This window comes from Poecile atricapillus, chromosome 29 (genome assembly GCF_030490865.1).
Source record: "Poecile atricapillus isolate bPoeAtr1 chromosome 29, bPoeAtr1.hap1, whole genome shotgun sequence".
Classification (NCBI taxonomy): domain Eukaryota; kingdom Metazoa; phylum Chordata; class Aves; order Passeriformes; family Paridae; genus Poecile; species Poecile atricapillus.
In genome coordinates this window covers 2,532,503-2,601,123 of record NC_081277.1, presented here as the reverse complement: position 1 = coordinate 2,601,123, position 68,621 = coordinate 2,532,503, and the positions used below count along the sequence as shown (strand labels likewise).

General features: G+C 51.0%; 4 protein-coding genes and 3 long non-coding RNA genes across 11 annotated transcripts; 4 read left to right on the top strand and 3 right to left on the bottom strand.

Moving 5' to 3' along the window:
• Positions 1–8,666: 8,666 nt before the first annotated feature.
• Positions 8,667–20,322, top strand: STC1 (stanniocalcin 1). The gene is given in 6 exon segments (XM_058859469.1): positions 8,667–8,700; positions 8,703–8,750; positions 8,753–9,193; positions 11,757–11,899; positions 13,574–13,785; positions 17,229–20,322. Coding segments are annotated over 6 exon segments (1,149 nt in total). The 3' UTR covers positions 17,500–20,322.
• An 8,737-nt stretch (positions 20,323–29,059) lies between these two features.
• NKX2-6 (NK2 homeobox 6) lies at positions 29,060–34,496 on the top strand. The gene is made up of 2 exons (XM_058859394.1): positions 29,060–29,159; positions 30,841–34,496. The coding sequence occupies exons 1-2, from the start codon at positions 29,060–29,062 to the stop codon at positions 31,338–31,340; spliced, it is 600 nt and encodes a 199-aa protein (XP_058715377.1). The 3' UTR covers positions 31,341–34,496.
• On the top strand, positions 34,071–37,693 carry NKX3-1 (NK3 homeobox 1). The gene is made up of 2 exons (XM_058859099.1): positions 34,071–34,362; positions 37,308–37,693. Exons 1-2 carry the CDS (start codon positions 34,071–34,073, stop codon positions 37,691–37,693), a joined length of 678 nt encoding a protein of 225 aa, XP_058715082.1.
• Positions 37,694–47,154: 9,461 nt separating this feature from the next.
• Positions 47,155–50,398, bottom strand: LOC131589669 (uncharacterized). Its single transcript, XR_009279811.1, has 2 exons — positions 50,112–50,398; positions 47,155–50,066 (listed from the first exon to the last, which is right to left on the bottom strand). It is a non-coding gene; the product is annotated as an uncharacterized LOC131589669 (long non-coding RNA).
• An 8-nt stretch (positions 50,399–50,406) lies between these two features.
• Positions 50,407–62,153, bottom strand: SLC25A37 (solute carrier family 25 member 37). Of its 2 annotated transcripts, none has more exons than XM_058859362.1 (4): positions 61,883–62,153; positions 54,537–54,765; positions 52,468–52,524; positions 50,407–51,074 (listed from the first exon to the last, which is right to left on the bottom strand). In XM_058859362.1, the coding sequence occupies exons 1-4, from the start codon at positions 62,081–62,083 to the stop codon at positions 50,524–50,526; spliced, it is 1,038 nt and encodes a 345-aa protein (XP_058715345.1). In that variant the 5' UTR covers positions 62,084–62,153; the 3' UTR covers positions 50,407–50,523. The 2 variants fall into 2 exon arrangements, with proteins under 2 accessions (XP_058715345.1, XP_058715346.1); XM_058859363.1 differs by having other exon boundaries at positions 50,407–51,044.
• A 471-nt stretch (positions 62,154–62,624) lies between these two features.
• On the bottom strand, positions 62,625–65,382 carry LOC131589667 (uncharacterized). Of its 3 annotated transcripts, none has more exons than XR_009279810.1 (3): positions 65,256–65,382; positions 63,477–63,570; positions 62,625–63,389 (listed from the first exon to the last, which is right to left on the bottom strand). It is a non-coding gene; the product is annotated as an uncharacterized LOC131589667 (long non-coding RNA). The 3 variants fall into 3 exon arrangements; XR_009279808.1 differs by having other exon boundaries at positions 62,626–63,389; positions 65,016–65,315; XR_009279809.1 differs by having other exon boundaries at positions 62,626–63,389; positions 63,477–63,567; positions 65,016–65,314.
• On the top strand, positions 65,367–67,130 carry LOC131589670 (uncharacterized). Of its 2 annotated transcripts, none has more exons than XR_009279813.1 (3): positions 65,367–65,481; positions 65,565–65,679; positions 66,141–67,130. It is a non-coding gene; the product is annotated as an uncharacterized LOC131589670 (long non-coding RNA). The 2 variants fall into 2 exon arrangements; XR_009279812.1 differs by having other exon boundaries at positions 65,565–65,740.
• Positions 67,131–68,621: the final 1,491 nt, after the last annotated feature.

Here is a 68,621-nt window from a genome sequence, read left to right as displayed (position 1 = left end):
CAGGAGATATTTGCTACCCCCAATCCAGACCTTGGCAAGCATTTCTGAGTGGAAATTTTTCTTTGGAAAAGATCTGAGTAATTTTCAGTCATTATTCCAGGCCCTTTTCTCTCTCTGGTGAGCAGGGGTCTTCCATCTCTGAAATCCCTGGAAATAACAGCTGGAAACACCCATCCATGAGGATTTCTCCATAGGAAGAGCTGGGAAATCAGGAATATCCTGGTGTAGGATTGTCAGAAGCTTTCCAGCGTCAATTTTTTGGGTCAGTAGCTACTCCAGTGGTCACTGGGGAGAAATTCCCTGGATTTGGTAGTTTGGATTTGACAGCCAAATCGTCCTGTGATAATTCCTTTGATAATTCCCTGCCGCAGCAACTGGGATCCCAAAGCCTTGCCAGGGGATCCTGCAGTGCAGGACTGGGTTTAGCTGGGGGGAGAGTGGGAATTCCCAGATAAATTCCCCAAAAGATGAGGTGGAACGGGAAGAGTGAGGACAAAACAATGCTGAAATCCATCAGTCCATCCTTTCTGGCACAGGTTGGTTCCCGCTTTCCTCAGGCCTTGTCCAGCCTGTTTTAAACATCACTGGGAACACAGATCATTTGTCCAGGCAGCTCTGGAATGTTTAGACCTGCAGGGAGTGATTGGAGAGCTCTGGAGGCTCCGTGTGGTATCCCAAGACACCCCCGGTCCCTGTGGGAAGGCAGCTGGCAGGAACTGGCTCCTTCCTTGGGGCAGGAACGGGAATTTCCTGGAGCACAGGGCTGAACAAAGCCTGGATTCCCACAGATCTGGTGAGACACTGGGAATCCTGGGGGAAGCTTTTCTCACAGCTGGGACAGTGGATGTCCTCCTTCCCACTTCTTCCTCCGTGGAGTCTCTGGTAGTCAGAGAGGTGCTATAGAGGTTAAACTGAGATATTTTGGGGTTGTTTTCTACCAATGTGGCACCCCAAAGGTGTTCCCAAGTGTTCCATGGGGATAAAAGATCTCCAAAAATTCCTTCCATTTAAAATTGAACCTCTGATCTAAACCAGTGGAGTTTGCCAGGGGAAAAAAGGTTTCTGAGGTGTTCGGGAGTTTGTGATGGACAAAGAGAGGGTTTGGGAATAGGAATGGGAATGGGAATGGGAATGGGAGTGGGAATGGGAATGGGAGTGGGAATGGGCCTGGGAATGGGAATGGGAGTGGGAATGGGAATGGGAATGGGAATGGGAATGGGAATGGGAATGGGAGTGGGAATGGGAATGGGAATGGGAATGGGAATGGGCCTGGGAATGGGAATGGGAATGGGAGTGGGAATGGGCCTGGGAATGGGAATGGGAATGGGAACGGGAATGGGAATGGGAATGGGAATGGGAATGGGAACAGGAATGGGAATGGGAATAGGAATGGGAATGAGCCTGGGAATGGGAATGGGAATGGGCCTGGGAATGGGAACGGGAATGGGCCTGGGAATGGGGCTGAGAATGGAAATGGGCTTTTCCCAGAAAAACCATTCCAGGATTTTATAGTTCTGTGATTTTCCAGAGCCCTAAAAGGAGGAGAGTGGCTGAATTGCTGATGTGGAAAATGAGGGAAATACAAAAGCCTTTCCTGATTCTCCACCAAAAATCCCCAGTCCTTGTTCCTGCAGGTGTCACATTGGGATATTTTGGGGTGGAGACTGGGACAAGAAGCTCCCAGTGACCTGTGCATTTGATTTGATTTGATTTGATTATCCCCAAATCCAGGAGATCCAATGAATTCCAGGGATCTTTAGCCTGTGCAGCTCTGGAGTTTCATACCCGTCTGGCAGAGACCATAATCCCCAAGGGAGTTTTCCTACTTCCTCTGATATATTTAATTAATTTAATTATAATTTAATGATATTATTAATTCACTCAGCCTCTCTTACCTCACTGTTATTTAGGCCTTGGCAATTAATATTCCCTGGGAATTATCTTTCCATCTTCTGAAAAATCATGGGGAAAGAAGGAATCTCATCTTAAACAGCTTTTTCTCAGTACAGCAACCAGAATATTTAATATACCAACCTTAGCATCTGTGAGTTGTTACTTTAATAAAATTAAAAACCACAAATTCAGCCCCTTGCCAAGCAAATCCCAGCAAGGCTGGAAAAGTCTGAAGGGACTTTCTCAGGAGTGGAGTGAGGAGGCTGTCTTGTCATTCCCTCTATTTTTTTCTCTTTTAATTTCTTTCCCTTTTTTAAAAAAAATTCCCTCTTTTTTAAAAAAATTATTTCCTTTTTTTCTTTCCCTTTTTTTAAAATTTCCCTCTTTTTAAAAATATCTTTCCCTTTTTGAAAAAAATTCCCTTTTTAAAATTTATTTAATTTTTTTTTAAAAAATCCTTTTTTTAAAATTTCTTCCCCCTTTTTAAAAATTTCCCCCTTTATTTTTAAATTTCTTTCCCTTTTTTAAAAAAAAAATCCCTCTGTTTTTTAAAATTGCTTTCCTTTTTTAAAAAATAAATACTTGGTTTTTTTTTTAATTTCTTTTTAAAGAGTTTCTCTGCCGATTGAAATCCTGAAATCCTGCCTCATTCCCCACCTGGCGCTGAGCTGGGAATGCTCTTCCCTGCCTGAGGCAGCTCCTCCCGAGGATCCTTCAGGAACCTCCAGGGAATTCCTGCTCCAAGGCTCCGGACCTGGATCCTGCCGAGAAATACCCGGCAGCTCCCGGGAGCGGCCGCGTTCATTTTAACCTTGAGGAATTTCACCAATTCCAAAGCTGTCGAGGCCGGGAGGCTCCTCCGCTTCCCGAATCCGCTCCGAGGATACGAGCTCGGTATTCCCGTGGAAATCTTTGTTCTGGAAGATTCATTTCCTGCTTAATGAGAGATGCTCGCTCTGGTTCGGGCAAGCCTTTGCAAGAAGCTCCCGAGATAATTTGCCGATGTCATCAGGCTGGGGAGCAGGGCTGGGGAATTCCGGGGTTTCGGGGGGTTCTTCAGGCTGAAAATCCTTGGGAAGAGCCCCCTGTGAGTGGGGAAGTCCCTGCAGAAAGGGAGCCCCAAAAATTCGGGGTTTGGATTGGGGTTAGCCCCTGCTGGGATGGGAGTCCCACTGCTCTGAGATTCTGGGGGGTTTCCTTCCTCTTTTAACCATTTTTCTGGCTTTTCCTCTGGGTTGGCAGCTCTGTCCCTGCACACGGATCCTGGAGATGTGTCCCCAGAATCCTCTGCTGGCTCAGGGCTGGGCTGCAAAGCCTCTTCCCTTCTGGAAATGCCACTTCTCCACCTCCATGGGGCACATCCTGGTGCTGTTCCTCCCCTTGGACACTGCCTTGGGGCTGGGAATGGGGCTGAGAATGAGGGAATGGGACAGGGAATGGGGCTGGGAATGGGAATGGGAGTGGTGATGGGGATGGGGCTGGGAATGGGACTGGGAATAGGAATAAGAATGGGCCTGGGAATGGCAATGGGAATTGGAATGGGAGTGGGAATGGAAATGGGGCTGGAATGGGAAAGGAAATGGGGCTGGAATGGGAATGGGTCTGGCTCCTCCACCTGCTGCTGGGAAGGATTAAACCCCTCTGACTCCATTTCTCAGGGACAAGTCCGGTCCAAGGCAACAACCCCCACACCTGCTCGGTGCCGAGCAAAGCTCCCCCCAGCAGGGCCTTTGGGTAACTTCCCCCCTCCACAGAGGAGATTTTCAGGATTTTCAGTGCCTGGCATAGCAGGAGCCGAGTGCTGAAAGTTCTCCACGTGTCCCATCCGTGAGGCACATTTGGTTTGAATCAAAACCCCATCGCAACAGGCAGTGGGATTTCCAGCCTGGGATTAGGAGTAATTCCAGGTTATTATTAGCAATCACTTTTCATCAGACGCTGCAGCTACAAGATGCAGAACAAGCCCAGCAGAAAGAGACTGAAATATGGGATTCCTGTTATTTAAAAAGAAGAATTTTAAAAATGGTGGATTTTAAAATTGTGCGACGCGAATCAATCTCGAGAAAACGAGAAATCCTTTACTTCACCTTTGTTTTTGTCGCCAATTCGCTCAAGCACAGCAGAAGACAGAAATTAATGGAATCGTTAAGGTTGGAAAAGCCCTCCAGAATCACTGAGTCCAAGCTGTGAGTGATCCAGCCCAGAGCACTGAGTGCAGAGTCCAGTTGGACACCTCCAGGGATAGAGACTCCAAACCTCCCTGGGCACCTCTTTCCTACATTTAACGACCCATTCCATGAAGAAATTCCTGCTGCTCCAGCCTGACCCTCTCCTGGCAGAGCCTGAGGCCGTTTCCCCTCATCCTGCCAATAATTGCCCCCTTATATTGGGCACCAAACAATTGTAGCTTCTCTGTGACCCAGCCAAACCCACCCTGACTTCCTGCACACGAAGCTGAGATATTAAATCCCTTTAATAATGAGATTTCCAGTGGTTTTTTTGCCAGGTTTGTGGAGCCTGTAGCCAGATCCAAGTGGTTCTGTCAGGGCAGACTCCCAGGTAACTCCTAAATTGCATCCTGCCTTTTGGAACAAGTTCTGACACCCCTGCCCCGGTGCAGTCGGGGTTGTTCACCTGGGCTAAGCAAATTAAAAGGTTCTGCTCGGCCTCTCCCTTACTTTGCTTTCCTCCTGCCGGGGAAATTGCAGCTGCTGCCGGTTCCCAGCGCCGGGATGGGGAATCGTATCCTGGCAGCGTGCGGGGACGCGCCGGAGCCATGGCGGGGAAGGAGGAGGGGATGGAATTCCGTGGTTGGGTTTAATGTGCACCTGCTGGGGAGCCGCTCCAGCAGGCTGCGAGGGTGGCTGGCCAGGGGCCAAGGCCTCCACACAGCCAGGTTTGATCCCTGAAAATCCTGGAGTGCTTCTCGTGAGCTTGGGAGCACCTTCAAATCACAGTGGGCAGGAATCGCCTCACCCTGCTGGACACAGGTCCTGCTCCATGCGAGCCCGGAGAAGTTGTGGATTCCCCGTCCCTTGGAAGCCTGGAGGGGACTTGGAGCTGGCTGGGCTGGTGGATGGGGGTGGAACGGGATGATCTTCCTGGCCAAAGCCTCCCCTGACAGCCCAGTCTGGCCTCAGGGGAGCCGGGAGCGCTGGGAAGGGTGGGGGGAGCCGGCCGGGGGTGCAGAGGGGGCGACGAGGGGAGCTGGGAGGGAACAGAGGATGCTCGGGATTGCTGGGAAGGATCAGGGAATGTCAGAGGGAAGGGAAGGGAAGGGAAGGGAAGGGAAGGGAAGGGAAGGGAAGGGAAGGGAAGGGAAGGGAAGGGAAGGGAAGGGAAGGGAAGGGAAGGGAAGGGAAGGGAAGGGAAGGGAAGGGAAGGGAAGGGAAGGGAAGGGAAGGGAAGGGAAGGGAAGGGAAGGGAAGGGAAGGGAAGGGAAGGGAAGGGAAGGGAAGGGAAGGGAAGGGAAGGGAAGGGAAGGGAAGGGAAGGGAAGGGAAGGGAAGGGAAGGGAAGGGAAGGGAAGGGAAGGATCTGCAAGCAGCCGCTTGCTCCCGAGGGATGCAGTTGCTCACGTCCCTCCGGAGCACGGGGAGCAGAGGGGTCCCGGCTGGGAAAAGGGGGATAAAGGTGGGAAGAGATCCAGTTACACAATGGCAGGGAAGGGGGGCTGCCCTCGCAGCAGCTCCCAGCCAGGAACAGCTGAGCAGAAAGCGAGGGGGCACTGACTGCAGCTCCCCCTTTCTCTTTTCCCTCCTTTCTTTCTCCTCTCCCTCGATTTTTTTGAGTGAGGTTGGATAAAAATCTTAACACCTTGGGAACAGAGGAGCAGTGACACAAAAGGCCGGGCTGTGCAATTTAATCGGGTCTGCTGAATGGCAATGGAAAGAAGGGGGTGATTCTCCCAGGGCTAACAGTGCCTTTCTTTTTTCTCTTTCCACGAATCAGCCAGGAAAATAAACCCTCCAGCATTTCACCTCTAAGAGAAGCCACGGGGAAAATCTTCCAGCAGGTTGTGCCAAGCTTTTAGGAAGAAATAGGGAAACTTTTTATTTTGGTTTGGTTTTTTTTGTTTTGTTTTGGTTTTGGTTTTTTTTTAAATGAGCTCCCTAGGCTGTAGAGCAGCTGTTACCTGAGATCAGGAGGAAGGAAGGTTTTTAGGGAAAACCTTATCCCATAATGGGTGTTCTTGTATCCCTAAACCTTCTAACAACAGTTTTGCAGGGCACAGCCCTTGAATGAGCCAATCACTGATTTTGGGGTGCTGATTGCACCGCTGGCTGCTCCTTGTCCCCTTTAAAACCTGGTACAAGGTTGAAGCCAAGCTCCTCTTCCACCAGACTCCTTGAAATCCCACAGCAAGGACAGAATGGAAGTTTCCAGGGAATTTTGAGCCCTTGTTGCCTTCAATATGCAAAAGGAAAAATGCAAATATGCTCTGGTAGTGCAAGACTCCGAGGTCTTGAGCAGAAATTCGCTTGTACGAGTTCCCTGCCAAATTTGACAGCGGCTTAGCGTGGGTCCCTCACACCTGAAATTTAAAACTCTTTTAAAGCAAAATAATTAAAGTTCTGCCTCCAGGGGGTCTTTTTGGAGCCCCCATAGAGTTTTCCTGGTGTTTTAATATTTGTACCCCAACCCAACACCGCTCATGGGGTCACCAAACTGAGCCTCACTCACCTCCTGCTCCTGCAGCTCGCAGGAATTAATTAATTAATTAATTAATTAATTAAAACGGGAATTAATATTGATTAGTAGTATTAATATTAACAATTTGATATTTGCGGTAGTAAATATGGCCATAAAGGAGCAAATCCCTGGGAAAATAGTAGGGAAAGGGACAGAAAACATGCTGGAATAATCTCAGTCCTCTTGGCGTTGATTCCTCTCCGCACTTGGACTCCCGCGGATGCGGACGTGCTCCTGGGGAGGGCCGGCACAACCTGCCGGGCTCTGCAGCCTCCAAAAGCCCAAAAAGCCAAGTGGGAACGTTCACCTTGGGGGTGAAGGGGTGGAGGGAGCGGGCTGGGAGTTTGCAATCCAATCGTGTGGAAAATGCGGCGCTTCCCCTGCGGAGAGGACGGCGCTGGAGCCGTGAGTCAGCCCCCATTGAAGTCGCTGCCAGAGCTGCTTTTGATTTAATCAGGATCAAACCCTCTGGGATTATTCTCGCTTCCAAACTGGACCGGGGGCTCTGAAGTGGAGAAACCACAGCGCTTTGCGGGGCTGCTGCTTCTTTTTTTCTTTTTTTTTTTTTTTTTAATTTTTCTTTTTTTTTCTTTTTTTCCTCCCTTTATTGAATGAATTTGGCTCGGCGTCCCAAACCGAAGCCGAAACCCGAAACCCTCCTGTTTCAGGGCTTTTGGAGTGCGCCTGGAACATCTGGCGCAGCTGTTCCTGTGACCCCCGCGCAGGAGCACAACCTCGCTCCTGTTCCCATTGCAAATGCAGCCGACACCAGCGGCAATGAGGCAGCACTGCCCGAATCTTCCCAGCGGCTTCCTGGGAGAGATCGGGGACAGAGATGGGCAGGATCCAGAAGGATCCCATTTTCTCAGGGGAAAAATGGCAGGAATGAGGCAAAGCAGCGGGCAACAGCTTCTGGAGCTCCATGGATGGAGCCTCCTCCTGCTTCTCTTTCATTTCCTTCTTATTGCCTCTTAAATTCAGCTGCCATGATGGCCCAAAATGGGGCGGTTTGCACCTCCACTTGAATGGGATCTATGGAATTGGTTCCTCAAGGAGGAATTCTGTACCTGGATGGATCCATGGATCTATCCAAGCTGGATTTCCTTGCCTGGCACCACAGAGCTGAGAGTCCTTCCCCTTCCCAGAGAAGATCCTGGGATTGGCAGAGCCCCAAGTGTGCTCAGGATCCAAATTAGCTCAGCTCAGCCAGACCTGATCTCTAAATCCTTGGGTTTATTCTAAGATACAAGAACTTGTAATTTTTATCTGGAGATCTTTCCCGATTTCCTTTCAGCTCTAAGGCTTAACAGCCCTGCTGCACTTTCATCCCTGAAACACCCAGAGCTTCAAATTGTCTTTGGGATCTGAGATAATCAATTCTGCAGCGCGTTAAGCCTCGTTATGTGCCCATTAAAACAGAGATTAAATCAGGCATTAGGGTGCCTCCTCCCGTTATGAAATCTGAAAAACAGGATTGGGTTTGGAGCAGGGAGAGGGGGGGATGAGGAAAACCATGAAACACCCAAAAACTGGGCTTTGGAGGGCAGCGAAAGGTTTGAGTAGCTGATTTGATGGAGGGAATTGTGCAGGTGAGGGGAGCTGAGGAGGCGGCAGGCGAGGTTTGAGAGCGGTATGAGGGATTTGAGGGATTTGAAGGATTTGCATGTGCCTACGTGAGCGCAGGGACGAGTCCCGGAGCTCGCACGTGCTGGGGCAGCGCAGGGAGAGGTGAGCACCGGGGCAGGAGTGAGAGGATCCCTGCCAGCCCCATCCCCATTCCCGAGCCCCTCAAAGCCGCCCCTTCCCCCCTCCCGAGCCGCCCCAACCCCGGGATCACTCCCGGACGGATGGGAACGGCTTTAGGAAAAGGGCAGGTGATTTTCTTTTGGGGTGGGCGCGCTTTAGGGCGGCGCTGTCATTTCCTCGAGCTTCACGATCCGTAGGAAGCCTCCCCCCGGCCGCTCCCCTCCCTTTCCCACCGCTCCTCCGAGGATGAACTTTTCGCTCATTGTTCTTTGGCAGGTACTTTTAATGAGCTGGAAAATATTCTTCCTGTGAAGTTGCAGTTTTTGTGGGGCTAGAATGAGTCCAGTCCTCCCCTGGCTCTGCCCAGCGCCGCCGATTGGCTCCGCAGCCCGGGGGGGACCGATAAGGGCGGCTATAAAAACCTCGCAGCTCCCGGTCCCCCAGCGAGCAGGAGCCAGAGGGGCCACCCGGATCCTCCGCACATCCCTGCGTTCATCCCCGGGCTCGCCGGGATCCTCCCTCCTTCCTTCCTTCCATCCCTCCTGCGAGCGCGTATCCAGCTCCACATCTTTGCTCAGGCCGGAGTGGAAGAGGAGAGGCGCACACATCCAAAAAAAAAAAAAAAAAAAAAGAAAAAGAAAAAAAAAAAAACCAAAAAAAAACCCGAGCCACCCAAAAAAAGAAAAAAAAAAAAAAACCAACCAAAACCAACCCAACCCCACACTTAGCGGAAACTTGTCAGAGAATGCTCCTAAAGTCTGGTTTTCTCCTGCTGCTGCTGATCAGTGCATCCGCATCCTACGAAGCTGAGCAGAATGACTCTGTGAACCCCAGGAAAGCGCGGGTGGCAGCCCAGAACTCAGGTAACGCCAGTAAGGAGGGCTCGGAGTCTCAGCCCCGATGCCTTAAACTGTCTCACATTTCTCTGCTGCTGATTTTTCTTCTTCTTTTTCATTTATTTTTTCCTTTTTTTAAATTTTTTTCCCTTATAAACTTACCGGCTGGCAGCACAAATGTTCCTTTCAGGGCTGGCAGGAGCTGTCGGTGCAGAGCTGGAGCAGGAATCTCCTGTAGGAGCCGGGCCAGGGAAGCGCTGCGAGGATGCAATCCGGGCTCTCCCCTCCTCCCCCAAGCTCCTCAATGAGTTCCGTGCACTTTTTTTTATCATTTTTATTTTCCTGCTTGCATGTCTCCCTCTCCCTTCCCCAGTCGCAGCGCTGCTCTGGTATTAAATCCCTTGCTTTTTAGGAAGTTGATAAAATCCGCGGCGCTGGGACGGACCCATTGTTCTGTGAACATCTGGCTGTTCAAAGAGGGGGAGCCAGAGCTGCCACTCTGAAAAATGCAGTAACCTAGAAACTGTCCCCTGCTCGCTGCGATTGTCACAAACTGATGGCTATCGGTCAGCTGCCACTGTAAAAATACATCGGTGACATTTAACAAACTCTCTTTCACAATGGAGAAAATCGAAAAAAAAAATAAATTCCTGGATGTCTGGACTTTGCTGCTTAGATAACTTGGAGACATTGTCTGGAACAATGGGAATTAAAATTCTGCCTCCTGCTGTACCGCAAAGATATTAAAGCTCTAATTCGGTGCTCATTAACAGCTGCCTTATTTTAGATCCGCGAGGCTCTGCGGCGCTGGAGCGGGGTGTTTGCTCGATTTTGCTTTTGTGTTTGGTTGCTATAGGAACGTGGGGTCTCCCTCTCGCCCCGTGCCTAAAACAATCAAAGCTTCGCGCACCCGGAGTCTGCTGCGAGCGAAGTTCTAATTGGAACCTGTGGAAAGCTAATTAGTGGGCTGGCTCGTGCTGCGGGAGGTTACGAACCGGGGAGAGGATGAATTACCAAATATTCCTCCCTTCAGGCACGTCAGCAAGAGCGCGGAACGACGAGGGGTTAATTGGGGGAGGTTTGGGGGGATTTTTTTTGGTTTTTTAAAATTATTTCTCCTTTTTTTCGGGAAAAATCCCGGTTATAAAGAATTCTCTTTAGGATACAACTTAGATTTAATAAGGTGTATTCTCTCCCAGTAAAGCCTCGCTTTTCCCACACTTCGGGGCTGGATGGGGGACCCTGGACTCGCATTTCTTCCCCAGGAATGTCTGGTAACATGAGCTGCAAGAGCAGGGAACGTGCCTTGCCCAGGCGCGGGAGGGGACAGATGTTCGGCTCACCCAGAAAGGTTAATCCCGGCTAATTTCAGGGCAATCATGTGGCAATTCTGCTGATTCATTGTTCAGATGCGCTGGATCTGCTCGGAGAAAGCCGGGATGACACGGATCCCCTCGTGTCCGGGCGCACCGCTTCCTCCGGGGTTTGCATTATCCCCGGAGCTCCATTACCTGAACTTTCTCTGCCCAAATTCCCCTTCCCCTCCCGAACCCGCAGCAAAAAATCACCTTTTTTTGCTACGCCTGCAAACTCCCGGGGCAGTTTTAGCAACGAGCTGCTGGATTGAGTCCTTTTGAGTGCTGAGAATTGACTCCCAAGCTAAAATCTTCTTTCTAGGTAATTCAGGCGTTTTAGAAAAGCACAAACACCTCCCAAAAAGCGCAATTTCCTGCTGGCTCGTTGGCATTTGCCAACACTTCAAGCTCATTTTTGGAGTGGTTTTGTGACACAGCTCCCAAAGATGGAGGAAGAGACCTTGGCACCCAAAGCTTTCCACGGGCCTATCCACATCCCTGCTCCTTCTTTAGAGGGAGTTGGGATAAAGGTGTAAATGCCTGAAATGAGGATTGGGTTGGGATGGATATTTGGGTCCCCATCTAAGCAAGGACCGTGGGGTGCTGCCTCTTTTAATCTGTGTGTGAGCCTCCAGGGGTTTGGTAGTTGGAATTTCTGTTCCTTGGGTGCTGGTCATATCTTCAGCAAATCATGGGAATTTTAGAATCATGGAATTTTAGAATCATGGAATTTTAGAATTATGGAGTTATAGAATTATAGAATCCTGGACTGGTTTGGGTTGGAAAGGACCTTAAAGCTCATCCCATCCCCTGCCATGGCAGGGACACCTCCCACTATCCCAGGGTGCTCCAACCTGGCCTTGGACACTTCTAGGGATGAGGAATCCACAGCCTCTCTGGGCACCTTGTTTCAGAGCCTCGCTGCCCTCCAAGCAAGGAATTTCTCCCTACTATCTGCCCTAAATCTCTCCTCTTTTAGCTTAAAACCCTTCCCAGCTGTTCTATCACCATGCAGATAAAAAGTCACTCTCCCACTTTTTTATAATCCACTTTTCATCACCAGAAAGGGCTCTGAGGTCTCCCTGGAGCCTTCTCCAGGCAGAGCTCTCCCAGCCTGGCTCCATGGCAGATTTTGGAGCATGGGAGAGGGTGTGAGCGGCAGTGCCAGAGCAGGATTTGGCTGCAGGCTGGGATCCGTGTCTGTGTGCTGACCTTGCTGTGCCTCTGTCCCGCAGCAGAGGTGGTTCGGTGCCTCAACAGTGCCCTCCAGGTGGGCTGCGGTGCCTTCGCCTGCCTGGAGAACTCCACGTGTGACACAGACGGCATGTTCGACATCTGCAAGTCCTTCCTCTACAGCGCTGCGAAATTCGACACTCAGGTACGGCCTGGGCACAGAGGGGACGGGAATGAACCCAGCTAGGATTCAAACCCGGCTGGGGATGGATCAAACCCCAAGGGGAGTGGATCAAACCCCACGGGGAATGGATCAAACCCCACTGGGAATGGATCAAACCCCAAGGGGAATGGATCAAACCCCACGGGGAGTGGATCAAACCCCACTGGGAATGGATCAAACCCCACTGGGAATGGATCAAACCCCAAGGGGAGTGGATCAAACCCCACTGGGAGTGGATCAAACCCCACTGGGAATGGATCAAACCCCACTGGGAATGGATCAAACCCCACGGGGAATGGATCAAACCCCAAGGGGAATGGATCAAACCCGGCCGGGAATGGATCAAACCCCAAGGGGAGTGGATCAAACCCGGCCGGGAATGGATCAAACCCCACGGGGAGTGGATCAAACCCCAAGGGGAATGGATCAAACCCCACGGGGAATGGATCAAACCCGGCCGGGAATGGATCAAACCCCACGGGGAATGGATCAAACCCCAAGGGGAATGGATCAAACCCCAGGGGGAGTGGATCAAACCCCAAGGGGAATGGATCAAACCCCAAGGGGAGTGGATCAAACCCCACGGGGAATGGATCAAACCCCAAGGGGAGTGGATCAAACCCCACGGGGAATGGATCAAACCCCAAGGGGAGTGGATCAAACCCCACTGGGAATGGATCAAACCCTAAGGGGAGTGGATCAAACCCCACGGGGAATGGATCAAACCCAGCCAAGAATGAATCAAATCTGGCCAGGAATGGATCAAACTCAACCAGGAATGGATCAAACCCGGCTGGGAATGGATTAAACCCGGTCAGGAGCCACCTTTTCACGCCCCCGACAAGTCCTGTGGGTTCTAAAGTGCTCCTGCTCAATGCCTGCCTTAATTTGTTGTGCTTTGGGCAGGATTAACCCTCCCCTCCCTGCAGCCGTTCCTGCTGCTCAGCTGCTCCTCTCAGCCCCCGTTTTTGGCTCCAAGTGCGTCCTCCAGGGCTCTTTTTCCACCCGCTCCCTGCTCCTTGGCACGGAGGGTTCCGTGGGGAGGAGAGCAAGGTTTCCTCTCCAGGAGGAAACAGAAATGTTCTTCTAACAAAATAAATCTCCTGCCTGTGTGACCTGGCACAGGGCTGGGCTTTGACTTGGAAGCATTTGGGTCTGGGAATACACGGCCAGGGAGAATAAATGGGATAATATTGGAGGGATGTGCTCTGCCAAAATCCCTTTCCCTCTGTGCTTTCCTCCCAAAATCCACACAGCCCCTCGTTCCCTGTGCTTCCACTCCCGAGGACAGATTTAAAAGCTGGTAAAGGCTCTTGATGTCTGAAGCAGAAGTGTTAAACTGCTGGCACTAAATGGATGTTAAATTGATCTCAGGGGCAGAACTGTTCCAGCTCTGATCCTGGCACTTCCAGACCAAAGATTCCCACTGCCTAAAATCTTTTGGGAATGGGAGTTCAGAGCATCCCAACTGCTGGGAGTGAAAATTCTGCAGAAATCTGGAGAATTCAAGTCCTGTTCCCTGCTGCGCCTGGCAGGTCTGTAATGCAGGAGGGGAATTAGCACAGCCAGGCCTGGCAGAGTATCCAAAACACTTCCCCTTCTTTTGGATTCCCAGGAATTTTGCTGCAGCTGGAAGTGTTTCCGTTCCATTCGCAGGGAAAAGCTTTCGTGAAGGAGAGCCTGAAGTGCATCGCCAATGGGGTGACGTCCAAGGTGTTCCTGGCCATCCGCAGGTGCTCCACATTCCAGAGGATGATCTCCGACGTGCAGGAGGAGTGCTACAGCAAGCTGGACATGTGTGGCATCGCCAGGCGCAACCCCGAGGCCATCACCGAGGTGGTGCAGCTCCCAAACCAGTTCTCCAACCGGTATGTGGGGCTCTCCCCAGAATATTGGAAATGGGAATCACAGAGGCGGGAATGAGAGGGGCCGAGGGGATTCAAGGCTTACAGGTCCTAAAGCAGCTTAGGCCAGTGAAGTTCTCTGTGTCCTCAAACCCTGCTCAGCTTTAGTGGCCTTCCCCCTCCTCTTTTGGGGAATTCATTTATTTCCCTTCTTGGGAAAATGCTCTTGGTTTTCATTTTGGGAAATGCCCATATTTCCCTTCCTGGAAAAATCTCTTTTTGGAAACACAAATTATACAAAATACAAAAAATATTATTATTTCTCCTTTTGGGAAATATTTTTAAAAGCAACTCCAGAAAAGGATCATAAAATTGCCCAGACATGGCTTACCCCAAAGCCTGGAGTTTGTTTAAATGTTTTTTGTTTTTTTTTTCCTTGAGCGCACTGTAATGGTTAATGATCCCAAATCAGGTTGATTAATTCAGCATGTCTGGCACATTGAGCACTTCAGAGAATCGTGGAATCATGGAATAGTTTGGGTGGGAAGGGACCTTAAACCCCATCTCATCCCACCCCTGCCAAGGACAGGCACACCTTCCTCCATCCCAGGGTGCTCCAAGCCCTGTCCAGCCTGGCTTTCTCCATCTCTTGCCACCTCATTCCCTTCTCCAGACTGCAGCTATCCCCTTCCTAGGTTTCCTATGGCATCTGGAAAATGAATCCTTGTCCTCCGAGCTACCACACTGCTACAAAAAAAAGCAGGAAAAACAAAAGGAACCAGGAAAACCAAAAGGAACCTGATCCTGTGTAACCCCAGTGTGCTGTGACCTAGTGTCTGTCATTTCCAGGGCCAGCCTGGGGCTCTCACTGCTCTGCTTTGGGGCTGTCCCTGCTCCTGCCGCCCACAGGAACGGGAATGTCACCCTGCTGGCACTGTCCCCTGAGCGCAGGACTGCCCTGTCCCCGTCCTCCAAGGATGAGGGACACAGGGAGGCTTCAGGGCTGCTGCAGTCACGCTGCAGGGGCAGGGATTTCTTCCTCCAAATCCTGGAACAATCAGCGCTGAGTCTTGTGATTGGGATAAAAGGGACCTTTTGGAGCGGTTTGAGTTGTGATTGGGATAAAAGGGACCTTTTGGAGCGGTTTGAGTCGTGATTGGGATAAAAGGGACCTTTTGGAGCGGTTTGAGTCGTGATTGGGATAAAAGGGACCTTTTGGAGGGGTTTGAGTCGTGACTGGGATAAAAGGGACCTTTTGGAGCGGTTTGAGTCGTGATTGGGATAAAAGGGACCTTTTGGAGCGGTTTGAGTCAGTAACCCTGGGGTTGGAGAGCAGAGCATTGGGAGCTGGGGCCTGGCTGTGGCCAAAGCCTCATCTCCTCTGAGGTGGCTTTGGCTGGATCCAGGAGCACCCCAGACTTCCAGGCCTGTCCCAGGACAGCTGTGCATGTGATAAATATGTTTTATCATGTTTTAGCATCAATTTATTCAGAGAATCCCTGAACAGCCAGAGCTGGAAGGGACCAGCAAGGATCATGGAAATCCATTTCCTAGTAGAGAAGATTCTGTTGGAGATGGAGAAATTCTTTCTTGTCTATCCAGAAAATGGCAAAATTGGGAAGGCAAAATTCTGCCGGAGGGAGTAAAAATGAAACTTGTGTGTCTTTCTCCCAAGCAGATTTGGAAGAGGTTTTCTGGAGGGTTGGGAGGGGAGCAGAAAATCTCTGTGGAGTCCCAGGTTACAGTGACGGATTGTGGAATTCAGCCCTTGGAGAGGGACAGGGGAACGCTCAGGCAGTGCTGGGGATGCTCTGAGCACCAAGCCCTGGAGTCTCTCCTCCCCCAGCCCGAGGCAGAGGATATTGTACCACACTGAGGAACAAAAGCAGCAGGATTTCCCAGCTCCGAGGCTCCTGGAGCATCCTGCTTTCCCAGCCCCTGGCCCGGCAGAGCCGCAGGATTAGAACGTGCCACTTGGCCCGGCTGCTGAGGGGAAGAAGTTAAAGGTCATTGCATCTTCCTGCCATTTAATCTCAGGACAGGAGCAGCAGGGCAGGAAAAGCTCAGCCCACAGCCCAGCTCTGGCAGGCTCTAGAAAAGCGTCTGAGCATGGAAGTGGGGCTGGGTAGGCTCTGTGTCTGATTTAAGCCAGGTTGTGTGGCCAGCTCAGATTTGCTCATCTCCACTTCAGGCCTCGCTCCCAGTGAGTGAGCCAGAGCCTGCTCCTTTTGTCCTTTGACCACAGCCAACCTCCCCTGGCTGCTGCTGCAAAGGCCAGGGCTGAGAGATGGGAAAAGGCTTTGAATGGGAACTCTCATTTCCCTCTTCCTTCCCCTCCTCCACCTGCAGGTTGTTCTCCTCTCTGCTCCTGTGGAAAAATGTCACCGTGACCTCAAAGTGCTTAAAATAAGTTCCCCGATGTCCTTTCAGGCAGAAATCCCAGCAAAAGGTGGGACTGCTGCCCTTTTTCCTGACTTTGTCTCCCTGGGAAGATGTTCCTCGGTGCAGGGAGGTGCCAGGTGCCCTCCCAGCCATGCAGAGGAGCATTCCGAGGAGGAATTCTCAGCAGGGCTGGGAATACAGACTAGCACCACTCCCTGGCTGCTCCTTGGATGAGGAATTTGTGCCCAGGGCTGCTGGAAGGGGAAGATGCGGCTGGAGAGGAGGCAGGGGAAGCCTCGCTCAGGGTTTTGTGCTTGGTGGGCTTGGAAGTGACAAGGGATTGTGTGTCCTAAGGCTCTGTCCCGAGGGAATCCAGGATCTGTCAGCCTTGGGCTGAGCTGTTTCTCCCTCTGCTGCTTGTAAAGGCTGTGCAGGGAGAGGGACAAGGGGGACAAGAGGGACAAGGGGGACAAGAGGGACAAGAGGGACAAGAGGGACAAGGGGGACAAGAGGGACAAGGGGGACAAGAGGGACAAGGGGGACAAGAGGGACAAGAGGGACAAGAGGGAATGGTGCCACAGGGATGGATCAACCACAGCTCTGCCTCGGAGCAGAGGCCAGGCCAGGCTGGCATCCCGGCAGCATCTGCTGCTGCCAACATCAATTATTTTCCTTCCCAAAGCTCCAGGAACTCGGGTGTTTAGCAGAGAGTAAATCACACCCTTTAACCCATTCCTATGTCTCTCAGCTCCTTGCTTTTACCTTCCCAATCCACCAGGATTGCTCCAAACCCACTGAGCTCACTCCCTCACCTCCCAGAGCTGGGGCAGCTGCCAGTTTAGGGCAATGAAATCAGAATTTTGCTGTTCCTTGCCTGCGCCAGGGGCACAGCACCACCATGCACAGGGTTTTTGGGTGCAGCGACAACAAGGTTGGACGTGGCCTTTCCCAACCTTCAAAAAGCCATGACAACACCATCAGAAATTGATTCCAAACATGCTCTGAGTGAGTTTAGGATCCCGATTCTCCCAGTTTTGTCGCCTGGCCGGGGGCCAGCATGGGCTAACGAGGTCGCTGTGCCACAGGTATTACAACAAGCTGGTGAGGAGCCTGCTGGAGTGCGATGAGGACACCGTGAGCACCATCAAGGAGAGCTTGATGGAGAAGCTGGGGCCCAACATGGCCAGCCTGTTCCAGCTGCTGCAGAGTGACCACTGCGCCCAGGGCCACCCCCAGGGCCACTTCCTGCGGAGGAGGATCTCAGAGCCGCAGAAGCTGAAGCTGCTCCTCAGGAACCTCCGAGGTGAGGGCTCCACTCCGGCCCACGCCAAGCGCGGCTCCGCCGAACGCGCCTGACAGGGCTGGGGGAGGCCGAGCACAACCAAAGCTGAGGGCTCTGCTCTAGGAGAGTGCTGCACCCAAAGCCAGAGGACTGTAGGTATTTTAACCCCCCAGGAGCTAGGTTTAGCTCCTTAGGGCTCATTTAGTTTGTTCGTCTTTTCTGTTCCTCTCGAGCAACACTTCTGCATGGGTCTGTGTTCGGTGTCGCGGCTTTCCCACCTGCCAAGCAGCTCTGTCTCTTCTCTTCCCCACAAAAAATCTGTTAGCCCAAAAGATTCTTAGTCTTAAGTAGATCCCTGCAGTGGTCAGGCCTCCAGGCATCAAACTCCCAACATTTGGAGGCAAAGCTCTGTCCCAAACTGTTGCGCTGATGCCACCCAGGCCTGGAGATTCAGCACCGAGGGGAGGAGCCGGTCCTCTCCTGCAGGTGACAAAAGATGCACTAAAAACTCTCACAAATCCTAAAAACATCCGTGGAATTCATGTCATGAATCTGTGCTGGCCATGGAGGAACATGGATGTCACGTTTCCGGTCATGTAGCGTCACCCTCAGCCCTAATCCTTCCAGCAGGGCACTGTGAACACGTTAAAATTGGGATTTACCAAACATGCTGGATGGTTTTAGTTGCCAGGACCTGGTACCACGGTGCAAAATGAGTTCAAACCACCCCACAAACCCCAAAACCGGGAGAGGGACGTGTTCTACTGTGGAAAGAGGTGCCAGGAGCCGGTCAGGAGGTCCCACACTTGTGTGTTGTGTTTCAAAGCTCACGTCTCTGTACTGTATTTAACTGCCTGAAGCTTTAAGTGAAGCCTAACAGAAACAAAGCCTGTCTTAAGATTAAAGGCCTTGCTCTAACTGTGGTATAAATAGTGCTAAAATCTGTCTGTACTGTACATAAACTCCACCAGAGCCTGGTGCAAAGGAGCAGAACAGAGTAACTTTATTGCCTGAACTGAGTTTTGTAAGTCTGCTCTTTCTCTGTCATTATTTTGTGTTTCCTGGAGGCAGCAGCTCTGTCACAGGAGAGTTCACCTTCCACTCTGTGGCCTTTCTGGAAAGGAGGAGGGGAAAGGTTTAGGATGGGAATCACAGGGCCAGGAACAGCCTTTCAGAGCTCAAATTGAGGGAAAATCCATAAAAACCCAAATCAGGCTGGTCAGTGCAGTCCCCGAGGAGATGCGCTTAGACCCAAGGAAGGGGATTTTGGAATTATCAGATCCTTTGGGAATCCCTTAGGATTTCTGGGGAAAGGCAGGGAAAATCCCTCATTGTCTCCAGCTCCAGCAGGAAGGCTGAGGACACAGAATGAAAGTTTCAGGAGCTGCCTTTCGTCCATCCTCCTGCTCCTCCTCAGCGGGCTCTGGGAAGAGGAGCGGAGCTGGGAGACCCCAAACCCGCCCCCCGCTGCAGCCAGGCTCTGGTCAGCCAAAAAATCCCCTTTGTGGTGTGGGATCCACCAGGCCAATCCCAAATCCATCCCCTGAAGTCTCAGCAGAGTGGGAGACTCTGCCTCAGATCATTGGAGAGCTGATAAAGGAGGGATCTCTTTTTCTTAGGGAAACCTGAAGCAATAGAACTTTATTTTTCTGGTGTTGTTTGGAAAACCACAAAGACTTTAAACCAGAACTTGCTGCTAAAATATCGAAACCAGAAGCAGTGGCAACGTTTCAGATGTCACTGTGTTCACAAAATGTAGCCCAAAAATGCTGGCAGGGAATTGGGAGCAGCAAAAAAACGTTGCTGACATTGGTGGAGGGTTGGAATTTGTCTCTTTTTTTTTTTTTTGGGATACTCCAAACAGAGCCATCCAGGGCAAGGAAGATGCAAAATTGCTCCTTCCTGAATCAGGCAGGGATTGAGAGGCCAACACAAAGAAGTTCTGAGATGTGAACCCCAAAAGTTTCTGGAATATCCTGACCCAAAAAATTTGGTTTATATTTAGGAATCAATCCTGGGAGTGCATCCCTGACTTCCCACCCCTCAGTTGTTGGGAGCCAGGGAATTCTGCTGGACTTTGTGCATCCAGTCCGTGTTTTTCTTTGGGAACTGGTCACCAAAAAAAGTCTTTTCCTGGCTCAGGGCAGTGGTCAAACCCCACCTGGGAGGCCCTGCCAGTGCTCCAGCGCTGTGGGATCCCAAAGCTTTCCAAGGACACCTGGGCCGTGATATTCCCTACAGAAAGCGCCTTCTCCATCCACCCATTTCTCTGCAGTCCCAAAGGTGCCTGAAGCAGATTCAGGGCTGGGAAGGAGCCCTGGGCCTCCCAATCCCATCATTTCTTTGGGGTGCCATAACGAAATTTCCCTTTCCAGTAGTGATTTCAACTTTGTCTCCCAAACATGGGTGGGAAGAGGAGTGGGAAAATGATTCCCCCTGCTGGGATTTGCTGCAGTGCCCCAGGGAATCATCCCCCAGAGCCCCAGGGAATTCCTTCTGTGCCATCCGTGTCCCAAAGAGCCACAATTCCTGATTTTTGAGCTGCTTTGAGGCCCCTTTTGCCCCCATGCTGGAGCAGGGAGGAATTTGGGATCACTCATCCCTCCACCAGGCTGGGCACTCCCAGCTCTTCCTGCTCAGGAGAGAGGATCTGGAAGCTCTTCCCATCTCTTGGGAATGCTGGAAAAGTTTGGATCCCTCTGGATCAGAAACAATCCCCAAGATAGACAATTTCACCTCGGAGTTCATCTCCGCTTTATTTTTGGAGCGTCACAAAAAGGATTTTCTCTTGGGGGCGGGGAAGGTTTGCATGAATCTTGTGGTTTGTTTGCACTTTAGACGTTTTTGTGCCATTATAAATCTGCGTTATTTGTATTTATAATTTAAAGAGATCTAGAAAAGGGAAAAAGGGAGAGAGTTTGGGAGTTTGGGGGGGGGGGGTTTGTTTTTTTGGTTTTTTATTTGCTGAGTACTGGAATAAACAGTGAGCATATCTGGTATATGTCTTTATTTATTGTTTCCGTGACATTTGTAAAGCTCCATGCATTCATATAAAGGTTATTTGAAACATAGCGAGGAGAAAGAGGCGAGTTATTTTCTTTGCTTATTTTTATAATTAAAGATGCATAATGTAATGAGGCCTACGTTGGGTTTTCTTCTGCGATGAAATAAAAAAAGTCAAATTGAAGGGGTTTTTTGGCGTCCGAGTCTTTCTTGAAAACGTTGGATTAAAATTAAATTAAAAATTAAAAACGTGTTAATGTAAAAATATTTAAATGGAAAAAATAAATTAAAAATGTTGGATTTTATTCAAATTGAGCATCAGAGCTCCACTGTCTCCTCTGGCTGTTTAATAAATCCTGTGGCGCTGGCCTGGCCTGCTAATTGGATTTGATTTCCCCTGCCAATTAAGGCAGAAGCACTTTTTAATGAATGCAGCTGCAGGGAAATAAAACCCCTGGATTCAGGATTTCCATGTGGATTCCATTCTGACGGGAAATCTCATATTTCCACTGGAACATAGAAATCAATTTAATCATTGGCAGATGAAAAGTGGGAGCTGAATTCCAACTCTGCTCCAAAAGCTGCTGTGGAATTTAAAAAATCGTTTTCCCACCACAGGAGAGAATAAATATTTGGAAAAGAAGAGGATTAATAAAGAAATTTCTTGCCCTAAAAATCACGGAAAAATCATAGAAAGGTTTGGATTAAAAGGACCTTAAAGCTGAGCTCATCCCACCCCCTGCACTATGAGTGTTGCAGCAATACTATTATTATTATTATTATTATTATTATTATTATTATTATTATTATATTATATTGTATTAATAATTATAATTATATATATTATATAATATTATTTACTATAATATTATATATATTATATTATATATAATATATATATATTATATATTATTCTATATTATATAAATATTATATATATTATATTATATTATATATAATATTATATTATATGTTATATATATTATATATAATATTATATATAATATTATATATTATATATTATATATTATATATTATATGATAATTATATAATAATAATAATAATAATGTTGCTGTTGTTGTTATTGTTATTAAGATTATGATTATTATTATTATTATCATCATCATCATTATTATTGCAGCATTCTCATTAATATTAGTATTATTATTCATATTCACATTCACATCAATATCAATATTAATTGGATTATTAAAGTAATATACAGTAATATATAAATATATAAGGTAATATAATTAATAGAATTAATATAATTAATTATATATTATAATTAATGTAATATATTGATAATTAATAAGTATATATTCTACATAAATATATAAAGTAATATAAAATAATATATAACACAAATAAGTGTTAAGATAAACTAATTCATTATAATTCATATTAATAGCTCATTATTATAATTATTTACATTTACTGACATAATTGGAAATTCCCTTGGAATTATTCCATTATTAATATCAATTAATTTATTAAAATAACTACAAATAAGTATTAAGATAACACAATTAATTATAATTAATATTAATATCTCATTATTATAATTATGGACATTACTGACACCATTGGAAATTCCCTTAGATGCTTCCACCTGGAGCTCCCAACCATGAAAATGTTCCAGAATTTCAACAATTTTTGAAGTTCTGGGAATAAAATGAACACATTTGGGTCAGTGCTGGTAACAGAGGGAGCTGAATTCCCAAAAAAAGGGCAGGCGTAGAGGGCTTGGATCAACCTGTGGTGGAAAAACTGGGAGGAAAATCATCCTGGAAAAGGAAGTTTTGGCTCAGTGCTGAAGAAAATTGTGCTAGAAAAGGAAATTTAGACTAGATAGTGAAGGAAAGCCATGGAAAAGGAAATTTTGGCTCAGTGAGAAGGGAAAAAGTCCTGGAAAAATAAATTCATGTTTGATAATGGAGGCAAAAGTCCTGGAAAAGGAAATTTTGGCTCGGTGAAAAGACAAAAGTGCTGGAAAAGGAAATCTGGACTTGATGACGAAGAAAAGAGTCCTGGAAAAGGAAATGTGAGCTCAGTGATGATGGAGAGCTCGGGAAGCATTAAAATCCTGGTTGGTTTTCCCCTGGAAAAAACAGCAGGAATTTGATTTGGCCAAGATCCAAAGGATTGGCTGGATGTTCTTGTCTTGTCTGTGGGGGGCTTTTTGCAGATTCACGATGAAACAATGGGAAAATAATTTCAGATTTCCTTGGTCCTCACCCTTCCTGCCAGCTTTGGGAGGGCAGAAAGAGTGGGATCCCTGACACTTCCAAAGGGCTGGGAATGAAATTCTGGATCAGCCTTCCCTTCCTGCCTCCCGGGAACTGAGAAAGATAAAAAGCAGGGAAAAAAACCTCCTGGAGAAATGAAGGACTGAAAAAATTCCCAGAGAAATGGACTTAAAAAAATTCCCAGAGAAATTAAGGACTAAAAAAATTCCCGGAGAAATGAAGGATGTTGTCTTTGCTTCCACGATTCAGCCGCTCCAAGCGGGAACATGGAAGGAGTTCAAAAAATAAAAGAAGTGGAGTTGCTAAAAATAGAAATCAAAGTTGAAATCTCCTGGATCCAGAAGTGATTACCGGGAGAGCTCGGATGAGTGAGGAGCAAAAAGGCTGGAGAAACGCAGAGGGATAGGGATTTGGCCAGGGAATTCTCAGAACCCTGAGATTTTGATGTGTTTTTATCAATTTCAGCATAAAGCAATGGCCAAAAATTAATCTGAGGGATTGAGGGCACGATGGGGCTGGGAATCCCTGGAAAACTTGGAGCCATGGAATGGGTTGGGTTGGAAAGATCCTCCATGTCCAATCCATGGGATAACAGGGCTGGAAATCCCTGGAAAGCTCAGAGCCATGGAATGGGTTGAGTTGGGTTGGAAAGATCGTCCAGTTCCAATCCATGGGATGATGGAGCTGGGAATCCTTGGAAACCACAGAGCCATGGGATGGGTTGGGTTGGAAAGGACCAGATCCTTCCGCTCCAACCCCGTTCTTGGGCGGATCAGAGGGAGGATTCCAGACTCCCAAAATGTCGCTTTTCCCAATAAATCCGCCTTTTCCAAGAAGCCAGCCCTTCCTCAGTGGACAAAGCTGGATTTCCAAAGGCTTCTCCTCCCCCCAAAAAATCCAAAATGAATGTTGGAAAGAACAACAGAGAGGTTTTCTGGGACCCCCCTGGATCCAATCAGAGAGGTTGGAGAACCTCAGGCACAAAATACCTGGGAGAGACTTGGGAGTTTTAATCCAAGAGCAGTTGGGAAAACCAGTAAAACCAGTATGGGGGATGGCATTATTCCCACACAGACAGAGTTTTTTCTCTTTTCCCTTTTTGATTTCCATGTTTAAGCCAAGTGAAAGTCCGGGATAACCCGGACTGTGGCACCAAAGTATGATCCCAGTGATATTTCCCTTTAAATAACTGTGACCACTTTGGGTTTTTTGGATATGCAGATTCCATCCGGAGCAGGGAAAAGGGTGGAGAGGGAAATTGGGGATAAATTTCCATCCATCCCTGACCTATGGGATAAATTTCTATCCCTGATCTGGGGAAAAATTTCTGACCCTTGTAGAAGTGTTTCCAGCCCTGGGCAGGCACAGCTCACACCCTTGTGAGCCTCTTCCTCTTGGCAGCCTTCGGAAAATCCCAGCTCCCAATCGAAGCCGTACTTTTCAGCAGGATTTTTAAATATTTTTTATTTCAGTTCAGTTCCTGGGCTGCTCGGGGTGACCTCCAGTGGCCTCAGACATCTCCCAGCCTGGCTCAGGAAGCTGCTCCTGGTCCAGTGAGGGATTGGAAGGGTGGGGAGAGGCACGAGTAGGAAATTTCAGCCAATAACTCCTGAGGCATTTCCCCTGCCCTGGGAATTCTGGGTTTGGATTCCAGCGGGACCATGTCTGGGATTTCAGTGTGGGATGACATCAGAGAGAGAAAAATGAAGCGATTCTGGGTTTGGGAGTTGATTTAATCCAGATATTTTCAGTTATGTTTGCGGGCCGGAATCCAAGGGATCTTTCCTCAATCTAAATAAATCTCCTGTTGAAAAAAAAAAACAAACCCAAAAGCAAAACAAAGCCCAATCTGGCTGGAGTCGCCTGAGTTCCAGAGTGGGAAGCAGATCCCAGCACTTCTGCCATGGCTTTGAAATCCCAGAATTGTGGAATTCTGGAATGATTTGGCTTGGGAAGGACCTTAACGCCCATCCAGTGCCACCCCTGCCACTGTTCCAGGTGGCATCAAGCCCTGCCTAGCCCGGCCTGGGACACTTCCAGGGATGGGGAAATTCTCTGGGAATTCCATCCCAGCCCCTCCCCACCCTCTGAGGGGACAGAACTGGGCCTTTCCAACCATGAGTTTGGGATGCTCCAAGCCGTTATCCCTTTGGGAATTCCTGGGAGATGCAGGCGAGGCTGGAAGGGACCTGTGCCTGTTGCCTGCTCTGCACTCCAGGGTTTTTATCCCATTTTTTTTCCAGGAGCTCAGCACAGCTCCTGTGCCACCTGCTGACTGATGTCTCCGTGTCCCCACAGCCCCAGAGGCTCCTGATCCTCCTCAGCATTTCCTTCCTTCCTTCCTTCCTTCCTTCCTTCCTTCCTTCCTTCCTTCCTTCCTTCCTTCCTTCCTTCCTTCCTTCCTTCCTTCCTTCCTTCCTTCCTTCCTTCCTTCCTTCCTTCCTTCCTTCCTTCCTTCCTTCCTTCCTTCCTTCCTTCCTTCCTTCCTTCCTTCCTTCCTTCCTTCCTTCCTTCCTTCCTTCCTTCCTTCCTTCCTTCCTTCCTTCCTTCCTCCCTCCCTCCCTCCCTCCCTCCCTCCCTCCCTCCCTCCCTCCCTCCCTCCCTCCCTCCCTCCTTCCCTCCCTCCCTCCCTCCTTCCCTCCCTTCCGCACTTCCTTCCCTCCCCCAACCCGAATTATTCCCTAAATAATCCCGTTAAGAAATAACTCAGGGCACTTTTAATCTCTCCTCGATTTTATCTTCCAGCCCCAAAAAATCAGCAATTCCTGCTCGAGGCTGGAGGAACACAGCGCGGATTTTTCCACCTTTCCAAACCTCAGTTTTGGGAATTTGGAGGCGAAACAAAGCTGCAGGTCCCGGCTGGCCAAGCAGAGGGCACTGCTCGCTCACGATTCCAGATCTGCTCTGTGGCTTGAATCCCTAAATCCCGGCACAGAAAATCTCTGCCGGGAGCAGAAATCGCAGGAGCAGCAGCTGAGAAACCCTGCGTCCCCTTCATCTCCCTGATTCCAACAGCTCAAAAAAATCCAGGAATAATAAGTTCAGAAATGGGGATAACACCCAGTCGAACAGAGCAGCGATGGAGAGCACGGGGGAAGTGCTCAAAATGGGAAAAACGAGGAAAAAAGAGATTAAATGGACCCAGGAGATGAGAGTCTGGCCCAGTCTCATCATGGTGTCCTGACACCCAGCAGAGCAGTGGAGTAGCTGCACCCAGAGCCACGGAGCGGCTTCTCCATGAAAATGCACTAAAATTCCATATTTTTATCCCATAGATTCTGAAATGAAAGATTTTTTTCTACATCCCCCCTCTTCCCGATGTTTATTAGAAGCGTTGGAGAGGGAATCTCCTTTCCCTCATCTCCCTGCAGCTCCTTCTCACTCCCATTTTCTCCACTTTTTCCATTATTTTGCTGATGGAGAAGGACAGAAAGCAGCTGGGAAGGAGCAGAGGGTGTAGGAAACCCTTCCAAGCCTCATCTCAGCTGTGCCAGAGCATCCCCAAACTCCTCGGAGGTGCCCACGCTCAGCTCTGTGCCTGCAGCCCCCTCTGCATCCACCTTGCTCAGTGCTCCCCTTATTCCCAAGGCCAATATTCCCATTTACATTCCTTGTTTACACTCCTGCTATTGCCAGGATCAATATTCCCATTATTCCCTCACTCTTGACCAAAAAAAACCCGAAATCTGGCAGGACTTGGGGGGATGTTGGCTTTCCCGAGAGGCGGATTCCAGTTTCCAGGGCTTCGGATGCTCCTCCGCCGTGGCAGCTGCTGATGCATCCCAGCGATAGCTCCCGAAATCGGATACAGCGGGATCGCGCCGCTGCCATGGAAATGCTCCGGCCCCGTGCCGAGAGCGGCTCTGTCCCTGTTCCACCTAACCTGGTTAGAAAGAGGAGTAATGGTCCTGGAGAGCCGTAACAGGATTAAACCCCGTCTAGGGGAGCCGCTGATTTATGGGCGCTTGGGATGGACCCTCGCAGGGATGGACCCCAGAAATTCCCCGCGGGCAGCTCCCTGCACAAAGATTCCGGCCCGGAGCGCTGGGAAGCACTTGGGAAGGGTCTGAGCCCCTTGGAACGGGTCTGAGCCCCCCTGGAGGCACTTGGGAAGGGTCTGAGCCCCTTGGGAAGGGTCTGAGCCCCTTGGGAAGGGTCCGACTCCCTTGGGACGGGTCTCATACCTCCTGGATGACATTTGGGAAGGATGCCCCTTTGGAAGGATCTGATTCCCTCGGGAAGGGCCTGAGACCCTCGGGAAGGGTCTGATCCCCCCTGGAGGCACTTGGGAAGGGTCTGATCCCCTTGGGAAGGGTCTGAGCCCCTTGGGAAGGGTCTGATCCCCCCTGGAGGCACTTGGGAAGGGTCTGAGCCCCTTGGGAAGGGTCTGAGCCCCTTGGGAAGGATCTGAGCCCCTCGGGAAGGATCTGAGCCCCTTGGGAAGGGCCTGAGACCCCCTGGATGGCACTTGGGAAGGATCTGACTCCCTTGGGAAGGGTCTGACTCCCTCGGAAGGGTCTGATCCCCCTGGATAAGGCTGGGAAAAGTACCGAAAGGCTCCAGGAGGGCTCAGCACCAGCCGGCCGGGAAGCACCTGCGAGGTGATTTGGGAGCCTCACCCAAGGCTCCGGATGCTCCAGAGGCCGCCTGCCAGCAAGAGAGGGCACGGACAGGGATGAGGGCGGCCACACGGCCCCAAATCCACCCCGGAACGCGGTAAAAATCTCTTTTCCATCCCTGCACGAGCCGCCTTCGTCTCTCTGCGGGTCCCGAGAGCCAAAGCCAGACCGGGCATTAATCCCGGAGTCATCAGGGGTGGATAAAGGCACTTCCCCCGATTCCTTCCTGCTCGTCTCGATCCCAGGCAAGCATTTCACCTCGGCGCCGGCCGCCTCCCGCAGCAGCGAGCCGAGGTGTAAAATTACCCAACAAACCGGCCAGACGTGGCACTGAATCCCGCCGTGCACCGGGAAAAGGCTGGATGCGAGCGGGATGCAGCCCTGGATTTGTGGAGGGTGTTTGGAGCAGGGGGAGGGCTGGAAAGGGAGGAGGATCCAGCCCGAGGAGCCTCGTTCCTCTGTGGGACTGGGAATTTTGGGGGGTGGGCTGCAAGTGCAATAACCAGAAAATGACAAAAAATGGCCCACAAAAAAAAAAAAAAAAAAAAAAAAAAGAAAAGCGAAAAAATTCAAAAAAGAAAAAAAATACAAAAAAAGGGGCAAAAATTGCAAAAAGGGTAAAAAAAAGGCAATGAGGCAAAAAAAAAAAGGAGCAAAATATACAAAAATAAATGGCAAAAAATGGTTTCTCAGAGGAGAGTGTAAGAGGAGAGAAAGCACTGAGCAGGGCCTGGGCTTCCCCCACTAAAAGGATACAGGACATGCTGAGGGGATGCTGAGCCCGAGCCTGATCCCGCCCTGGGGAGGTGAGCTCCGTGATTCCCATGATATGTCTGGTCAAAATTCCCTCTTTACACTGGAAAATAGGAATCATGGAATCACGGAAAGGCTTAGGCTGGAAAAATCCCTTCAACATGATCCCACGAGCAGGGATGTGCCACGGCTGGGAAAGCACCCGGAGCCAAACCCACGCACCCAGGGACTGGGAATGAGCCCTGGAATCACCAGGAAATAAATTTCCTGTAAAAATCAGAAATTAGGACCGACCCGTGGGGGGACTCCGAGCACTTTTCTCCTTGAGCCACTGTATTTATTTTCCCTCCTGTTGCAACCCCTCACTTCCTTGCCTCCTCAGTTTATTTATTCAGCCTCCCCTCCCGGGCTGCTTTTGGTGAGCGGGAGGCACCGGCCCAGCCCGGCCGCAGCGAGCTGGGCTCTGTCAGGGCTATCAGCGAACACCAGCTCTGAGGCCGGCCAGGAATTTTAATTGAAATCGCCGCTCCCTGGGCTCAGATAAAGCCCAGCATCACCCCACGGCCCGAGCGGCTCCCCAGGACCCTCCCCCGCTGTCCCACGGGGTACCAGGACCAAATTCCTGGGGTTGCCCTGACCCCTCTGCACGCCCTGGCGAGGCTCTGCCAGCTCAGCCGAGGAAGCGCTGGGACAGACTGGGAGGTAACTGGGAGCCGGACCTGTCCCCACGTCCCTGTCCCGGCGTCCCCTCCCCTCCCGCAGGAGCTTGGTGGTCTGCGCTCCTTATCAGCGCTTATCTGTCGGAGCCGCTAGCTAATGTGACCTTAATGGAGCTAAAATGGACTCGATTTGTTTTATTGCGGCTCAGCTCAAAGCCCGGCACCCCCTGCCCCCCTCCCTCCGCTCCTTCCCGCTTCCCTTGTTTTGGAAACACGCAGGGAAGGGGCTGAGGGAGGCAGCGCTGAGGGAGACGGAGGCTCAGAGCCGGCAGCTCTCCCCGAGCCCGAAGATGCTGCCCACGCCCTTCTCGGTGAGGGACATCCTCAGCCTGCAGCGGCCGGAGGCTCCCGCGGGACCCCGCGCAGCCCCCGCGGGGCAGGAGGAGCCGCGGCCGCGTAAGTGCCCGCGGGACGCTGCGGAGACGGCGGAGGAAGCACGGGACGGACCCCGGCGCGGATCCCGAGGGCAGCGTTGCGGTTTTCTCCTTTTTCCCCTTCCCTGCCCCGTTTTTTTCCCCTCCGGTTGGTTTGGTTTGGGGTTTTTTTTGCGGTTGTTTGGGGCGTTTTTGGCGCATTCCGGCGCCGCCGCGCATCCCCGCAGCTCGGGGAGAAGGGCCGAGCCGGGGGTGGATGGAGCTGGGGATGGATTTGGGATATTGAAGGGTTTTTCCTGCCCATCGCCGCCGTTTTCGATGGGCCCTGCTGGGGACCCGCCCGGCCCCGGGAGCGCGGAGGATTCCCGAGAAGGGACCGGAGCTGTCCCCGGAGCTTCTCCCCGAAGCTGAAATCCCGAAGTTTCCTCGGCTCTGCTACTGTTTCCCTCACGCAGAGCGGGGAAACGGGAAAACCAGTGGGAGCAGAGCGGGAGCACTGGGCAGACTGGGAAACGGAGGGGGAGAGGTGGAGAGGGACTGGGGAGGATTCTGTCCCCTTCACACCTACATCCAGAGCCTTCCGTTCCCCTGGAATTCCCGAATCCCCTGGAATTCCCGAATCCCCTGGAATTCCCGAATCCCCTGGAATTCCCGAACCCCCTGGAATTCCCGAACCCCCTGGAATTCCCGAATCCCCTGGAATTCCCGAATCCACTGGAATTCCCGAATCCCCTGGAATTCCCGAACCCCCTGGAATTCCCGAATCCCCTGGAATTCCCGAATCCCCTGGAATTCCCGAACCCCCTGGAATTCCCGAATCCACTGGAATTCCCGAACCCCCTGGAATTCCCGAACCCCCTGGAATTCCCGAATCCACTGGAATTCCCGAATCCCCTGCTCTGCCTGCCAGGGTCTCCAAGCGCATCCCAGCCGGGGCTGGACCTGATCCCCGCTGCTCCTCAGCCTGACAAAATCCCAACAAATCAGAAATCCCAAAATCCATCAACTCCTCTCCGATTTAACCATTTCCCCTCCTGCACTCGCAGCCCCTTCGGTTTTGTTTTTTTTGTTGTTGTTGTTTTGTTTTGCCGAAATTCAGCGAAATGTGGGTTTCTTCTTTCCTGGAGCTTGAGGCAGATCCTGCCGGAGGTCTGGATCCCATCCCTGTGGAGCAGAATGGTGGGAAAAGGGGATTTGGAGTCTGGAATACTCGAACCTGCCGTATGCCCCCTTTCCTTGTGCCCCTCCTACAACGGTGGCAACCCCAAAACATCAGAGGCGTCATTAGGAGGGGAAAAAAGGAGGTTTTATTCAGAACTCGTGTCACATCCTAATTCTTTAAATTATATATATATATAATTCTTTAAAATATATATATATAAAATATATATATATTTTATATATATAAATATGTATATATAAAATATTTTTATATTTTATATAAAAATATATATAATTCTTTTATATATATATATTTTTTTTTTTTTTAAATGTGAATTTTATTGAATTCTCAATAAACATCCCGGGAAAATTCAAATTAAATTTACCAAGTACCAGCCTTCACTTTATGAACTGTCAGCCCTACTCCATCCTATTCCCAAGGGGTGCCATTCCCAGTTTGATCCCTCCTTTGGAAACGCCCTCTGGCCGGGAACAGAGCTGCGTTTGGGTCTGACTTGGCTCGCTTTTTCTCCCTGCCGCAGGAAAATCTCCGCTCGCCCGGCCCTTTGAGGCCGAGGAGAAACGACGGAAGCCTCGCGTTCTGTTCTCGCAGGCGCAGGTGCTGGAGCTGGAGCGGCGCTTCCAGCGGCAGAAATACCTGTCCGGGCCCGAGCGGGAGCAGCTGGCGCTGCAGCTGCAGCTCAGCCCCACGCAGGTGAAGATCTGGTTCCAGAACCGGCGCTACAAGAGCAAGAGGCAGCGGCAGGAGCGCTGTCCGGGCCCGGCGCTGCCCGCGCTGTCCCCGCGCAGGGTGGCGGTGCCGGTGCTGGTGCGGGATGGGGAACCCTGCCCGAGGGGCTCCCGGCCCTTCCCAGCACCCTGCGCCATTCCAGGCCCTTTTTCCTACGGCTCCTGCTACGGCAGCAGCGCTTTCAGGGCGGGGTTCGGGGGGCCGTACCCAGGGGGGTCCCCCCGTGCCGCCCCCGGCCCTGCCCAGCGCCAGCCCCCGGGAATCAGCGCCGGGAGCTGGAGGTGAGCGCGGAACAGGCACCAGGAAAGCTCCAGAGCCAAGCCCTGATCGGGACAGGAGCCAAACCCAAAGAATTCCTGGCGGCCCGGACAGCGGGACGATCCCAGCGCATCCCTGGAAACAGAGAGAGGGGGACGCTGCCGCCGCAGCGCTGAGGCTTTGGGCACCCAAAAATTATAAATTATTTATTACTACACACAGTAATTTGGCGTCTTCCTGCTCCCAAGGGATTTTCTCTCCCAGGATGCTACCAGGACTTGGTTTTCCTTCCTCAGGATAACTGAGAAACAGGTTCCGTGCACATTCCCGTGCTTTTTTTTATGGACGATATTTAATGCTTTGAGTTTTTGTAATTTCTAGATTTATTTCTGATTTGTTTCTCTTAAGAACTCTCAGCACAGTTATCAATTCATGCCTTTATCATTGATATTATTGTTGCTATTATTATTATTGTTATTATTTGCAAATAAAAACAAATCGGCGAAATTGTGTTCTCGCTCTCTTGTCATTTTTCACTTTGTATTTTGAATTTTCCCATCCACAATTTGCACCTGAGCATCCAAACCTGAGCCAAAGAAAAATAAAAATCAAATAAAATCCTAATAATCCAAGCAAAAATCACCTTGTAGTCCAAGATCGGGAATTCCCAAGCTTTAACCTCTCCAAAGTTTTGTTCCCCCCTTCTTCCCACTCCATTCCCGACAGCTCCTTATCCTGCGGCATTTGGAAAAAGCCGAAGTTTTTTGCCAAAGGGGGGTAATTAAAGCTTTTTTCTCTGATCCCGCTCAGCCTCCGGCGCTCCATCACTTCCCGAATGGGATATTCCCGAGGCACCGGGATCAAGCGGAGGATCCCCGGCAGGTACAGAGGATTCCTGCGGCTCCAAGGCTTTGGGAACGCTGCCCCTTCCCTCCCCTCCATCCATCCGCGCTCGCTCAGGGATCTCTCCCCGCTCTGGAGCAGCCGCGGGACTCCACAGGGTCCTTTCCCCCGCAATTCCACAGGGAATTCCCTTTTCCCTGCCCTGGGAATTGCTGCTGGCGCTGGGGAAAGCTCCGGGATCCCAGTGCGGGGGCTCACCTGGAATCCCGAACACTGAGAATTTTCCTTGGAGGTTCAGCAACAAACTGAGGGAAACCCAAGGAAACTCCTGCAATTAAAGGCAGAAATCAAGGAAGGAAATTGCTTCCCTCTGGGGAAAAAAAGCCTGGAAATGGGAATCGTGAGATCTGGAGGAGCCTCAGGGACGAGGTGGAATCGTTGGGATTGTCCAGGGCAGGGCCAGGATTTGGACTCGATGATCCCTGTTGGTCCCTTCCAGCTCAGGATATTCCCAGTTCCTTCCTAACTCTTCCCAAATTCCCTTTCTCCGCCTAAAACGAGGCTGAGCCATTGGAGCTCCTGAGCTTTTCCAAGCATTCGGTGAGTTCGGGGGGGATAATTCCCAAACCAGAGGCTGAGGAAGGGAAAAGGGCTGGAAAAGCCGAGTTTGGGGCACGTTTGCACAAGCGACTGTAACCAAACACCTCCTCTAAAATCAACAAAGTCCGCAGGGGATTTGAGGGAAATCTTTTGTTTCCCTTTTTAAGGGTAAAAAAAAAAAAAAAAACACCCGGATTTTGCTGCTGAAGGGGCTCGGTTTGGGCGAAAGGAATAAAAGAAAGGATCGGGGCTGATATTCCGGCAGGGAAAGGAGTTTGAAGACAACAGAGCTGGAGGAGGTCACTGATAAATTCATATTTCGAGATTTATAGATTTATTTCAATATAAACTGCCCGCAATTCCCAGTGATTCTGCTCATCCGCATCCCCAGAGCTCCCACGGGATCCTCCCCAGGAGATGGATTTGCAAAAGTAGATTTTTAATCCCGTGTTCCCCACGTCTGGGGAGGCCGTTGGGGTTGTTTTCCAAACAGAAACTCTGGAAGAACAGCCACAAATAGATCCTCAGGAAAGGATCTGTTCGAGTGGGCAGCTCCACTCGTGGTTTTCCTTGGATTTGGGAAGGTTTTGCTCCTTTTGGGTGCACAAGACTTTGTTGTAAAAGGTGTTTAGGCTTCTTAAATGAGTTGAGAAATTAGTCTGAGGTTCAGGCTTAAACTTTCAGCCTTTTCCATGCCGAGATTTGCCTTTGGAGCTGCTCTCCCTGGTTTTTAAATCATCCCCAAGCTCTCACTGGAGCGGCTTTACAAAGCTCCAAAAACATCTTGGACATTTTTCCCGTTTTCCGACACGCTCAATGTGGAGGCGTTTGAGGAAAACCCTCAAAATACTTTTAAAAAACCACCCAACCCTTTTATTTCTCCTCCTTTCCCCCTGAAAGCAGCGTTTTCCCAAAGGGCTCAGGGACGGAGAGCAGGGAGGGGAAGGAGAGCTGGCAGTGGGGCGATGGATGCGGAACATCCTCCGAGGATGCTCTCCCAAAAAACCCCAGTGTGGACGCATTGTGACCCCCAAATCCACATCCTTGTCTTCAAATCCGGAGGGATCTGTGCGCGAGGGAAGCGACGGGGGCGCTGAGGGGCGGCTGTGACCCCACAGATCCCTAGGGAGGAGGAGGAGGAGGAGGAGGAGGAGAAGGAGGTAGAAGGCAGCGGCGCCAGAGCCGGAGGGAGGCAGAAGGGCGTAGACAGTGCCGGGCTCTCCAATCAGCCCCGGGAGGTCTGGCCCCGCCGGGATAAATGCGGGAGGGGAGGGGAGGGGATGCAGCGAGCCCCGGCAGGCGCAGGAGCCGGGCATGAGCGGCGGGGAGCGGCCGGGACCGCGGCAGAGCTCGGCCAGAACCTCCCCGGCCATGAGCGGCTCCCCCGGGCCAGCCCCGCAGCCCCGGGCCGGCCCCTCCAGGCCCCGCACGTCCTTCCTCATCCAGGACATCCTTCGGGACGGGCCCGAGAGCGCCGGGAGCGGGGGGAATGCGGAGCTGGGAGCGGCCAGCGAGGAGCGCGGAGGGGCCAGCCCAGCAGCGGGGCTCCCTCCCGGGGGTCCCCAGCCCCCCGGAGCCTCTGGGACATCCCCGGGACCGGACACAGGTAACGGGGAGGTGCCGGCTGAGGGGAGCGGGAATGGATCGGGAATGGATCGGGGATGGATCGGGCATGTTTGTGTTTAGGATAAGGAATGGGGCAGGAATGGATCAGGAATGGGTCAGGGATGGATCAAGAATGATCACGAATGGGTCAGGAAGGGATCAGGAATGGATCAGGAATGGGTCAGGAAGGGATCAGGAAGGGATCAGGAAGGGATCAGGAATGGGTCAGGAAGGGATCAGGAAGGGATCAGGAATGATCAGGAATGGGTCAGGAAGGGATCAGGAAGGGATCAGGAATGGGTCAGGAAGGGATCAGGAATGGATCAGGAATGGGTCAGGAAGGGATCAGGAAGGGATCAGGAAGGGATCAGGAATGATCAGGAATGGGTCAGGAATGATCAGGAATGGGTCAGGAATGGGTCAGGAATGGGTCAGGAATGGATCAGGAATGGGTCAGGAATGATCAAGAATGGGTCAGGAAGGGATCAGGAATGGGTCAGGAATGGGTCAGGAATGATCAGGAATGGGTCAGGAATGGGTCAGGAATGGATCAGGAAGGGATCAGGAAGGGATCAGGAAGGGATCAGGAATGGGTCAGGAAGGGATCAGGAATGGGTCAGGAATGGATCAGGAATGGGTCAGGAATGGATCAGGAAGGGATTAGGAATGATCAGGAATGGGTCAGGAATGGATCAGGAATGGGTCAGGAATGGGTCAGGAAGGGATCAGGAATGGATCAGGAATGGATCAGGAATGGGTCAGGAATGGATCAGGAATGGGTCAGGAAGGGATTAGGAATGATCAGGAATGGATCAGGAATGGGTCAGGAATGGATCAGGAATGGGTCAGGAAGGGATTAGGAATGATCAGGAATGATCAGGAATGGATCAGGAATGGATCAGGAATGGGTCAGGAAGGGATTAGGAATGATCAGGAATGGATCAGGAATGGGTCAGGAATGGATCAGGAATGGATCAGGAATGGATCAGGAATGGGTCAGGAATGGGTCAGGAATGGATCAGGAAGGGATCAGGAATGGGTCAGGAAGGGATCAGGAATGATCAGGAATGGGCCAGGAATGGATCAGGAATGGATCAGGAATGTCTGAGCTCGGGTCAGTCGAGGGGCAGGATCCAGACCCGGCTGCTGGAGCCAGAGCTCGGATTAAGCTCCAGGACCATCGGAGGGGGAGCAGAAGGAATTCAGAGAGTTCAAACCTTCCCCCGGTGCCTGAAGGACCTCAAGCTCAGAGTCTGCCTAAAACATTCCCTAAAAACCCACCGGATGCATTTCCACAAAAGCTTGGAAAAAACATTCCCTTTAACGCAGATCCCAGAAAAGACACCTTGGGAAGGGGCTGCCCAGAGCGGGAGGAGCAGCATCCCCAAATCCCGGCGGGACACAGGATTTTAGGACACAGAATTTCGGGAGAGGGGACTCAGCCTTTCCCTGCTCGAGGCCGAGCTCAAACAGCCCCAGATCCTTTTGGAATTCTGCAGCTCTCGCTCCCACAGCCCCACCAGAGGAATTTTGGCTTTCCAGCCCAATCCTATGAACAGAAATTTCTACCTAAAAACTCCAGGATTTCAGGGACAAGCAACAAAGCTGGGAATTAAATCCCTTGGGTTTTTTCCCCTTGAGCTTCTGCTCACACCTTAAGAAAATAAACTGAGAAATGACCAAAAGTGCAAAGAATTGGCCAATTTCCATCTGGATAATGCACAAAGAGGGATTAATTCCAAAAATAAATTTAACTGAGGGGTTTGAGCCATTATGGGTGAGATTTCCCGGGAGCTCAGAACCTTCCCGGCTCCTGACTCTGGTGATCCATCAGGAATTAGCCGGAGATCCAAGGCCAGGTCTGAAGTTTGAGATGTAAAGGGTTAAAAGTTGCCTAAAATCTCGTGGCATTGCCTTGGAGTTCTGGGATGGAAAAGGCAAGAATTCATTCCCGATGCTCTCCAGCTGCAGTCTGCCCTGAGCTGCTCCCACTTCCCACTAAGAAGCCCTTCCCTGCAGGATTGAGGAGCTTGAGGATTTATTTCCTTTGGGAATTCTGGTTTTCCCCCAGTCACGGCAGGATATTCCAAAGCAGGACTTGATATGGATCCTGCAAAAAAATCCCTTTGATGGCATTTTGGACATAACAACAGAACCTTGGGATATAGGGAGGCCTCCACTGCATAATAATAATAATAATAATAATAATAATAATAATAATAATAATAATAATAATAATAATAATAATAATAATAATAATAATAATAATAATAATAATTAATTTATAGTTATTATAAATAATAATTTATAATTATATTTATATTATTATAATTATTATAATTATAATTTATAATATAATTTATAATTTATAAATAAAAAATCATTATAATTATTTATTAATAATTATAATTATAATTATAATTACAATTATTTATTATTTATAATTATAATTATAAATAATAAAATTTATTATTATTAATAATAATAATTATAATAATAATCCTATTTTATTTGAGATATTATTCCATCCTATCCTATTTCATTTGGGATATTATTTCTATCCTATCCCTATTCCCATCCCAATCCCTATTCTTATTCCTATCCTGATCCCGATCCCAATCCCTATTCCTGTCCCTATTCCCATCCCAATCCCTATTCCCATCCACCCCTTGGATCTCAGTTCCTATGGAATTCAGGAGGATGTGAATTAAACCCTGTGATTTAGGAAGACAAAACTCCCCTGTTTGACTCTCACACCATTAAATTACAACATTCCCAAGAAAATGGGAATTTTCCCCTCTCTCTAAGGGGGAAAACCAAACGATTCTGGTAATTTCCAATCAGGAATGTTTCCCCAGCAAGAGCTTTTTTTTTCCCCCAGAGCAGGAATTTTTCTCGGAGCGAGGATTTTTCCAGGCGGTTCATTCCCAATTCTTCCCTTCCCAGACGCGGCTGTGGAGCCGTTCCTGTCCGGCTGCGCCCCTGCTGTGCACCCGCGGCCACCCAGGCAGGGAAAACGTTCCCGAGCCGCCTTTTCCCACAGCCAGGTGATCGAACTGGAGCGCAAATTCAGCCACCAGAAATACCTGTCAGCCCCGGAGAGAGCGCACCTGGCACGGCACCTGCAGCTCACCGAGACCCAGGTGAAGATCTGGTTCCAGAACAGGAGGTACAAGACCAAGAGGAAACAGGTGGTGATGAGCGGGATGAGCCGCTTGGACTCGCACCAGGATCCGCCAGAATTCCCGGGAATGTCGCTGCTGTCACTCAGGGGAGCCTGGCCTTACCTGCCCTGCCTTTACTACGTCAATTCCTGGAGCCCCTCCTGGTAGAAATGTTGTTTTTTTTAGGTGGGCAATGTCCAGTTTTTCCTTATTTCCAGAGGGGAGGGATTTCACTGGCAGCGTTTTGTAGTGGCAGCATCAAATTCCTTCCTCACTAACATTGAAAGAAGGGGAAAAGGCCCCAAATTTGATCACTCTGGGAGTTCCCAGGGAATCCATGGCTGCTCCATCCCTGGAAAATCCAGGTTGGATGAGGTTTGGAGCTGAGGACACCCGGCCTTACCTGCCTTGGCTTTATTATGGGAATTCCTGGAGTCGTTCCTGGGTAGAAACGGCTTTTTTTGGGAGGAAAAAATCCAGTTTTTCCTTAAATTCAGAGCAGAGGAATTGGCAGGTCAAAATTCGCTCCTCACTAACATTGAAATAACAAAAAAAAGCCCCAAATTTTAATAACAATTAATTAATTGCATTCAATTAATTGCAAATTTGATCGCTCTGGGAATTGCCAGGGAATCCGTGGCTGCTCCATCCCTGGAAGTGCCCAGATCCAGGCTGGATGAGGTTTGGAGCTGAGGGCACCTGGAATTCTTGAGTGGCTGCCGCACCTCAGGGTAGAAATGGCTTTTTTAGGTGGGAAATATCCAGTTTTTCCTTCAATCGAGAGGGGAGGGATTCCAGCGGCAGCATAAAATTCGCTCCTCATTAACAATGAAAGAACCAAAGGAAAACCCCCAAATTTTAATAATATTTCATTGATTTTATTGCAATGCTCCAGGAATTCTCAGGGAATCCGTGGCTGTCTCATCCCTGGAAATCCCAAATCCCGGGTGGCTGCACCCCCTCCTGGTAAAAACTGCGTTTTTCGGTGGAAAATATCATTTTTCCCTTAAATCTGGGCTGTTTGTGGGATTTTCAGAGCCAGCACAAACCTCTCCGGCCGCCAAAAACCTAAAATTTGACCTTAAAATTCCATTTAATTCAGTGTTGGATTGCAAGGCTGCGGGAATTCCCAGGGAATTGCCATCCCTGGAAGTGCCCAGATCCCGGAGGTGCTGGAGGTGCCACCCCGGGGGACAATGGGGCAGTGACAGACGAGTTTTGCATATCCGGGTGTTGGCCCTGCCCGAGCTGCAGAGCAGCAAATCCCGGCTGAGGCTGGAATTTGGGGCTTGGAGCCGGATTTTTCCAAGCCAGAATTCCATTGATCAGCGCAATTCCCGGAGCTGGGTCACCAGAACAACGCCAGGATGGTCCCAACGAGTTGTTTTTTAGGGGGGAAAAAAAATCACATTTGCACTTAGAGAATACCAAAAATGTAAATTTTAAAAATGAATTATACTGAAATTGTCATAAATTCCATGGGAAAAGTGTGGGAATAAAGGAGGTTTCCTTTATTGTTTCCCTTTTCAGATGGAAAATATCCTTAATATTGGATATTAAGGAATATTTCCCTAAATATTTCCTGAGTATTTCCTTAAATATTTCCTGAGTATTTCCTTAAATATTTCCTGAATATTTCCTTAAATTCATTTTAATGGATTTTCTCAGCTGGAGTAATTCAGCAAAGCTCTGCTGGAGCAGATTTCATCTCCTGGAATGAAAACCCACCCCAGGTTTCTTCCCTGGGAAGCTCCAGGAATGTTCCTCCGATTCCTGCTCTTCCCGTGAAAATCTCGGCGCTCCCATTCCCTCCTGGAGCAGGGAAAGGCAGACATTAAAGGATGGGAAATTGCCCGGATTTTTCTCTTTCCCACAGGATTTTCCGGGATTTCTCTTTTTCTTCGTGAATCCTTCGAGCTCCCGGGCAAAGAGGAAGCAAAAATTCCGGGGGGGAAAATTCCTGGGAAGGGAGGAGAGGGAGCGGAGCACAGCCAGACTCGGGAGTCAGGGATTTTTCTCTCTATATCAGAATTATATCAGAATTTCTCTGCTTTGGAGGCCGAGCCGTGGCTTTGGAATTGTCTCAAAGTAACTTTTCCTATCTCCAGCTCCGTTGGTGTCCCAGAGCTCCCGAGGATCCTGAATTCCAGCAGGGAAGGACAGCTCCTCTCTGCTGTTGCAAAATGTTCCCATCCCTGCTCTTATCCAGCAACAAAAATCCCTTTCTCCACCTCAAAGCTGGGAATTCCCCCCCCCCGAGGGCTGCCCAAATCCCAAGGATTTCACTCCCAGAGCCTCGGGATGCCGCTGGAAACTTTGGAATTTAACCCAAAACCGCCGGGAAAGAGCTCGGAGATTCCCGCAGGGCACGGCCTGGAGTGGGAATGGGAAGGGCTGGGAAAAGGAGAATAAACTGGGAATGGGATCTGAGCTGGGAATGAGATCTGAACTGGAAATTAAATCTAAACTGGAAATTTAAACTGGAAATTGAATCTAAACTGGAAGTAAGGTGTGAACTGGAAATGGGATCTGAACTGGAAATTAAATCTAAACTGGAAAAGAAATTTAAACTGGAAATTGAATCTAAACTGGAAGTAAGGTGTGAACTGGAAATGGGATCTGAACTGGAAATTAAATCTAAACTGGAAATTAAATCTAAACTAGAAATGGGATCTGAACTGGGAATGGGATCTGAACTGGAAATAAAAACTTAGCTGAAAATGAGATTAAAACTGGAAATGAGATTTAACTAAAAATGAGATCTAAACTGGAAAAATCTCAACTGAGAATCAAATCAAAACCAAAATTGAGGTGAAACTAAAACTGAGATCTAAACTGAAAATTGAATCTAAACTGAGAATAAAACTTAAATTACGAATGAGATCAAAGCTGGCAATCAAATCTAAACCCGAATGAGAACTAAATTGAATTTCTTGGATGCTTCTTTGGGAAAATGTCGCTGTCACAGCTGATTTTTTTTTGCTGGGGGTTTCTAATCCCAAATCTCCCACTCGAGCTCCAGATCCAGGAGCTGGTTCTGGGTTTGTCCCTGGCTTTGGTCCCGTTTCCTCTCCTGCTGCTCTGGGATCCTTTGGAATAAAAACTGTGGGGTCTGTGCTCAGAACGAGCTGCTTCCGAGGGTTTATATCCCAAATTTGGGGTTTTTTATCCCAGGTTTTGGGTTTTTATCCCAGGTTTGGGGGTTTTTATCCTGGCTTTGGGGATTTTATCCCAGATTTGGGGGTTTTATCCCAGTTTTGGGGTTTTTGTCCCGTGTTTGGGGTTTCTATCCTTAGTTTAGTGATCTTTATCCCATCTTTGGGGTTTTCATCTCTAGTTTAGGATTTTTTTGTTGCAGGTTTGAGGGTTCTTATCCCAGGTTTGGGGGTTTTATCCTGGCTTTGGGGATTTTATCCCAGATTTGGGGGTTTTTATCCTGGCATTGGGGTTTTTGTCCCAGGTTTGGGGGTTTTATCCCAGTTTTGGGGTTTTTGTCCCGTGTTTGGGGTTTCTATCCTTAGTTTAGTGGTTTTTATCCCATCTTTGGGGTTTTTATCTCTAGTTTAGGATTTTTTTGTTGCAGGTTTGAGGGTTCTTATCCCAGGTTTGGGGGTTTTATCCTGGCTTTGGGGATTTTATCCCAGATTTGGGGGTTTTTATCCTGGCATTGGGGTTTTTGTCCCAGGTTTGGGGGTTTTATCCCAGTTTTGGGGTTTTTGTCCCAGGTTTGGGGGTTTTATCCCAGTTTTGGGGTTTTTGTCCCGTGTTTGGGGTTTCTATCCTTAGTTTAGTGGTTTTTATCCCATCTTTGGGGTTTTCATCTCTAGTTTAGGATTTTTTTGTTGCAGGTTTGAGGGTTCTTATCCCAGGTTTGGGGGTTTTATCCTGGATTTGGGGATTTTATCCCAGATTTGGGGGTTTTTATCCTGGCATTGGGGTTTTTGTCCCAGGTTTGGGGGTTTTATCCCAGTTTTGGGGTTTTTTTCCCATGTTTGGGGTTTCTATCCTTAGTTTAGTGGTTTTTATCCCATCTTTGGGGTTTTTATCTCTAGTTTAGGATTTTTTTGTTGCAGGTTTGGGGGTTCTTATCCCAGGTTTGGGGGTTTTATCCTGGCTTTGGGGTTTTTGTCCCAGGGCTGGTGGTTTTATCCCAGAGTTGGGGGGTTTTTGTCCTTCCAGATGGAAAATGAGCTCCAATCCCTGCCTTATTCGCAGTTTAAGTTTCCATTCTGGTAAATGAGGAAAAAAACCCTCCCCAAAAAAGCTCCAAAGCAGGAATTCAATGGGAAAATGGGAATGGAGCCCAAGCTGGCCTCCAGGCCCTGATCCCATTGCTCAGGGTGGGAAAAGCTCCTCTTCAAGGGGGATTTGTCCCGGGCAGGGACGCCCAGGTTGGATTTGGGATCTCCCACTGGGTTATCCCTGCCAGGATGATCCCGCTGAGCATCCCTTGCTCCCAAATCTGGCTGCTGCCCAAATCCCTCTGCCAAACTGCAAAGTGAAGGTGGGATCCTGCCAAAAAAACTCTGGGATGAGCCTGGCTGGAGCAGGGATGGGGCAGCAGCTCCGGATCCATTCCAGAGTCCTTGGGCTGCCTCAGCCCTGCCCTCCCACCCCAGGGGGTTTTTTATGGACATCCATCACTTTTCCAGTTGCTTTTCCCTTTGTTTTCTCAGGACAAATAAAAAAAGGGGCTGAGCTGTTTGAAAAGCAAATCCTTGGAGAGCGGGAAGGCATCAATCATTCCCAGGGGATAAATATCCCTGTGATTAATGGGAACCGGGAAAATCCCACACCTGACTCCAGAGCCAAGGGGGTCCCACCAGCCCTAAGGAAGCCGAATTCCCATTTGTGTCCAAGTGGGAAGGGAAAAAAACATCATTTAAATCCATCCTGGTCCTCAGGATTATCCCGGCACAACATTGCCCCTGCTCAGGGCCAAATCATTTCTGGCAAGGATAAAAAAAGCTCCCAAAAAAAAAAACGGAAGAGGGAGGGAGGAGGCTGCCTGTGGATAATGGAAGTGCTGAGCAACATTTGCATGCCCTGAGCCACATTCCTGGCAAAAATCCCGGGACTGGAGCCAAGGAAAGCTCCGGCTGCAGAGTTGGCAGAACAGCAGGAATGGGTTTGGGGCACGGAGCCGGAGAGGGGCGGGAAGGGCAAGAACACCCCTGGGATGAGGGATTGTCTGGGAGGAGAGAGGGAAAGCTCTCAGGAATGAGGATGGATCCATTGGGATGTGGGGATGTTCTCCCTAAAAGGAGCAGGAAAGCTCTCAGGAATGAGGATGGATCCATTGGGATGTGGGGATGTTCTCCCTAAAAGGAGCAGGAAAGCTCTCAGGAATGAGGATGGATCCATTGGGATGTGGGGATGTTCTCCCTAAAAAGAGCAGGAAAGCTCTCAGGAATGAGGATGGATCCATTGGGATGCAGGGATGTTCCCAGGAGCGAGGGAAGCTGAGCCATGAGGACACCCCAGCCCTGGAAGCGCTTGGAGCACCCTGGGATAAGGGAAAGTGTCCCATGGGATTGGGATGAGCCTTGGGGTCTCTCCAAGCCAAGCTATTCCATGATTACACCGGGATTTGAAGCTCTTCAGATCCCTCAAGGGTTTTCAGTATTGGTTATTCCCATTGTTATCTGTGTTATCCATGGGAATTCCTCATCTCTTCCCAATCCAGCTGCAGCACCAGGGAAGGACCATGGATCACATCCCAAGTTTTTGGGGCCACCTGGTGCTTCCTCCAGCCAATGGATTTAGGGAATAAGGGGAGAATCCAGGTGGCGCAACCACCCAGGCAGAATTCCACAAAGGAAAGGGAAAAAAAGGAGGAAAAAAGCCAGGAATATTTCCCACCTGGGACCCAAACCTTCCCTCCGTGCTGGGGATTTCACAATGGAAACATTCCAGCTGAAATTCCCGGTTTTTTTTCCCCTCTGGATCTCCCCGCTGGGGTCCCCTTTGCTCCAGGGAGAGCCACATCCCTGGGATTATCCCGGGGGAGTCTGGTTCTCCCTCCGCTCCAGGAGCTGCCAGGGACAGCAAGGACACAAGAGAGACTCCCGGGATTTTCCCACTGGATGCCTCTGGAGACAGATCCTCCCAGTTCTTGTTCCCACCGAGGGCTTTTCCCAATGCTGATTCCAGGATTTACAAGAGGCACCCACCAGGCACGGTGTTCCCAAAAATTCTTCTCATCCAGAGGTTTTTGGGACACATTTCCAAAGGAAAAACCTCAGAGCGAGGTCCACGTCCCCTCCAGCCTTGCCTTCCCACCCGGAGCTGCCTGAGGGATATTCCCAGCTCTTCCAGCCACTCTGGTTTTCCATGGAACTGTTTGAGTCTCCCAGAAGTGCTGCAGCTGGAGCAGGATCTCAAAGGAGGAGAAAGGGAATGGGATCCTGTCCTGGGAATGAGATCCTGCTTGGAGAAAAGGATCCTCTCCGGAGATTGGGATCCTGGGATTCCCATGGCAGGATCCCATTCCCATGGCAGGATCCCATTCCCAGGACAGGATCCCATTCCCAGGACAGGATCCCATTCCCAAATAAAGATCCCATTCCCAAATAAGGATCCCATTCCCAGGACAGGATCCCATTCCCAAATAAAGATCCCATTCCCAAATAAGGATCCCATTCCCAGGGCTGGATTCCATTCCCAGATCAGGATCCCATTCCCAGGGCTGGATCCCGTTCCCAGGGCAGAATCCCATTCCCAGATAAGGATCTAATTCCCAGGGAGGGGAAGAGCTTTCCAGGGACATTTCCAGGGACTCTTTCCCCTATCCCAGGCTGGAGCCTTGCAGGGATGGAGCAGGCCTGAATTCCCTGGGCCAATCCCGAGCTCAGTCCAGGATCTGGGCTGGGATTTTTCCCCACATCCCATCCTTATCCCCCCTCTCCCGGGGCTGACGGGCACAAACCTCACCCTCCCCACCCTCCTCCTCGTCCCAAGCTCCCTGTTTGGCTTGGAAAGGAAAGGTTTTCCGGCTGTTCCTTCCCCTCCCTCTCCCACAAAGGGAATAAAACCACTCATGTTTGGCCAGGGGATTTCATCCTGGAAACGCCTCTGGGGAGCAGGGAAAGCCTTTTCCGATGGGCTCGGCAGGTGCGGAGCTGCTCTGGAGCGGGGCCAGGGATTTGCAGCTGAAATCCTGGAGTTCAGCCCAGCCTAGGACTCAAACCCCAGAGTTTAGTGCAGTGTCTGACCCCAAATCCCTGATCCCTTTCCCAGGGCTGGATCCCATTCCCAGGGCTGGATCCCATTCCCAGGGCTGGATCCAATTCCCAGGGCTGGATCCCAGTCCCAGGGCTGGATCCCATTCCCAGGGCTGGATCCCATTCCCAGGGCAGAATCCCAGTCCCAGGGCTGGATCCCATTCCCAGGGCTGGATCCCATTCCCAGGGCAGAATCCCAGTCCCAGGGCTGGATCCCATTCCCAGATCAGGATCCCATTCCCAGGACAGGATCCCATTCCCAGGGCAGAATCCCATTCCCAGATAAGGATCCCATTCCCAGATCAGGATCCCATTCCCAGATAAGGATCCCATTCCCAGGGCTGGATCCAATTCCCAAATCAGGGTCCCATTCCCAGATAAGGATCCCATTCCCAGATCAGGATCCCATTCCCAGATCAGGATCCCATTCCCAGGGCAGGATCCCATTCCCGGATCAGGATCCCATTCCCAGATCAGGATCCTGTTCTCAGGACAGGATCCCTTTCCCAGGATGGGATCCCATTCCCAGATCAGGATCCCATTCCCAGGGCAGGATCCTGTTCTCAGGACAGGATCCCTTTCCCAGGATGGGATCCCATTCCCAGATAAGGATCCCATTCCCAGATCAGGATCCCTTTCCCAGGATGGGATCCCATTCCCAGATCAGGATCCCATTCCCAGATAAGGATCCCATTCCCAGGGCAGAATCCCATTCCCAGATCAGGATCCCATTCCCAGGTCAGGATCCCATTCCCAGATCAGGATCCCATTCCCAGGTCAGGATCCCATTCCCAGATCAGAATCCCATTCCCAGATCAGGATCCCATTCCCAGGGCTGGATCCCATTCCCAGATAAGGATCCCATTCCCAGGGCTGGATCCAATTCCCAAATCAGGGTCCCATTCCCAGATCAGGATCCCATTCCCAGACCAGGATCCCATTCCCAGATCAGGATCCCATTCCCAGGGCTGGATCCCATTCCCAGGGCAGGATCCCATTCCCAGACCAGGATCCCATTCCCAGATAAGGATCCCATTCCCAGGGCTGGATCCCATTCCCAGGGCAGGATCCCATTCCCAGATCAGGATCCCATGCCCAGATAAGGATCCCATTCCCAGGGCTGGATCCAATTCCCAGATCAGGATCCCATTCCCAGATCAGGATCCCATTCCCAGGTCAGGATCCCATTCCCAGATCAGGATCCCATTCCCAGGTCAGGATCCCATTCCCAGGGCTGGATCCAATTCCCAGATAAGGATCCAATTCCCAGATCAGGATCCCATTCCCAGGTCAGGATCCCATTCCCAGATCAGGATCCCATTCCCAGGGAACACTTGGACAGACCCAAAAGCCCAAATTTGGGCAAAACCACCCCAAAAATTCCAGAGGAGCTGTGGAATTCCTGCTGCACCGGGGCCCAGAATGGGCTACTCAGGGCACCAGAAATCCCTGGAAAAGCCAGGAATTTCCCATTTGGAGCTGAAATGCTCACTCCACATTATAATATAATAATAATAATTATTATAATTAATTGTTTTATTTGTATTTATTTATTTTATTTTAATCTTTATTTATTTTTTCTTATTTAATTTTTTATTTTTAATTCATTAATAATTTCAATATTTTGGTGGAGATTCCCATTTTTTTTTTCCCTTTAGATCCCACCTTGGGGTCTCCTTTGCCTCCGGGAGAGCTGAACCCCTCTGATCCTGATGCTGCTCAGCCCAAATTCCAGGGAATTATTCCCTGCTCAGCACCGGGCAGAAACTGCTCCAAAGAAATGGGATTTTCCCCATTTTTATTCCAGAAAAAGGGAAAATTCAAAGCAGCTCCAGAATTTCCTGGCATTTTCCCTTCAAATCCTGCAGGAAATTCAAGAGAAACCTCAGCCAAGAGTGCTCCCTCCCCGCCTGCTTATTCCAAGGGAGGAAAGCCTCCAATCCTTTGGGAATCTGGGAATTTTTGCTGCCGCAGGAGCCGCAGTTCGTGGATTTGCTTAGGAATTCCCGGCCAGGAGAGATGAAAAACTCTCCAGCGGCTCCTAGAGGAGAGCGAGCCCAAGGAGCAGCTGCCAGGCTGGAAAACTCCTCCCAAAAGGGATTTTCCTCCTCCCAAAATTAATTTTTCTCCTCCTAGAATAGATTTTCCTTCTCCCAGAATGGATTTTGCTCCTTCTAGGATGGATTTTCCCTTTCCCAAGACAGATTTTCCTCCTCTCAGAATTTTCCTCCTCCCAAAATGAATTTTTCTCCTCCTATAATGGATTTTCTTCCTCCCAGAAGGATTTTCTTTTTCCCAAGATGGATTTTCCTCCCACAGGGCTCAGGCATCGCTAGCAGGCACCATTCCCTCAGGGATGAGCCAGCCCCATCCTCATTCCCAAGGAAAAAACAACCACAAACTCCAAAAAAAAAGGACCCCAAAAAATCAGGATATTTTTATTTCCTGGAGCTCCAGTGGCACAAGTGCAGCAGCATTTCCCACCCAGGTCTTGCACTAGGAAACAGCGATGAAAACACTTTGTTTTTGTTGTTGCTGTGGGTTTTTTTAATTTTATTTTTGCCGAGGCAAAAATTCCAAAGGGAAACATGAGATGAAGAATTGGAAAAGTTCCTCATCCTCCCTTAAAGAATTCTGTGCGTTTGAGGTGGATGAAGCGGCAGAATTGGGGCAGAGACTGGGCTAAAATCAGGGATTTGGGATCATAGACTGGGCTAAAATCAGGGATTTGAGGTCACAGACAGGGCTAAAATCAGGCATTTCAGCTCAGAATTGCAGCACAGCTTCCAAAGGCAAACTTGGCAGGAAATTTTGGGATGGGGAAGGGGATTTGGGAAGGGATTTTCCCTGCAGAGCCAGCAGGAGCAGTTGGAAAATTGGAAATATTCCTGCTGCGGGTGAGACCTCTGGAATTACGAGGATTGGGCTGGTTTTGTTGGATATCCAGGGTGATCCAAGCAGATTTTCCTTCTCCCAGAAGGATTTCCCTCCTCTTAGAATGGATTTTCCCACTCCTAGCCTGAGGAGCAAATTCCCAACAGATCTCAGCTGATCATTTTTGTTCCCATCCCTCAGGAGGTTCCCAGGGATCTCCCCCTCTCCCAGGATTCCCAAACAAATTCCCAACATCCCCTATCCAGGATTTTTGTATGTCCCTACTCCCAGGTTACTCCAAGGAGGAGCTGAGGTTCTCCCAAGGCAGAAATATCCGAGGAGAATTCAGAGGAAGAGGAGGATGGAGCTGGAATCACTCCAATTATCCCACATTTTGTCTCTTCAGCATCACATTCCCAAAATTCCATCTCCATGGGAATTTTCCCAGAGCAGTTCTGGCTCTGGGAGCGACTCTCCAGTTATTCAAGGAGAAAAATTCCCAGCTCTGAGACCTCCAATCCCATCAAATCCAGGAGAATCCAGCGGGTTTTTCCTGCTTTAAGGCACAGGGATTACTTCAGATTAAGACACAAAAAAAGTCAGGAAAAAGCTCTTTTCCCACTGGCATCGTTCCCACAAGGCACATGTGGCACCCCCCAGAGGGGATCCTGGATTTTCCTGCTCCAAAAATTGTGGGAAAAGGATGGGACAGCTCCAGAGATCCCAAGGGACACCCTGGGATGCCCAGCAGGGAGGTGACAATAGGAACATCGCAAGGATCCTGGAACGGGATCCCAAAAATCCCTCCTTGGCTGCTGATCTCCCTAAGGAGTGGCTGAAGGATGGGATTTGCTTTGGGAAGGATGGAATTTATCCCTGGATTCAAATGGGACTGGAATTTGCACATCCAGGATCCCAAAATTCCCTCCTGATCTCCCAAAGGAGTGGCTAAAGGATGAGATTTGCTTTGGGAAGGATGGAATTTATCCCTGGATTCAAACGGGACTGGAATTTGCACATCCAGGATCCCAAAATTCCCTCCTGATCTCCCAAAGGAGTGGCTAAAGGATGGGATTTGCTTTGGAAAAGCCATTCCCAACTGGAGCAGGGCATGCAGGGAGGCTTCCACTCTTCCCACTTTGCATTCCAAGCAGGAAAACCAAACTCAGGGAATGAGGAGCTTCTCCAGGTCAGGATTTCCTCCTCCAGGTTGGGATTTTACCCCTCCAGGTCAGGATTTCCCTCTCCAGGTCAGGATTTCCTCCTCCAGGTTGGGATTTTACCCCTCCAGGTCAGGATTTCCCCCTCCAGGTCAGGATTTCCCCCTCCAGGTGGGATTTTTGTCCCTCCTGGACAGGGATGAGCAGCAGATTCTTGCCAAGCCCGGGCTGGGAGGTGCCTTTGGATCTGCCCTGGGATTTTCCCAAGGATTTTGGGCTGCTCTGGAGCTGCCAGGGACTTTATAAACAACAGCAGCTCCAGAATCTCCTTTTCCTGGGAGCAGAGCAGCTCCAGGCACACCCTGAGATCGCAGGAGAGGTCCTGGAATGGGATCAGGCCCTCAGGGAGGAAAAAGGGGGAATAAACTATGGGAGGATGAAGGCTGTGCAGCCTCAGAGCCCACGGCAGCTTCAGCAAGGAGAAACTGCAAAATCACATCCCCTAAAAATCCACATCTCCGGGAGCAGAACAAAACGGAATTTCCCCCCATTTTGAGTTTTCCCAAAAGTCACATCCCCATTCCTCATGTCCTCACGGGAATTCCGAGGACCTGGAGAGCCAGAGGAGGAGCCAGGCTTTAATTGCCCAGTAATTAAAGCCAATCTGGCCAGAAAATCAATGATTTTTGGGTCGTCCTTACACAGGAGGGAAGAGCTGAGCCCTTTTTGAAGGCCTTTGCACACAGCTTTAAAAGCTTTTCAAACCCCAGCCAGCTGTAGAAAAATAAAGGATAAACATTATCCAACTATTTTATATCGATATAAAAATTCACTTCTGTGCCAGGAGATTTTTGTTTCTTTGCTGTAAAAATAAAAAAAATTTAAAAAAATAAAAATAAAAAATAAACCACCCAAAATGTATTTCAAGCAACCAGCTTAGGTTGGAGAAGCTGAACCACCAGCGAGGAGTAAACTCCAGGTTCCATCTTATTTCCCAGAAAAAGCAGTTTGCGGTTTCACTGCTGCCAAATAAAGTTATTAAATATATATATATTAATATAAAAGTCTCTATAAATTCTTTTTTTTTGTTGTTGTTGTTTAAGGGAAGGAAGGGGGCACTGAGTGAGCGGGAATCCTGGGAATCCCTGAGGACACTGAGTGAGCGGGAATCCTGGGAATCACAGGGACACTGAGTGAGCGGGAATCCTGGGAATCCCTGGGGAGCACCACAGGAATCCCTCAGGGATACTCAGTGACTGAGAATCCCCAAAATTCCTGGGGACACTCAGTGACTGGGAATCCCCAGAATCCCTGAGGACACTGAGTGACCAGGAATCCCAGGAATCCCTGAGGACACTCAGTGACTGGGAATCCCTGAGGACACTCAGTGACTGGGAATCCCCAGAATCCCTGAGGACACTGAGTGACTGGGAATCCCAGGAATCCCTGGGGACACTCAATGACTGGGAATCCTTGGAGAGCCCCATGGGAATCCCTGAGCGCCCTCGGTGACTGAGAATTCCGGGATTCCCTGAGCACACTCAGTGACTGGGAATCCCTGAGCACACTCAGTGACTGGGATTCCCTGAGCACACTCAGTGACTGGGATTCCCTGAGCACAGAGAATTCCGGGATTCCCTGAGCACACTCAGTGACTGGGAATGGCCAGGCAGGGAGAGGAGAAGCCAGCAGCATTCCATGGGCTGGCTGAGAGGGGGCACAAGAGATTCCCGCTCCTCGCTCACGAGCCCGGCTTTCTCTCCAGCGCGCGCTTGGTGAGGAAGTACTTGAAGAACTCGTACACGGACCAGGAGATGGCCGTGGAAGGCATCTGGTAAATGACCCGAGCTTGGACGCCCTTGAAGAAGCCGGGGAGGCCTCCCAGCTGGTAAACGGTGCCAAAGGCATTGGCCATGCCCGACAGGTGCCCCCGGATGTTGAGGGAGCTCAGGGCTGTGTTCTCCTGCGTGTTGAGCAGCGTCTTGCACACGTCCAGCGGCGTGGTGGCTGCGGCGGCCACGGCTCCGGCCACGGCACCGGCCACGATGTGGGAGCGGGGGTTGTACTGGCGGTGAGGGTTGAGGTGCTCCTGCAGGAGCTCGTAGGTGATGAAGTGGATGGCCTGGAAGGGCACGTTCATGGTCAGCTGCGTGGTGTAGCTGCGGTAGAAGGCTCCGAAGCCCTCCGTCCTGTGCACTGTCCGCACGCAGCCCAGCACCGACGTGTACGGAGAGTTGAACATCTGCAGCCGCTGCTTCACCACTGCCCGGGACAGCCGTGGGGACAGGGACGCTGCTCAGTGTCACTCAGGACACTGGCACAGCCCCAGAGTGACCCCAGCCCTGCCCCGAGCTGCCCCCCTGAGCTCACCACTGACCCTGGCACAGCCCCAGAGTGACCCCAGCCCTGCCCCGAGCTGCCCCCCTGAGCTCACCACTGACACTGGCACAGCCCCAGAGTGACCCCAGCCCTGCCCCGAGCTGCCCCCCTGAGCTCACCACTGACCCTGGCACAGCCCCAGAGTGACCCCAGCCCCACCCTGAGCTCAGGACAGCTGTGGGGACAGGGACACTGCTCAGTGCCACTGACCCTGGCACAGCCCCAGAGTGACCCCAGCCCCACCCTGAGCTCAGGACAGCTGTGGGGACAGGGACACCGCTCAGCACCACTCAGGACACTGGCACAGCCCCAGAGTGACCCCAGCCCCGAGCTCCCCTTCCCCCCAAGCTGCCCAGCACCCCCAGAGCTCAGCACAGCAAGAGGACAGCTCAGATCTCACTTCCTAATGAACCCCTCTTCTCAGACTTAATTAATGACCCTTCAGTTTTAACAAACTCCATAGGGTTAAGTAATGACCCTTTAGTTCTAATGACCTCCTCAGGGTTAATTACTGATCCTCTGGCTCTAATGACCCCCTCAGGGTTAATGAATGACCCCTCAGGTCTCAGCACGAGGCTAGGGACACTCGGTGGGGATGCACAAACCTGGCCCCAGTGGTGAGGTGCAGGTGAGTTCCCACCTGAGCATCACCTGGGGGTGTCACACACCCGCCCCGCTGGCTGCAGTGCTTCCACTGACTAACGAGGCCAATTAATGCAATTAACTGAAACAGGGTATGAGTAAACAGGATTTGATGCGCTGCAGGTTCTCCCTCAGAGATGCCCAGCTCTGGGCCCGCACAGGAGCACAACCCTGAGGAGCTGACAGGTGGCAGCATTGTCCTCTGAGCCGCACTTTCCTGTTCATCCTCATTTTCCTGAGGCCTTCTCCTGCCACTCCACCTCGCCAGGAATCCCAGAGTTGGGCTTGTGCACCAACCTGAGCTCAGCTGGGTTAGCCCAAAACTTCAGGAGAACCACAACCACTGCCCCAAGGAGCAGCGGAGCAGTGACAGTGATGGGGACACCAGTGAAGGGACACTGGAAAAGGGGACACTGGAAAAGTGTTTTTACTCTCCTGGAAAGCCACAATGCACCACAGAGATGCAGGGATAAATTCCTCCTGCTGCTCTCCCTCTCTTCCCGAGGGACACAGGAATGAGGCCCCAGGATTTGGAGGTCTCTGAGCTGGGGCCAGCCCTGGATTTCTTCCCAAGGGACAGAGGGGGAAGAGCCAGGGGGGATTTATCCCTGGATTCCTGTGGCAGGGGCAGCGGGAGCAGCAGTTCCCAGAATCCCAGGATTACCTTCAGCTGGATTCATCACGGCGTCGTGGAGCAGCGTGGCCACGCTCCCAGCGATGCCTGCAAGGCAAGAACAGCCCTGAGAAAACAAATCCTGGCTCGGAAGGCAGCGCTCGCCCTGGCACTGCCACCCAGGGGATCCGGTCAGGGGACCCAGGCAGGGGGATGCATCCATGGGCAAACATCCAGGGGGATCCATCCATGAGGAATCCATCCATGAGGAATCCATCCTTGGGGGAATCCATCCATGGGGAATCCATCCATGGGGGAATCCATCCATGGGGGAATCCATCCATGGGGGAATCCATCCATGGGGAATCCATCCATGGGGGAATCCATCCCTGGGGGAATCCATCCATGGGCAAACATCCAGGGGGATCCATCCATGAGGAATCCATCCATGGGGAATCCATCCATGGGGGAATCCATCCATGGGGGAATCCATCCATGGGGGAATCCATCCATGGGGAATCCATCCATGGGGGAATCCATCCCTGGGGGAATCCATCCATGGGGGAAACCATCCATGGGGAATCCATCCATGGGGAATCCATCCATGGGGGAATCCATCCCTGGGGGAATCCATCCATGGGCAAACATCCAGGGGGATCCATCCATGAGGAATCCATCCTTGGGGGAATCCATCCATGAGGAATCCATCCATGAGGAATCCATCCATGGGGGAAACCATCCATGGGGAAACCATCCATGAGGAATCCATCCATGAGGAATCCATCCATGGGGGAAACCATCCATGGGGAACCCATCCATGGGGGATCCATCCATGGGGGAATCCATCCATGAGGAATCTATCCATGAGGAATCCATCCATGGGGGATCCATACATGCTGAGGGAGCACCCAGGTCCCACCACCCAGGGCCACAGCCAAGATTCCCAGGGCAAGGAAACCCACGCTGCGAGAAGCCCAGATCCGCTCCCAGCCCCCACCTCTACTCTTCCCAACGCCAATTCCCAAGGTTCTGGCCCAGACACCGGCGGCGCCTGAGCCAGCTGTGAGCAATGTTTACCCTGCCCTCAGCACATCCCTAATTAGGGATTTTATCCCTTTACTCAGCTTCCCAACCCTCGCTGCCCAGGCCGCGCCAAACCTGGCCAGCCCTGACCCATCCCGCACCCGGCTCTGTGCCGGGGCTCTTCAGCCACTCCTTCCCTTTGATCCTGGCTCCCACCTCCAATTCCCTCTGGCCCAAATGATTCCTGGTCACTCCTCGTGAAGCCACAGCTCCAGTTCTCCTGCTGGCACCACAGGCCTGTAGCTACTTGAAAGGCGAGCACAGGAATGTGTTCCCAGCCGAGAGCAGCCAGGAGAAGGGATTGGATCCCCTGCCCTGACTTCTGGGACCCCACAGCAGATTCCTGCCAGCACATCCCAGAAAATCATCGGAATCTCCTGCACAAACCCTTTGGTAAAGCCCTGGCTGCTCAATTCCAGGGGTTCTGCTTCTATTTCCGGATTTAAAAACGCAATATTCCTGCTAAAAATTAAATTTCCTGCACAAACCTTTCGGTAAAGCCCTGGCTCTCAGTTCCAGGGGTACTGCTGCTATTGCTGAGTTTAAAAATTAAATATTCCCTCTAAAAATTAAATTTCCTGCACAAACCCTTTAGTCAAGCCCTGGCTGCCCAGTTCCAGGGTTTCTGCTGCTATTGCTGGGTTAAAAAGTGAAATATTCCTGCTAAAAATTAAAGCACACAGAGGATGGAGCGCACCCTGTGCTCCCAGGGACACCTGAATTCAAACCTCCAGAGGCTGAGGCGATGACTTCAACATCAGATCCCACCTTTAGGCGACACCTTCAAAGGTGGGACTTGATCCTGAAGATCTTTCCCAACTTTAAGGATTCCATGGTAATACAGGAACAGCCCAGCTGCACCTGAACACTTTTTGCCCGCTAAATTGCTGATTTATGCTGGAATAATTTGAGATTAAATAAGAATTTAGATTGGGAGGTGCACCAAGGCTGAGCGAGCAGCAAGCAAGGGTGATAACCACAAACGGGTCGGTATGGTTGGTGCTTTTTTTTTTTAGGGAAAAAACCCCAAAAAATACCATTGGCCAAGTGGCTGTTTCTTCCCGGCTGGAAAGTATCACTGAGAGACTTTTTCATTTTCTCGTAGCAGGCAAAGTACAAGGCGTGGGCAGGGCCAGCCCCCAGCATGGTGACATTAATCCCACGTAAAGGCCTCCAGAGCCCCTCGGTCAGCACCATCTTCTTGAGAGCTTCGTACACGCTCCTGTAGCGGGCTCTGGGGTCGGGCTGCAGGCTCTGCATCCGTGTCTGCAACAAAGCACACGAGGGACAGGCCCTGGTGACCCAGCCGAGGCAACAAATCCCGGAGTTCCAGAATTCCGGAATTCCGATGGCCCCTGGATGAGCTGCCTGATTTTATCCTGGTTTTTTTACTTGTGCTGCTGACGGAGTCCGTGTTCCCACCGCATCAGCCAGGCTGCTGCAGGGGGGAAATGGAACCTCTGCTCGGCTTTTTCCATGGAAGATCAAAAGGAATCAAAATTTTTCCATGGAAAACCCAAGGAACGAGGCTGCTGAAGGATGGAAATGGAGCCTCTGCTCAGCTTTTTCCATGGAAAATCAAAAAGAATCAAATTTTTCCATGGAAAACCCAAGGAATGAGGCTGCTGCAGGAGGGAAATGGTTATATTCCCTTTCCCTCTTGGAAAATCAAAAGAAATCAAATTATGATTTTCCATGGAAAATCAAAAAAGAACCAAATTTTTCCATGGAAAACCCAAAGAATGAGGCTGCTGCAGGAGGGAAATGGTTATATTCCCTTTCCCTCTTGGAAAATCAAAAGAAATCAAATTATGATTTTCCATGGAAAATCAAAAAAGAACCAAATTTTTCCATGGAAAACCCAAAGAATGAGGCTGCTGCAGGAGGGAAGTGCAGCCTCTGCTTGGCTTCATCCATGGAAAGGCCAAGGAATGAGGCTGGATGAAGAAATCCATTCATTTTCTCCTGCTTTCAACACCCTGCCCCTGCCCCAGCCTGTCTCTCCTGCAGCTGCACAGCAGCTTGGGACAGTTCCTAGAAAGGTGAGCTGGGAAAACTGGGAAAAGGCAGGAATTCCCCCAAAAGGAGAAAATGCAGAGCCCGTGTCCTGCTGGGAGCTTCCCTGTCCCTGTTTTCCCCTCAGCTTCCAGAGCTCTGCACCCACCAAGGGCCTGGCCGGGAATCCCAGCTGCATTTCTCTTGTTTTTTCCCACAGATTTTAATCCAGCTGAGCTCCTGGCATCCAAACCTGCTTCAAACCTCACTGCCACCACTTCATTTCACACCTTTTCCCCTCTCAGGAAAACTCCTTGGAGCTCCCTGGAGCTGACAATGACAATGTAGGAGGGGTCCCAGGACCCCAACCAGCATTGGGCAAGCTCCAATCTCCACGGCCATCCTGGAGAGATCATCCCAGGAAATCCTAAGCAGCAAAATGCCCTCAGATCCTTCCTGTTTTCCATGTGGGAAAGGGTTAAACACCAGGTCAGGTCACGGAGCAGCAGCCCTGGAAGTGTCTGAGGAACAGCAGATGTGGCACCGGGCTGGTGACGAGGTGGGCATGGGGCACAGGTTGGGCTGGATGGCCTTGGAAGGCTTTTCCAACCTCAGTAATTCCATGATTCTGCAATTCCAGCGCAGGAGAGTGAAACCAGCCCAGGGGGACACGGCTCTTGGAGGAGCCTCGGCCTCGAAACACAAACACTGGGAAAAAAACCTGGGGAAAGGGGTGTTCAGCAACCTCTGGAATTAAAGCCTTTCCAAGGAGAAGCTCAAGAGCTGCAGGAAGGATTCCTTCCTCAGCAGGAAGCCCTTCATTAATTAGCCAGGAGGCAGCTCAGCCTTCAGTCCATAAAAACCTTTAAGGTTTGAACCTTGGAGCCCCCAAACCCCAAAGCCCTTCCACATCCCCTCTGTGAGGCCAAGGAAGAGACTAGCGCTCAGCTCAGGACTTTCACCCAGAATAACAAAACCAAGCTGAGTTTATTAAAGTCTAGGCCAACCAAATGATGGAATTTGTAGTAAATACTCTTTAAAAAACCCTAAAAATCACACAGGAATTCTTTGGAATTTCAGATTCCTAGGCCCCATCGTGCAAAGCTCCCTGTTCTGCAGCACCTCATTCCCTGGGAGCTCCGAATGGCGCTGGAAACGAACCCAAAAACTCAGGAAAATCCTCCTGGGAGAGCAGCAATGCCCTGAATTAGCTCAGATTTAAAAGCAGATTTTATATCCAGCTGTCCTGCAACCCCTCACAGTCTCTGCACCTTCCCATCCTATGGTCAGGATTTCAGGATGCTCCACAGAAAATCCCAGTCTCATCCCAGTTTATCCCCGGGAGCAACAGGCGACATTTACATGCAGGACCGATGTGTTTTTGGGAAGTGAAATCGAGGATTTCCATCCCTATGGATGATCCAGTTTTTCCCACTTTCACCTCCTGTACCTGTCAGGGCCACACACACCCCTCAGGAAAATCAATTTACAGAGAGCCTGCTGCCCCAGCTTGGTCAGAAGCAGGGCAGCTTTTCATGGAAAACAGATCTAAGGTGGGTAGGGCTCTCCCATGAGAATGGATAAATAGGATTTATATTTTTTTGGTGGATCTGAGCCGCTCTGAAGGGGTTTAAAACTCACCCCACAGCCCGGAGGAGCCTACACAAGCAGCTGTTTGCATCAGCCACCCATCACCTGTGGGTGAAGCAGGACTAACAGCCGAAGGAGCAGATAAAACCAGGACTATCCACCCATAAAACCAGGAAAAATTGCCCAAGGAATAACCAAAACCTGGGTAAAACAGGACTAACAGCCAGAGGAATAACCAAAACCTGGGTAAAACAGGACTAACAGCCCAAGGAGCAGATAAAACCAGGACTAACTGCCCAAGGAATAACCAAAACCCAGGTTCAACAGGACTAACAGCTCAAGGAGCAGATAAAACCAGGACTAACTGCCCAAGGAATAACCAAAACCCAGGTTCAACAGGACTAACAGCTCAAGGAGCAGATAAAACCAGGACTAACTGCCCAAGGAACAACCAAAACCTGGGTAAAACAGGACTAACAGCTCAAGGAGCAGATAAAACCAGGATTCAGCAACCCAAGGGGCAGCCAAAAGCAAGATTCGAGAGGCCAAACACCAAAGGAATAACCAAAACTTGGATTTAGGAGGATAAACAGCCCAAGGAACAATCAAAATCAGGATTTAACAGCATGAACAGCCCAAGGAATAACCAAAATCAGAATTTAGGAGGATAAACAGCCCAAGGAATAACCAAAATCAGGATTTATGAGGCCAAACAGCCCAAGGAACAACCAAACCCAGGATCTCCTGTCGAGCCAGAGGCCCGGAGCTGGGAGCAGCTCTGTGGGAAGGAGCTGAAGTTTATCAGGGCTTGAGGAGCTGATTTCCCTGAGCTGGGCAGTGCCCCCAGCTCCTCTCACCTATCTGAAGCCACCAAGCAGCTCCTGGAGCCTCACCCGTGATAAGCAGCCAAGAAATTCTTCTCCACCTACTCCAATTAATCCCCGTTGCATAAGGCAGCGGTGCAGGGCCAGCCACGAGCACCCTGCTCATCCTGGTTGCAGCTTGGGCAGAAAAAAACACCACCACAAGTGCCAGGGTCAGGTTGAGGCAGTTCCCTGCTCCTCAGGAAGAGCTCTGTCCTGCTGGATGAAGTTTGGGATTACTCCAGTGCTGTTTTATTTTAGCCAGAATTGTTTTCCCAGCAGGAATCAGCTCCCTGTTTTGCATATCCTGGTGGAGGGGCACTGGTTTGACACCTCACGAACGCCCTCAGACCTCGTTTGCCTTTTGGTTTGGGTTTCTTTATTTATTTTCTCTCAGTACAACCTGTTTTTCACGGGACAGAGGCTCGCAAAGGGAGCACAAAACGCTTTTAGCAGGAAATCAGCAGCATTGCTGCAGGGATCCAGCAGATCCTGCCAGCTGGGCAAGGCAGGAGCCAGCCTCAAGCTCTGAACCCTAATTTTCGGGGGGTTCAGCTGGAACAAGAAAAGGCAAGAGCCAGGGTCAAGCTCTGAACCCCAGTTTTGGGGGGTTCAGTTGGAACAGCACAAGGCATGAGCCAGGCTCAAGCTCTGAACCCAAATTTGAGGGGGGTTCAGCTGGAACATCCCCCAAATAAGCAGCACACCCATGGGAGGGGAGCAGAGGGTCAGTCCAACAGGTTATCCAGGAATTCCCAACATCCCAAAACTCCCCTTCTGCTGGAACATGAGGAACTGCCCCTCCTGGAGCAGCTGGAAACGGGGGGGATGCAGAATCTCCCACCACCCCAAATAATCCACAGCCCTGCCTCCCTCAGATGTTCTGCTGTGCTTCCAGGACCTTTGTGACTAACAGGGCAGCTCCAAAGACAGGCCAGGTTTTTATGGAAAAGGATTTAATAGAAAAGGATTTATTTTGTCTCTAGAGCCACTGGCACCCTCTGCAAGAAGGGAGGTGCCAGTCCTGCACGCCTCCAGTTTCTCCCCCAGCAATTAATCCATCACCAGGGGAGCAAAACTGTTCCTCACATCCCCAGGGGAATCCTATCCTTTGTTTTCACAACTTTTGGGAAACCAGCTCCAGCAGAAAAATCACCAAATGGATCAGAGAAGGTGGAGGAGGCTCCAGAAGAGCCCTCCAGAAACTCCTTTCCTGCTGCCATCGGGAGTCCTTGACATGCTGATCCCCCCCAGATAATTTGTGAATGGATCAGGGTTCCCAGCACAGCTGTTTGCAGCAGCCACAAACAAAAGCAAGGCTGACAAGTGTGAGAAACACCCTCAGCACCAGCAAAACCCAGCCCAGAGCCTCCAAACAACCAGTGCTGAGAGGGACAGGCAGAGGAAAAGTGCAGGTGAGGCTGGAGCTCCAGGGGGCTTTGCCTAATGGGAAAAAAATATTATTTATTATTCAGCATCTGAAAAAAAAAAAGGGGGGGGGGGGCGGGCGGGGAAAGAGCGTAGATTTAAATTGGATATTGGGAAGGAATTCTTCCCTGTGAGGGAGGAAGGAGGGATGGAATTCCCAGAGGAGTTGTGGCTGTACCTGGATCCCTGGAAGTGTCCAAGGCCTGGAGCAGCCTGGGACTGTGGGAGGTGTCCCAGGGGTGGCACCGGGGCATTTGAAGGTCCCTTCCCACCCAAACCATTCTGGGATTCCGTGACCCTGCCAAGCTCAGGGGTTGTGCAAGTGCCTGCAGCAAACAAATCCCCAGATTACGACATTTTCAGTTTCTCTTTGGGAGGAAATGATTCGCTGGAACCCAGACATTTCCCTCAGAGCAGGAGCTGCCCAGGTGCTCTTTCTGCACCTCCAAAAAATCCCGACCCCCTCCGGCCTGGAGCTCTGAGCCAGGAAATCCCACTGAGGAAAAGCTTTGCTCTTTTTCTGTAGGGACGTGGCCCCTCTCCCTCAATAAAGCCAAAGAGCTGCTCTTAGGAGCTGGGTCCTTATTGAATTACACCCACCATAAAAAAATTGAACTCTTTAGGGATCAAAAAATCCCTTTTTTGGGTCAGCTGTAACCTTTCCCCAAGACAGACAGGTGGAATGGCAGCGAGTGCCCAGGGCAGGAGCAGATCCCAGCCTGCAGCTCAGGATTTCTGCCCAGCACACAGAGCGACCTTGGCCAGGCTCCACGGAGTTTTCCCGCAGCAGCCGGAGCGTTTTATCCGCTCCCAGCACTTCCAGGCACTTGGCTGAGCGGGATTACCCAGCCTAAGGCAGGGCCCTGGCCCTGGAGCAGCCAGGGAAGTCACAGCTCAGGTAATTTTCCCTCCAAAGCGCCTCCTGCTCCGGGAAGCCAGGCACCACTTTCATTTCTCACTCTGCTTTCCCCGTGGAGGAAATGCCCTCGTGAGCAACTCCAGAATTCCGGAGGGACAACACCCACAGAGCTGCTCCGGCCGTGACTGGGCACAAACCACCTCATTTGTTTGTGCCAGCAGCTGGTGCCATGCTCGAGGTGGGCACCAACCCCACACCCAGGGGGAACATCCCAAATCCATGAGCCAGGTGCAGTGGGGACAGACCCAGAGGGAAAACAGGACCAAAAAAATCTGGGAATATTTCCTCTGATTATCACACTGGCTGGACCTGAGAAAGCCAAGGCATTTCCTCTCCTCTGCTCTTTCTACACTTTCAGGGAGCCCTGCATGAAAAGGAGAAGGGATTGCAACATCTCGTGATTCATCCACACCGCCATCGAGGGAGTTTGGCTCTTCCCAGCTTTCCCTCTTCTTCTGAAGGCCCCACAGCAGCAAACTGGCAGGGCAGAGGGAGGAAATATCCTTCAGGATGATTCCCACCACTCTGGAGACACTGGGAAGCCTTCCCTGAGTGGGATGGAGCATCATCAGCTCCAAAATCCACTAGCCAGCCCCTCCTCACACACGCTGACCCAACACGGCCACGTCTGTGCCACTCACCCCGTGCCACTGTGGACACACCACCCCATCCCAGCAGCTTTTCCCTCCTGAGCTGGAATTCCAACGCTCCAGGAGGGAAAAGCTGCCCGGGGAGCTCCTGATCTGCTCCCAGGCCAGGAGGGTGGCATCTCCCAGGGCAGGGTGCAGCACTGGCACGTCACCTTTGCCTCAGCGGTCATGCAAAGCTCCCCCAAAGGAGCTGCAGGACGGGCCCAGGGGGAGCAGAGCTCCAGAGCCAGCAGGGATTTGGGGGTGACACCTCAGGGACCTGCCCAGGGCCTTGTCTATCCCAGGAACCTCACACATCCCAACATTCCATGGACGCTTTGCCCGAGTGCGTCCCAAGATTCCTTACATGTTCCCACCTTTCTTGCACCCCAACACCCCCTCCACGCTTCCCTTCCCTCTGCACCCCAATTCCTTGCAGATTTTCCTCCCTCGCACCCCAAAAACCCCCAGCACTTTTTCCACCCCTACAGCTGCTCACACACCTTCCCCTTCGCACCCCAACAGTTCCTTGCATGCCCCTTACAACTCCCCTCTTCTTGCACCCCAAAATCCCTTGCACACCCCTTCTTCTCCCTCCCCTCCTTGCATCACCAGTACTTCTTGCACCCCAAAAAAACCCTTGCACTCCAAAAAACCCTTGCACACTCCTCTGTTCCCTCCCCTCCTTGCACCCCCAGCACTTCTTGCTCCCCAAAAAACCCCTTTGCACCCCCAGCACTTCTCGCACTCCAGTAACCCCTTGCACACCTCACACTCCCCTCTCCCTACACCCCAGAACTTCCTGCACCCCAGGAACCTCTTGCACGCTCCCTCCTCGCACCCCAACGACGCCCCGCACTCTCCCCGTCCCCCCGAACACCCCTGTGCGCCTTGTACCGCTCCCCGCAGCATCCCCCCGCTCCATCCCGGCTCCCCCCTTCCCCGCTGTCCCCACGCACCTTGACAGAGTCCACGGGGTACATGACCGTGTGCTCCATGATCCCCGCCACGGCCCCGGCCACCATGTGCGTGCCGAGCGCGACGCTGCTGGGCAGGCTCTCGTACTCCTCGCCCTCCGCCAGCCCGGCGGCGGTGGCGGGGGGGGGCCCGGGGCCCGGCGGGGCGGCGGCGCTGCCCGCCATGGCACAGCTCAGCTCCATCCACCGGCACCGGGGGGACACGGGCCGGGCCGGCGGTGCCGGACGGGTACCGGTACCGGGAAGGGGGGGGGGGGGGGCGGGGACGGAAGGGGGGGCACTGGGACCGCGCGCCGCCTCAGCCTCCTTTAAAGCCGCGCTCGCCACGCCCATCCCGCCGCACCAATCAGCGCGGGGCGCATTTGTGACATCAGCGGGCGGGAAAATGATTGGCAAAAATATCAACCGATAAAAGGAGAGAAGGGGCGCGGTGCTGGGCTGTGATTGGCTGCAGTGGTAGGTGGGCGGGGCGTAGCGCTGAGGGGCGCGTGTTGGTGTGGAACGGCCGCTGAGGGGGGCGCGGCCGCGGAGCTTTCAACTGTCACCTGAAGCGAGGAGCGGTGTCACCCCGAGGCACCGGCAAACCTCTGTGTCTGCCGGAGCCAAGAAAGGTGTGGTAACCCCGTGGTTCACGCCACGGGGAAAGCTGAGGGGGGGAAGGAAGGGGAGATTTAGCAATTCCTGTTGTTGGAGGGGTTTTTAATAATGGTGTCACCTCTGGATGTCCTGTGCAGGCTCACAGCCCTCATGAGAACGGGTGAGCCCCCCAAAGCTCGCGGCCAGCCCTCATGAAAGGACGGGGACCCTCATAACAGCACCGGGAGCCTCGTGCAATCACCCCCTGGTGAAGCAGGGGAAGGTGCGATCAGACCTGGAGATTCCATGGGCAAAGGGGCTGATTTCCCTGCAGGGTCCCCAAAGCAGGCCCAAATTGTCCCCAAAGCACAGAGGGGCTGTGCTCAGCTCCTGTGCTGCTGATCCAGGGGAGCTGCCTGAAACGGGGCTTATTTAGGGTATCTCAGGAGCCCTCTGTCCCCTCCTGTGTGCCTCACTGGGGGGGAAAAAAAACCTCCAGGAAGGGTTTAGGATAACTTCCTGCCCTTCCTTTCTTCTGAGAAAACAGATCCACAGCATCCCCATCCCTCCCTGCAGATCCCACTCCTTACGTGAGGGGAGGAACGAACTCCCCTCACATCCCTGCTCCCCAAAAACGCTTCTGTTCCCTCATATTTTACGTGATTTCTTTTTCCCATCATGAAAACGTCCCAAATCGGGTGAATTTGGTGCTCTCTAGGAGGAGGCAAAGTCTTTGTAGCCCAGGGAGCAGCCCCGACTTTATTTCATTCCTCTCCAAAGGATTATTTGGAATTCGACCTTGCAGGGAAGGAGGTGGTGCATGAACTCAAATCAAGGTTAACCATTCCCATGATACTGCAGGGCAATTTATTGCTGCATGGGCCTTGGGAAGGAGGAAAACCATCCTCAGAGCCTGGAAAAAGCAGGAAAATAAAGTGTCAGGTTTGGAAATGAACACACATGAGGTGAGAGAATCCAGGTGTGGTCACATGCTGGGTACCTGGAGAGGTGCTGGGGGCAGCACAAGCTGTTCTCTTTCTTCCTTCCCTTATTTGTGCTGGGAATTCTCTGTTCCTTGGGGGAACACGGAGCTGCTGGAGAAAATAACAATAAATGATATTGTCACACATGGGACTCACTCCTGATTGGTTTTGGGGACCTGGCAGCGTCTCCTGCCCTTGGAAAAACACTTCTCCAGGATGTGGGAGAGCTGGAGGTGACACCCAGCTGCTGTCCCGGGGTGTCCCGGCCGGGAAACTCAACCTGAGGAAAGCTGAGATCATAAAACCCTTCCAACAACACAAAATTCAAACCAAGAATTGCTTACATCTCCCCCTCTTGCTCTCTGGGAGAAACCGCAGGATTATCACACCTTAATTTCCTTGGAAAGAGACCAAAGCTGTGCTGCTGGCAGGGTTTGTCGCTGTGTTTTCCACATTAAATGACATTTTAGAGCTGGAGAGCTATCCACACCCATAATTCCAGCAGAGAACCATGATCCCCACACACCAACTGGGCTCAGGAACTTCCCTTTCTGTGATTCAAGGAAGTAAAACTGGCAGGGACACATTTCCCAGGATTGCTCCACAGGGTTTATCGAGGTTTTTCTCTCCCTGAGCAAGAACTTTAATCTCCTTCCCGTGCCTCTGGCAGGGCAGGGAGGTGGAATTAGTGTCACCCTAATGAGCCCTTTCTCCTTCAGTCTCAGATGTTGCTCCCTGATAATGGTCTGGATCAGGCTGGAATTCTGCTTCCAGGTTATATTTTAACCCTGGAGCGATGCCATGAGGAATCCTCCTGCTCCAAAGCTCAGGTACCAGAGCAGAGGCTGGGCCTGAAGGGCCTCCCCGTGTTCCCAGGGATGGGATGGAATTATCCCTGATTTCTGCGAGGGAAATGGGGCAGAGAGGTTGTGGCCAGCAGCAGGACAAGGAGCAGCCTGTGTCTCTGGGATGGATTCCTGCCATCCCTGCCTGGCACAGAGGAGCCCTCCTTGGACAAAAGGAGCTCAGCTTCCCTGAAAAAGCTTCCTGGGAGACCAGGCTTGTGCAAGGATTCCCTCGCTCTTCCCACCCACTGCTCCCTGTTTCCCATCCTGGAGATCCCTGGGTCTGGAGGGGGGGGGTCCCTGGGGTGCTCCATGAGCCCCAAATTCCATTGGAGCAGGGAAACAAGGAAGGGCAAAGCTAAAAACACGTTTGGCCTACAACAGCCTCATCCTGGGAGTATCCAGGGCCACTTTGGGTAGGCTTGGAGTGACCTGGGATAGCAGGAGGTGTCCCTGCCCACGGCAGGCTGGGACTGCATGGGAATTCCCACCCAAACCATTCCATGGTTTTGCTTTCCCATCCCTCTGCAGGTGCTGCAGGAACAGCCCTGGACACTGGGAATTTGCTGGGCAGAAGAGCCTGGAGGGACAGGACACAGGGAATGGCTCACACTGCCGGGAATGGGGTGAGATGGGATTTTGGGAAGGAATTCCTGGCCGGGAGGGTGGGGAGGGGCTGGGATGGAATTTTCAGAGGAGCTGGGGCTGTACCTGGATCCTTGGCAGTGTCCAAGGCCAGGCTGGAGCACCCTGGGACAGTGGGAGATGTCCCTGCCCTGGCTGGGGGTCAGCTTTAAGCTCCTTCCAACCCAAACCATTCCACGAATCCACAACTTTACGATTTACACCCCAACAAGCGGCAGCAGAATCCCCAAAGTTCACCCATATTCCCTCTGTGCCAGCAGCCAAATAAACCCAGGAATCAGCCACAGAGCCGAGGCACCAAAGCACCTCCATCCTGGAACAGCAGGAAAGCAGCTCCAGGGCCAGGAATTTCAGGAGGAAAGAGAAAAATTCAGGAGAAAAGAGGAACCACCAAACAGCGGAAAGCTCCTGGTGGGCTGGGCCAGCCCCTCCCTGATAAGCAGCACCTGGAGCTCCTTATCAAAGCCCTCCCCACGCAGGAGGGGCCAGACCCAGCAGCTCCCCCTGGCCGATAAGGCAGCAATACCCAGCTGTAAGCTGGCTACCCAAACTGGCCTTTATCTTCCCCATCCAGGTGTTTGTATTTATATTTTTTTTCACTTTTCAAATCTCCAGCTCCTCTATCAGCTGAGCACCACCCGGCTCGGGGGAGTTTATCCTTCCCACCACCAGCACCTGGTATCTGCCAAAGCCATGGAGCAGCAAATTCTGAATTATTTCCTTTTAATTGGTGTGTTCAGCATCAGCTAATTTCTGGTTTTCTTCCCTAGCATAGAACTCCCAGAGGAGCTGTGGTGTGGGGTTTAGGAATATATAGGAATTCTAAGGGATGATTTGGGGAATTTTTGTTGTTTTCCCAAATCCTGCTTTGCTTGAGAGCCTTTGTTCCTCAGAAGAGGAACATTCCTTTATTCTGGGGTGTGGGGGTGATGTCCTGATGGGGCAAATCTTTGCTGATTATCCCTGAAAATTTAATGGTTTCTTCATCCCTGAAAGTGTCCAAGGCCAGCTTGGAGCACCCTGGGATAGTGGAACCCTGCCCATGGATGACTTTAAGGTCCCTCCCAACCCAAAGAATTCTATGATTTTTAATGTGGAAAGGAAAAAGCCCCAGTTTATGGCATTTTATGGCTTTAGAAGAAGGATCAGAGCAAATACAAATGGTTGATTTGCTTTTCATTTTATTTGCAGCACTGCCAGCTGGAATTTTATGTCCTCACAGCTTTTTTTTTTATTGACAAATTTGGGTGCCAGGTCCTCATAGGAAAGACAGGTTCCATGTGGGAATCCCCCATCCCACAGGATACAGATCAGCCCCTTCCCAACACATAGCAGCCCCATACTTCCTTAGAAATACCCAAAATGCCCCAAAATATGAATTTAACTCCGAGCCTGGACCTCTTTCCCAGCCCCAGCCTGAGATCCAAAGCAGTGCCAGCCTCAGGAGATCCCTGGAAAAGGCTCCAACCTGGGTTCTCCTGCATCCTGGGAATGGAGAACCACAGGGAAATTAATCTGCTTTGAAACCTGACGTGTCCCAGTTATTTTTTTTTTATCTTTATATTTGCAAACTCCAGAAATATAATCAAACAATTCTGTTTTGTCTTCGGGGTGACCTGACCCACTTTGGGAGCAGCAGCCCCTGCTTTGAAGCCTTCATGAGGCTCTGCTGTTGGGATTTGTGCTGGAAAATCATAGAAAATGGGAAATCCTGCTCTGCTACAAGCTCAGGGCTGGGATTAATGTTGTTTTTTTTTTCACTTAAAAAGTGGTGGAGCCAATCAGAATGAAATAATTTGGCTGTGTAGGCAGAGCAGGATCATTCCCAGCTTTAACCACATTCCCTGAACTTTCTCCTTTTTGCCTGAGTCACCGAGGGCTCGGTTTCACAGCCGGGGTTTTTTGAAACGTCACCACAGCGGGAGGTGATGCCAGCAAAGAAATTGGGGAAAACTGAGCCCTGCAGATTCTCCAGGGGGTTATTCCAGCCCCAAACCATCCCAAAACGGGAAAAGGCTCCAGTCTCCCTGAGCTGAGGTGTGGAGTCCCGGAATTTGGCTGCTGGGTTCCTTTCAGCGCTCACATAATCTGACCTAATTCCCCCTCCCGGGAGTGCCCGCCGTGTGTAATTAAAGCTGCTTTGGGATTATTTCCTGCACCAAAGTTGATTTGGTTTGGTGTTTTTTTTCCCCAGCTCGCCTTTCTGGTTTGGAGCCCTGGGGGAACAATGGGAGGGAGCAGCTGGAGCTGAGCTGGGGAGGGACTGGGGGCACTGGGCAGAGGAGGCTGAGGGCAGCTCACAAGCGCCTGGGTTTGTCCCGGCCTTAATTCCAGCACTCGGCAAAATTAGAGCCAGAAAGGAGGGGAAAAGCTTGGCTTCGGATTATGGGAATGGGAATGAGGAGAGGAGAGGAGGGGAGAGGGAGAGGAGAGGAGCTCAGGGCAGTTCCCCCGAGCCTGAAGGGGCTCCAGGAGAGCTGGAGAGGGACTGGGGACAAGGGATGGAGGGACAGGACACAGGGAATGGCTCCCACTGCCAGAGGGCAGGGATGGATGGGATATTGGGAAGGAATTCTTGTCTTCGAGGGTTGAGGGGATGGGCTGGAATTCCCAGAGAAGCTGTGGCTGCCCCTGGATCCCTGGAAGTGCCCAAGGCCAGACTGGACAGAGCCTGGAGCAGCCTGGGATGGTGGGAGGTGTTGGGATTGGAACTGTGTGGAATTTAAGCTCCTTCCAACCCAAACCATTCCAAGATTCTGCGATCCTGCCCTGCCCTGACCCCTCTCACGGTCTTGGTCAAATTGGTTAATTCTGATGTGTTTCAGCATTTCAGGGCAAATAAACGTGTTTAAAATGGGATGAAAAGATGGTGAGGAGAAAAGGCTGGAATGAGAATACACTCTGAGCCTTCTGCCTCAGTACAAGCAAAGAAAAAATCCCCTTTATTCACTCCAAAGCCAGCACATCTTCGGGAGCTCAGGCCAGCTTTGAAACGGGAACCTTTTAACGAATAAACGCAGAACCGCTGGGAGGAAAATCCCGCTGGGAGAACCTTCCAGGCTCTCAACATCCCCTCCTGCTCCCCACCCCCCCAGCAGCCCCGGGCTGCTCCTCGCCATCAGCAGCGCCAGCCCCGCTCCTATCGGCGCTTCCCGGAGGCTCCGGCCGGCCCCAGATAGCGACCCGCACCCTCCCCACACCTTGAGAGCCGCAGGAGTGGCCTGGCCCTGTCCACGAGCTGATTCCTCCTTGGAGAAATCCAAATTCTCCATTCCCAAAAGCTGCTCCGGCTCTCTCTCTGCGAGCACCCCAGCGCGGATCGGCTCCGGGATCTCCCGAATTGTAGCGAGCGGGGTTGGATGCTTGGAAAACTCTTCCTGCCGCGCTCCTCGCAGCAGCCAAGGCGGGATTGCGGCGGGATTGCAGCCGGAGGGATGGTTTAGCGTCTCTCAGTGGAATCACATCCCGCAGATTTCCGTTCCCTGCATCCCGACTCCGGCTTTTCCCCTCGCTCCGTGCTCCCGGCCCCCGCAGCTCCTGTCCCCCTTTCCCTGCTCTCCAGTTTCTCCGCGGAACTCACGGGACAGAGAAACCTTCTCCTTATTCCTTCCCATTCTTTCCCTTTTTCATTTCTTTGCTCTTTCCTTTCCTTTCCTTTCCTTTCCTTTCCTT

Bases quoted from the DNA above. Each gene is read 5' to 3' on its own strand.
- NKX3-1 (XM_058859099.1), top strand. From the start codon at position 34,071: ATGAGCGGCGGGGAGCGGCCGGGACCGCGGCAGAGCTCGGCCAGAACC. The intron at 34,363-37,307 runs GTAACGGGGAGG...TTCCCTTCCCAG, and splicing joins ATCCCCGGGACCGGACACAG to ACGCGGCTGTGGAGCCGTTC.
- SLC25A37 (XM_058859362.1), bottom strand. From the start codon at position 62,083: ATGGAGCTGAGCTGTGCCATGGCGGGCAGCGCCGCCGCCCCGCCGGGC. The intron at 54,766-61,882 runs GTGCGTGGGGAC...GCTTTGTTGCAG, and splicing joins ACCCCGTGGACTCTGTCAAG to ACACGGATGCAGAGCCTGCA. The intron at 51,075-52,467 runs GTAATCCTGGGA...GACACTGAGCAG, and splicing joins CGTGATGAATCCAGCTGAAG to CGTCCCTGTCCCCACGGCTG.
- NKX2-6 (XM_058859394.1), top strand. From the start codon at position 29,060: ATGCTGCCCACGCCCTTCTCGGTGAGGGACATCCTCAGCCTGCAGCGG. The intron at 29,160-30,840 runs GGCCGCGTAAGT...TTTTTCTCCCTG, and splicing joins CGCGGGGCAGGAGGAGCCGC to CCGCAGGAAAATCTCCGCTC.